Source organism: Zingiber officinale, chromosome 5A (genome assembly GCF_018446385.1).
Source record: "Zingiber officinale cultivar Zhangliang chromosome 5A, Zo_v1.1, whole genome shotgun sequence".
NCBI lineage: Eukaryota > Viridiplantae > Streptophyta > Magnoliopsida > Zingiberales > Zingiberaceae > Zingiber > Zingiber officinale.
This window is the reverse complement of record NC_055994.1, coordinates 16,269,155-16,341,243: the sequence shown is the minus strand read 5'-3', so window position 1 is coordinate 16,341,243 and position 72,089 is coordinate 16,269,155. Positions and strand designations below refer to the sequence as shown.

Genomic DNA, 72,089 nt, shown 5'->3' with positions numbered 1-72,089 from the left:
CTCTAGAGTTTAACGTTGTCGCTCGACAGTCTTCCGAGCGTGATATTTATGGTCGCCACTTCAACCCTAGAGTTTAACATCGCCGCTCGACGGTCTTCCGAGCGGGATATTTATGGTCGCCGCTTCGACCCTAGAGTTTAACGTCGCCACTCGACGGTCTTCCGAGCGGGATATTTATGGTCGCCGCTTCGACCCTAGAGTTTAACGTTGCTGCTCGACGGTCTTCTGAGCGAGATATTTATGGTCGTCGCTTCGACCCTAGATTTTAACATCGCCGCTTGACGGTCTTTCGAGCGGGATATTTATGGTCACCGCTTCGACCCTAGAGTTTAACGTCGCCGCTCCACGGTCTTCAGGCCGGGGCGTTTATAGTCGCCAGTCCGACTCTAGAGTTTAACGTCGCCACTCGACGGTCTTCCGAGCAGGATATTTATGGTCGTCGCTTCGACCCTAGAGTTTAACATTGCCGCTCGACGGACTTCTGAGCGGGATATTTATGGTCGCCGCTTCGACCCTAGAGTTTAACGTCGCCGCTCGACGGTCTTCAGGCCGGGGGGTTTATAGTCGCCGGTCCGACTCTAGAGTTTAACGTCACCGCTCGACGGTCTTCCGAGCGGGATATTTATGGTCACCGCTTTGACCCTAGAGTTTAACGTCACCGCTCCACGGTCTTCAGGCCGGAGGATTTATAGTCGCCGGTCTGACTCTAGAGTTTAACGTCGCCGCTCGACGGTCTTCCGAGGGGGGTATTTATGGTCGCCGCTTCGACCCTAGCTCGGTCGCTTGGCCATAATTTTGCAAAACCTTTTTGATTTCACTTCATGCGGTCGAAGGAAATAAAAGAGGATAACAAGTATATCACATATTACATTGGCGCACCTTTCATCCAACTCGGTATGGCTGGAGGTGGCTTGCATTCCACGGTCGCTCTAGCTTCTGCCCGTCTTCGTCCTCGAGGTAATAGGCGCTCGACCGGTGCTTTTCTACAATCTTGAAGGGCCCGGCCCAAGGAGCTCCCAGCTTAGTAACATCGCCAACCGGCTTGACTTTCTTCCAGACGAGGTCGCCGACTTGAAAAGATCTAGGAATTACCCACATGTTGTAGTTTTGCTTCATTCTTTGTCGGAACGTCATTAGCCGGACGACGGCCTTGGCTCGCGTCTTGTCCACCAGGTCCAGCTCCAAGAGCCTCCGCTCGACATTGTTCTCGTCGTAGTGTTCGGTCCGATCGGATTCTATCCCCGCCTCCACTGGGACGATGGCCTCTCCACCATACACCAAGTGGAATGGGGTCATGCTCGTTCCTTCTTTGGGCGTTGTTCGGAGCGCCCACAATACACCGGGCAGCTAGTCTACCCAACTCCCGCTGTCGTGGTCGAGCCGAGCCCGAAGAACTCGCAGGATCTCCCAATTGGAGACTTCAGCTTGCCCATTGCTTTGGGGATACGTGACAGAGGTGAAAGCCTGCTGGATGTCATACCCCTTGCACCACTCCTTGAGTTGTTGACTCGAGAACTGCCTTCCATTGTTAGAGATGAGCCACCGCGGAATGCCAAACCGACAAATGATGTGCTGCCAGATGAATCTGTCACATCCGCTAATCAAATTGTACAAATGTATTTTCCACTGAACCCCTTAATTTCACAATAACGTTGTAGTAATGAGCCCAGGATCGATCCGAGGAACCAACGGTAGAATGTAATTTAGGATTGTCTTTTTATTCCTATTTTGGGGTTTTCGATATAAAAATGGAGTTGGGGGGATTTAAACTTTGAATATAAATCTACAAAGGAAAACACAGCAGTAAAGAAATTATTCTAATGCATAAATAAAACCTACCTATGTGCCAACAATCAAACCTTAACGCATTGTCACTCCTACATTGAGATTAAATCATTGACACACTCTTAAACTAAGGAATGAAATACAAGATGCAAATAAATCTGATCTACAACACCAATTAAAACCCTAGCTTAGAATTTAAACTCTAAACACTTAACCAAGCAACAAATTAAAATTAACTAAGCTTCAACAAAGAAAGAAATGCTAACTACTTGCATAAAAAGATAACAAAACATAAAAGTATCTGTGCTAAGCTATAAAATAGTAAGAAAAAGAAATAAACCCTAACCAATCCAATCCCTCAACCAATCTAACAAAGCTTCACACTCTTGCCGTCACACAAGAGTGCCAATATCGAGACCACCCAACTATGGACCTCAATGGAGCATCTCAGTGCTTATCAGCTCTAGGAGTGTTCAACAACGCCGACGGACCACCCCCGACGAGCTAAGAACATCCCGGAACCCAGAATTGCCAAAAATGCTGGAAATCTGCTAATCTGGACCTCTGGATCTGGAGTGGAGCTGTGGATGGCGGATGGGCATCGGATGGAGTTCAGGAACACCGGCGGACCACCTCCGAGTGTTGCTGATGGACGGAGATACCGTAGATTTGGAGGACCACCTCCAAATCTCGGTGGGAACAGAAAATCACAGAAAAGAGAATTGCGCTGGAAGGAACACCTGCCGGCGGCTCCAGATGATCGGGACGAGCTGCCGTGAAGCTCTACAATGAAGTTGAAGCTTGAGAGATCGATTGGAGAAAGAATCGGGGCCGAAATCCGCTGGAAGACGCGCGCCGGGACTGAGCTGCGCGAAGGGGATCGACGAAGAAGCTCACTGTAGCTTCTCAGATTTAAATCAGATCTGGATCTGAAATGGACGGCTGAGATTGATTCCGGGCTAAATCAACGGTGAAAAGTCATCCAAATTCCGATCTGAAGGTACTGATGTTGATCTAGGGTCTGGATCTACTCTCCCGTAGGTCGGATCGATCAGATCATCACTGGATGGCCCAGATCGGCCCAGTCTTCATTGAACGGCCCAGATTAATTCGGCTTGATCAATGGCTAGATGAACTCAGATCTGGATCAAAACTTCTGGATCTTCATCAATGGCTCAGATCTGCTCACCATTAGGTTGGATCGGCCAGATCTTCAACGGATGGTACAGATATCTCCTATTCTTGATAAACGGCCCATAATGCTTCAAAGCTTGATCTTCTCGTTTGAACTCCGATTCGAGCCCAATTTCAGTCTAAATAGATCCAAATCTAAGATCCTTTGATGCCTGCAAAATAAGAATCAAATATTAGCATCAAATAATACCAAAAATAAGATAATTTGCAATTAGGTCCAAAAATACACACAATGCACAAAATATAATGTAACCATGATTTAAACTAGGAAACCAACATCAAAACCATGCATAAATGAATCATAATAATGCAGTAAAATCATGGTTATCAAATCCCCCACACTTAGCCTTGAACGTCCCGTGAAAGTAAAGAAACTAAAAATCATCTCCATAGAAAATTTTCTAGCAATACCTAGAAGATAGTAAAAAGAATTTAACTAAGATCATCTAAAGATCACAAACAATCATGAATACAATCCAAACAATAATCAGTAGGTATGGTAGTTTCAATCCATTTGAAAAATTAAGCAAGTTGCAATCTCACAAGGTATTAACCTATTCTATCTCTCACACTCAAACATGTGTATAAGTGGAGCTCACTCAATGCAACTCACAACATTTCACTACCATAAGCTTGCTTATTCTCTACTTCTCCACCACTATAAACATAGCATACATGAATCAAAAGGATTTAATCATGAAGAATTGAAATGGAAGCAAAAAGAATAATGAAAATGGATGAAATAGGCAAAAGAAAATGATTTAATGGAGAAAATGAGAAGATAAGAGTATTGGAGAAATATACTTGATGAGTTGATCAATTTGATGTAAAAAGAGATGAATACCATTTGTCGTTACCAATTCAAAACATCAAGCTAACCTCCCCTTCAATTTGATGACCAACAAAGAATCTTGATACTCTTTTGATACACTCTTGTGATGTGCCATTTTTTAATTTTTTTTCTCTCACTGTTTTCCATTTTTCCACTTAAATTCCAGCATTTGAAACTCAAAAATAATCTCAAATCATCTCATGGAGAAGAGCTTCCTCCCCCACACTTAAATCATTGGCCGTCTCGGACAATAGAACATAACATGTAACCAAAAACTTGATACATTCCTAACCACTTTATACTGCTGCAGATTCTGATTTTGTGTTTCTGCGGTATTCTTCAATTACAAATTTCTCACAAAAAGTTCAGTAGCCCTGCAGTGCCCTTACTGATTCAAACTGAAGTGCAGCTTCTGCCTTCACAGCACAAAATTCAGAACTGTTCAGTTTAAGAATTTACTAGACCTTCAAATTCAAATCTGCAACTCATGTTCCAGCAACAAAATCTGAAAGAATTTAAGCAGTATAGAAACATGAACTATTTGATGCATATGTGTCCAGTATTTAGAACATTCCCTGCCACATAATGTAACAGACCTCCACCTCTAAATTCCTGCAATTTATTTACTCTGTTTGTGCAGAAAACTGAGTACACAGTTTCAGAAATCAAATGATCAGCTTAAAAGGAAGTTGCATTTGTCACAAGAGTATAGGACTGTAATCTGCTCACTGCCAGTTTCACAAACTTGGAATAATTCTGCAGTTACGTCCATCTCTGAAATCAGATTTAGATCCAGCAGAATAGACAGTTATTTCTGATTTCTGGAAATACAGCAATATCAATTGAGAAAGTTAAGGATTTGCATGTAACAACTTCATCAGTTTTCAGAAGTCCCTAAAACTTCTTGTTTCTTTGAAACCTTTTACAGCAACAAAATCTTGTATCAATCCATCTGCTTTTGACATACTTTGCAACTCTTCTACAGATTTTTAGTTTCTGAGATAAAAAATGGTTGTGGACATTCTTCAGCATCCAGGACTTGAAAATGCTCTCAATTCGTCTATTAAATTGAAGCAACATTCAGCTAAAACCAACTCAATCCATCCCCAAAAGCATCAACTAAGAATCTCTAAGATAAAATAAATTTCTGCAATTCTTGTCTTCCAAACAGATTCAGAAATCTGTATTCAAATTCAGACTTTTATTTTCTGTCCAATAGCAACCCTTTTCCATGTTAATTTCCCAGCTAAAAACTCAACAGCCAACATCCAATTCCACCTCAACCCTTTGCAGCTATCAACACTGAAGTCCCTGAAGAGGTTCTCTGATCAGCAACTAGTTTTACAGGTTGGCATCATTACATTACTGCATTTCAGAAATTCTAACATCAGATTACATATATTGTTTTAACTGAAAACTTCTCTTTTCACTGTCTTCCTTCTGCAATTGCTGAATTCTGTTTTTTTTATATTTCAGAAATTAAGTCGATTCAAATTTAAATTGGAGTTTCTTCATATTCAGAGAACTGCATGGACACTCCACAGATTGGAATTGGCACAAAACACTTCCAGCTGATACACTTTTTTACATTTCATTGCTGGATTTCTGCACCTTATGCAATGAGTTTCATTCTGTTGCTTATTTAGTCCAACTTCTGATCTGCCCTATTCCTCAAATCCTGGAATTCAGTTTAGTAAATCAAGATTCCAAAGAAATTCCAGCTTAATCCATGAAGAGTTGAAATCAGGAAAAGTCTCATTCATCTTGTAATCTGGAATCATTGTCGCTGGCCAAGAACACCTTAAGGATCCAAGTAATTTCTGTAAATCATGGATTCATGAATCATGCTAAATTCAAAAAAATACCACTGGTTTCTGAACTCTGGTTTCAAGATCCCAGTTTTAGACATTCACAGTTTAAGAACATGAGTATCATTGAGTTTCATGCATCTATTTACCTACACATGTACTGATACTGGAACATTAGGTCCTCTTGAACTCTTGCTGATCAGAAGTTTGCAAAGAAATTCACCACATGACATATTGAATTAATAGCTGCTCAACAATTTCTGGAACTCATATTCAGCATTTTTAGTTCCAGTAACAGGAATTAAATAGCAACTCAGCAGCAAGATACATTTGGATTTTTCAACCTCAGTATCAGAATCTAATGTTCAAAGTGAATTTAGCTTTATTTATCAAAACTAAAAACTTCAACTTAAAGAAGACATCATTAAGCATTGAATTGATAAGACTGGAGTTCAGTTTATATTCTGGACAGAAACAACAAAATTCTGTTGCACAGTTTCAATATGTATTGCCTGTTGTTTAACTGTACCTCCTCAATTGTAAATGATTCCTAGCCCTTGCTTAGCTAGTATAGCAACTCACTTCGTGTGATTGAAATCCCCAACTAAATATGTGCTAAGCAACAGCAACATCCATAAAACCAGCATCTCAATTTTGCACTACACTTGGCACTGAGCTATGAACTCCAAATCTGTTATTTCTATTAGGTTGCTGAATATTCCTTGATTCTGAAATTTCTGCAGGAGTACACTTCAAGAACTAAACGAATTCAGAATCCAGAATCTGCTCTCATAGAATTACAAATATATTGCATTCAACTCCAGAAATATGATTCCAGCAGGGTGTTTTCCAGAATCCAGACTCCAGGTTCCAGGTTAGTATCAGAACTCTGATTTCTTACATTTCAAAGTTTGACAACAGCCTCTGCAACTCAATTTTCCAGATTCATTTCAGCATTCTACAACTCACTGTTTATACTTTTCAGCAACAGATTTTGAGAAATCTGTCTATTCCATTCATATAAGACATAGAAGCACAAGGACACCATTTGTTACTGAAATCCCAAAGCTTCACTTAAACTTCTCAATAGTTTAAATGCTTCTTCTGATTTTTGATACATCTTGGCACATAAACAATTCTGATTTTCTCTATTACTGCATTAAGTTTCAATTTTAGGAATTCTGTTCTGTTCAAAGTTGTACCTACTGAGAATTGTCAGTTGGCGCATGAATTTGGAACTAAAGAAATCAGCAATTCAAGTTGTTAGTAGCACCATCTTTTTCTTTCCATTAGAAACTCAAGATCATTATTGAAAATCTGATTTCAGCAATCTGATTTGTTACTCAGCTTTTGGTACTTTCAGCAGTTTTAACATTTCTGATTTTGCCACTTGTTTGGTACACATTTTAAACCACTGTCCTTCCTTATCTGAATTCCCACAAAACACATGCTGCAATATCAGTGACAATAATGCTGATAAGAACAACTTTAACAGTTTGCACAAGAAATACAATCCAATGCAACAACCAACTTTATCAACAGCAGCCATTTCTACATCAATTTCCTATCTATAACTCTATAGCCAACGTCCAAATCCTTCCTAATACTTTGCAGATATCAGCCTTTCGAAAACCAGCAGAATTGAAAATGTATTAATTGCCTATAGAACTTCACAGATTCAACTTGGTTTTATACTGCATTTCAGGTTTCCACCTTCAATTCCTTCCAATCGAAAAGTTCAGAATTCCAACAACAAAATGTAAAAATCAAATTCTCTGCTCTTCTTTTCTTCTTTTCTGTTTTTTTTCCTCCCAATGGTTTGATACCCACAATAGATTGTAGAATATTGCAATTCATGAGTTCCCTTACTGCTGAAACTATAGCATTCTTCATTTCAAATTTCATTCCTGTGTTTGTACAGATTTCAGCTTAACAAAGATTCCCATTCAGCATAGAATGAATAAGAATTGAATTTCAGTTGTTGATGATCAGAATAATTCAAGTTTTCAGCAGCAAACCTTCAAAACTCCTCACATCTTTAATCATCTACTTGTCTCCTGCAGCAACTTATCACTTCCAGCAACTTGAGATTTCAGAATTTCAGCCTTCTTTCCTCTTAATTAGTCAGACTATAGAATATATCTTTAAGCACTTAATGAACAAGTTTGTAGTGGGAAGACTTCAACTTCATAAAGATTTGCAGAAAAGACAAGACCTTCAAAAGTCAAGTTCAGAACTTAAAACTGATTTCCGGATTCTGATTTTCTTCCTTCTGTTCATCATTAGAGTTTTTCTATAGGACTACACAATCATTTAAGTCCAAGGACAGCTTGATTTCACTCTTGTTTCAGATTACAAAATCACTTAGAAGGCTCACTGCTCAAGGTACCAATTTTTTTTTTTTATCCAATATTGATCCAGTAGCTTCAAGAGCTCATTCTTCCAATTCTGTTTTTGAATTTCTTGCTCTTTTTTTTTTCAATCATTCCTCATTCTGAAATTCTGTATCAAATTTTGTAGATGCCATGGCAGCAAGAATACTGTAGGACCGTTAGATTTGATAGAGGGGGGGGGGGGGGGGGGAATATCGATTAGAAATTTTGGAGTATAAACGCAGCGGAAAAATAAAATAGACACAAATGTTTTTTACTTCGTTCGGAGCCTGTGACGACTCCTACTTGAAGGCCCGTGGTCCTTGACCACTTTCGTTGGGCAATCACTAACAAGTCGAAATATGATTACAGAATGAATACAGAAAATGCTAGTGAAAACAAAATAATACCGACAAGGAAATTAAATAAGAAACCGAAGGAGCACTTTGTCGGAGCTTTGTTGGCGTCGCACTTGACGTCGAGCAGCAGGACCAGCAGTAGAAGAGTTCTCCGATTGATTGATTGATTCTGAAGCTCCTGCCTGGGGCTTCGTTTATATGCTGCTCCGGGCGCCTGGATTCCTTCCGGGCGCCTGGAATGTGACGTAGCTGCTCAAACCGAGATGCTCCATGTGGCGACGACTTGGCTGGATAGAATTTGCCTTCCGGGCGCCCGGACCACCTTATTCCAGAAAACTCTCTTTTCCTGCAAAACAAAGTTAGTCCGAGGCAATATGTATCCTGCAAAATAGATTGTTAGCACATTTTATAATAATATGAATTAGCACAAATGGTATGACTTAGATTCCGTCTATCCGAGACCGGAATCTAGTCACGATCTCGACTTAGACATCCGAAATGGATCTAAGCCGGATCGACGCCTAATGTTCCCTTCCCGGGAACGCGTCCTCGCAGTCACTCCCCTCCAGTGACTTACCTCACTTACCTGCCAGACGTCCGGTCAGCCCGTCGACCCGTCTGGACTTCTCGCCAAGCGTCCGGTTAGCCCTTCAACCCTCTTGGACTTCTCGCCAAGCGTCCGATCAGCCCGTCGACCCGCTTGGACTTCTCGCCAAGCGTCCGGTCAGCCCGTCGACCCGCTTGGACTTCTCGCCAAGCGTCCGGTCAGCCCGTCGACCCGCTTGGACTTCTCGCCAGCTATCCGGTCAGCCCGTCGACCTAGCTGGACTTCTCCTGCACACTCGATCAAAGTGTCAGATAACAACAAGACTAACTTAATCTATTTGTCATTCATCAAAACCTAGGTTAGACCGTTAGTGCTACCCGCACCAACAATCTCCCCCTTTTTGATGGAATGACAACCTGGTTAAGTTAGTGAAAAAACGCAAAAAACAGGTACATCAGTTTTAAAGTTAGTTTTAGTGTTTTCAATTTGGTTTATCTAACTTAACTGCCTAACCCTCCCCCTTTGCCATTCATCAAAAAAAAAACAAGGGTAAACATAGTGTAGAGTTACTGTAAAACAGCTGATCTTGAAAATATCTGAGTTTGGTTGAAAATTCAAGAAAAAAAATCCAAGTACAAGAAATCAAGTTGACTTTGGGGGAGACAAGTTGAATTTTGAAAAGTATAAATTTAAAGTTAATCAAGTTTTAACCTTTCAGGCGTGTAAAATTTTTAAATCAGGTTTTTCAACTTTAAAAAAAAAATTTTCCGGTTTAAGTAACATTTACTTTTCAAAAGGTAAATTTTCAACTTCAATTTTTCAAAACAAAGCAAAAATTAAGTGAGATTAAATTTTGCCAAAATAAATTTTTAAGGCTAAATTTGTAAAGTTTAATAGTCAACCTTTTAAATCAGGTTTGAAAATTAGGTGGAATTAAACTTCCAAGTTTTTTAAATACTTAGTTAAATTTAACTTTTTGTAAACTAATGTTCAAACATAAATTAGTTTTAAAAAGCATTTTTCAAACACACAAAATTTTAGTTAATTTCTCCCCCTGAACTTGATATTTAAATTTAACCAGTTATCTAACCAATTAGGTACTAACTAACTATCAGAAGATAGTAGCTTTCACTTGGTTAGTCAGATTAAGTTGACTTGACTGATCAACTTAATCTGATTAATATCTGAGTTGTATTTAACGTCCAGACTTATGCTGATGCACTGAAATAAGCATCTTAAGTCCAGACAATTGGCCTATGCATCTCACCCCTTTCTATGTTTGTCAAACACACGCAAGGTAAACCTAAGGTGTTGGTGAGATGCTCAAAAACTAGACCTATGGGTACATGCTTTCTAAGGATTCAAAACTAGTCTAAGGCCAAAACTGTTTTTGAAAATCTAAAAATGGAAAGTTTTGAAAGTAAACAAGTTTAACTTATGATTTGAAAGAATTATTTTTGAAAATCATTTTGAAAAAAAATCCTAGTCTATTAAGCACATCCCTAATTTTCGACGTAAGTTGCTAAATTCACTTTCAGGGAGTGGTTTTGTCAGCTAAATTTGATTTGGACTCAATGTACTTGAGTTCAATATCACCTTTAGTAACATGATCCCTGATGAAGTGGTGCCTAATTTCAATATGTTTGGTTCTTGAATGATGCACAGGGTTTTTGGTTAAGTTAATTGAACTTATATTGTCTATTAATACTTTTACATTTGTGATATTTAAGTTGAAATCTTTTAGAGTATGCATCATCCATAATAGTTGTGCAACACATTCACCTATAGCTATGTATTCTAACTCAGTTGTAGATAGAGCAACACAATGTTGCTTTCTACTAAACCAGCTAACAAGTGATGAACCTAATAATTGGCATCCACCACTTGTGCTTTTGCGGTCTAATTTACATCCAGCATAATCTGAGTCAGAATACCCTACTAGTTCAAAATTATTGGTCCTAGGATACCAAATTCCTACATTTGTTGTTTCTTTAAGATATCTAAAAATTCTTTTAACTTGTGTCAAATGGGATTCCTTAGCACAAGTTTGGTATCTAGCACACATACTAACTGCAAATAAAATATTAGGTCGGCTTGCAGTTAGGTACAGTAGGCTACCTATTGCACTCCTATAATATTTTAAGTCAACTGATTTTCCATTTGGGTCATTATCTAAGATTGTGTTTACTGCCATAGGTGTTTTTATTTCTTTTGTATTTTCCATTCCGAATTTTTTAAGTAATTCTTTAGTGTATTTGTGTTGATAAATATAATTTCCTTCATTTGTTTGTTTGATTTGTAATCCTAAGAAATAAGTTAATTTTCCTACTAGGCTCATTTCAAATTCTTTTTCCATTAGATTAATAAATTCTTCTAAAAATTCTGAATTTGTTGAGCCAAATATTATATCATCTACATATATTTGTGAAATAAATATGTCTGTATTTAATGATTTAACAAACAAGGTTGGGTCAATTTGACCTTGGTTGAATCCTTTAGATGTTAAGTAGGATGTTAGCCTTTCATACCATGCCCTGGGTGCTTGTTTAAGTCCATATAACGCTTTCTTTAACTTAAATACATAATCAAGGTGTTCTAGACTTTCAAACCCAGGAGGTTGACCTACATAAACTTCTTCTTTAATTAGTCCATTAAGAAAGGCAGACTTAACATCCATTTGGTATAGTTTGAATCCCTTATGGGCTGCATAACTTAGTAACATTCTAATGGATTCTAATCTGGCTACTGGGGCATAGGTCTCATCATAGTCAAGTCCTTCAACCTGACTAAACCCTTTGGCAACTAGTCTAACTTTATTTCTAGTAATTTCCCCAGTTTCACTTAGTTTGTTTCTGAATACCCATTTTGTTTCTATTATTTTCTTATTCTTAGGTGGTGGGACTAGGTCCCAAACCTCATTACGCTCAAATTGGGCTAGTTCTTCTTGCATAGCTATAATCCAATCTGGGTCTAGTAGGGATTCATCCACAGTTTTGGGTTAAATTTTTGAAATTAAAGAAATTTGACTTAGGTTTCTAAATGATGATCTGGTTTGAACTCTTAAGTCTAGGTCACCAATTATTTGATCAGTTGGATGATTTGGGTTGACCCTTATGGTTCTAGGGGGTTGACTCTCTTGATGTTGTTCCTCTTCTTCATGACTTAGAGTTTGGTTGGTTTCTGGAACAAACTCAGGTGGTTGTGTAGGTGTTGGATCGAGACGCGCTAGAGGGGGGGGTGAATAGCGCTCGCGGCTATTTCATTTTTCGAAAAACACTCGGAGTAAAATACGCAGCGGAAAATGTAAATAAACACAAACACAGAGACACGGTCGTTTACTTCGTTCGGAGCCTAAGGCGACTCCTACTCGAAGGCCCGCGATCCTTGATCGCTTCCGGTGGGCAACAACTATAGGCTCGATAAAAGATTACAAGTTGAAGTACAATAAACGACGGTAAATAATTATACCAACAACAAAGAAATGAAGATTCGGAGCTCCTGGTCGTCGGGCACAAGTAGCAGCACTTCGGGACGTCGTTTGGAGCAGCACGTAGCACTTGAATCACTTGGAAGAAGATGTTCTGAAGCTGCTGGTCGAGATCCCTTATAAAGGGGGTTCAAGGCGCCTTATACTGTTCACCAAGGCGGCTTGAACGAGCCGAGTCACCCGCGTGGATCAGCACTGACCTGGTCGAACTCTATCTGGTTCAAGACGCCTTCAGCCTATCCAAGGCGCCTTCAACCTCCGGTCCAAGGCGCCTTGAACTCCATTCAAGGCGCCTCCAGTCTGCTGCGCTGGCCTTTTCCTGACCTCCAAGCTCCATGGAGGCGCCTCGGACACTGTTCATCCGAGTTCTTCTTTGTGTTTTTGGTATCTGCAAGTATGTTAATCCAAAAATACCTGCAACACAAAGTTAACACAAAATAATAGTGTGAATATGAAATTATGACAGTCTCCGGACTGTCCGGGTCTGACTTCAGGTTTCCCACCGGAAACCCTAGGTCGACCCGACGCCTACTGTTCCCTCTACGGGAACGCGTCCTCACCTACTCCACTCAGGAGATTTACCTGTTGCCAGTACGATCCTCCAGATCGACTGGACTTTTGCTCGGCACTCGATGCTTCCGGACTTTCTGCTGAACATCCGCTTCACCGGCCAGTTCAGACTTTCACCTGGTTCGCGACACCAGGACTTTCCACCTAGGGTTACCACCCCCTAGGACTTTTGCCTGAAGCCATCGACCTGCCAAGGTTTTCCGCATAGGGTTACCACCCCCTATGACCTAGGGTTACCACTCCCTAGGGTTTTACCTTGCCTAACCGCAGTTAGGACTTTCCTGAAACACTCAGCAAAAGCTGTCAGAAAACAAAGCACCTTAACTTTGAATCCTTTGCCATTATCAAAACTTAGTCTTTTAACTTTAATTTACCTACTCTCCCCCTTTGCCATATATCAAAAATAAACCAGTTTTGAAAGTAGATTTGTACTTTTCTGAAGGAAAATTTTCAAAGAGGGATAACAATAAATTTTCTTCTTAGATTGCCAAATTTGAAAATACTTAGCTATATATTTAGCTTCGAAATGATTTGTATTGAGAAAATATTTTGCCAAATAGCTAAGTTTAGAGTACAATCTAACTAAGTCTAGTTAAAATAGTCTTAAAATTGACTAAGTTTGAAAATATGAGTATTTGAATTTTCAATAAAGGGATTTGCTTAGAAGTTATAAGATCACTTGAAAACTTTAAAACGTTATAAAAAGTTGACTAGTTTTGAAAATATTTGAATACTCAATTACATGTACAAGTTTTGAAAAACTGTAATTAAGTTTTGAATATTCATTTTGAAGAAACTTTGATATTAAAAAATATTTAGTTTTAGGACACAGGGAGTAGCAGTAGATTGTTTTCTAGTCCAAGCATGAGTCAAATTAAATTATTGAGTTTAATTTGATTAAGTATCAGAGCCTTAAAATAATCAGGTAAAGTAATTTGATTAGAACCTTAAAGTACAACCATGCTTAAAAAAATTGAAACACACTTTTCCCAATTGTCTAACCTTTAGCTACTTGCTGATTGCCTAGAGGGCAGTAGCTTTCACATGGTTAGTCAAATTAAGTCCATTTGGTCCAGCTAGAGTTGGCTAGAGCTGGAAGACTTGACTTGATTAATATTTATGATGTGTTTAACGCCCAGACTCATATTGATGCACAAATATAAGCATTCTTGAGTCCAGGCTGTACCCTATGCACCTCACGCCATTCTAAGTTTGTCAAACACAAGCAAGGTATACCTAGGTGATTGTGAGATTCTCTGGCTTAAGGCTAGAGGAACATGATATCTAGGGGAAAACGTAAGCTTAATCCGAATTTTTGAAAATTCTAAGAAATTGGAATTTTGAAATAAGTATTTTCCTAGAAATTTTAAAAGATTAGTAACCTCTAGTTCATTTGAAACTAAGTAAACTGTTGACTGGGAGCATGCAAATAAGTAGATATCACATCAAGAAGGTCTAACAAAACAGATACACAGTTTCATAGTCAAAAGTCCTTAATACAATGCATAAAATAGTCGAATCAAAGAGTAGGATCATCGACTCGAGGAGTATCAGCTGGCGGAGCATCAACGGAAGGTGGCGCATGGGGCTGTGCAAGTGCTGGCTGACCCAGACGTCGTATCTCGTCTCGGAGGGAGGTAAACCCGGCAGCCATCTCGGATCGAAGGGTGAGAACTATCCGTCGTGTCTGAATAGACTCGACCTCGAGTCTAGCAAGTCTATCCTCGACAGAGAGTGATGCCGAGGTCGAGGGCCCGGCTGATGTGGAAGGTCCGGCAGAGGAGGAAGGATCCGTAAACAAATCCTCGGCTAAGAAGTCGGCCCACTCCTCTCCCTCGCCCGGTATATCCTCGGCCTCTGGAGCGATAGGGGCAGCGGCTGGCTGTCGTCGCCCTGTCCAGGCTAGAACTCCATCAGCAGTGACCTCAGCATGGGCTAGTCTACAACTACGAGACCCTAGCTCATCGTAAATAGTTAGAGGGATGACTGTCCCTCTGGTCACATCTATGCCCTCTATGGTCGAAAAGAGTCGAGTCAAAATATGACAATAGGGCATGTGTACTATGCGGGAAGTGACTGTCCCAGATGCACAAATGATGTTCTGGAACATATGCAAGGCGATATTGATATCTAATCGATGACACAGGGCGTACAAGAAGAATGAATGTGAGGACCGCATCTTCGGGACATCCCGAGATGAGATCGGCAAAATACATGCAGTCAAGACCCTATACATCACATAGTCCTGAATCCGAAGAGAGACTGATCTGAACTCAGTCAGGCCAAGAGGTCTCTCCTCCCCGAAGAAATACGTATAGATAGTATCTAACGTAATATGGGAGTAGGGATCGCCAAATGGTAATTCCCTACTGGGATAACATAGGAAAGTGGACTCTGAGGGCCTAAGTCCTAGGGTGGTGCGTAATAAAGTGGGGGTAAGCTGAATGTCAGCGCCAGCAACTCTGGTGGAGTACGTACTATCATCAACCCTCTCAAGGTTGTGATAGAACTGTGCACATAACTCCTGATTTACTGCATCAGTGCAGTAAACCAGTGTGTCCAGCTGATAGTGCTCTATCATCTGGACTGATGGCAAGCAAAACTGGGTAAAGAAGGGCCTATTTAGGTATCTAGGCTTGATAGGATCATAAGTGTAACTAGAAAAGGTATCCCTAAGATGGATAGTAGGGAATCTGAGGTCTGCTGATGGAAGTCTAGCTGTATCGGGATCTATTTGACGTCGTTTCCTATTTTCAGTGATTTATCACAAAAATTGGCAAAAATGAACCCAAAAATTATGTAAAATTTGATTGGGAAGAGTTTAGGGTTTACCTAGGAGGCATTGTAGGGTGTAGAGAGGGGAAGAACCGGTTGAAGGCGCCTTAGTTGCGAGAAAAATGCACGAGTACCGCGTGCTCGGAGTCGGCAGAAAACGAACAGAAAAGCTTCTGTTCGTTTTGATATAAAGTGTTGAAGGCGCCTTAAAACAAGGTTTAAGGTGCCTTATATACGTTGGAGGCGCCTTGGGTTGATCCGAGGCGCCTTAAGACGAAGCGGCGGGAATTTTCCCGCCGCTTACTAGGGCGCCTCCTTTTGATGGGAGGCGCCTCCGATGAGCTCCACGTGATTTTGAAGAGGGTTTAAACATAATTTTGAATTTTAAGTTTTTTTTTTTAATAATTTTGAAGAGGTTTTAAAAGTAATTTTAAAGTTAATTAATTTTTTAAGGAATTTTCAAATTGAGTTTAAAATAATTTTGAAATAAATAATTTTGAGATTGAGTTTTGAAATAATTTTGAATTTAAGTTTTTAAAAATTTTGAAATTAATTTTGAAATTAAGTTTTAAAGGTTTTGAAATTATTTTGAAATCAAGTTTTAAAAATTTTGAAATTATTTTGAAATTAAGTTTTTAAAATAATTTTGAAATTTAAGTTTTTAAAAAATTTGAAATGATTTTGAAATTAAGTTTTAAAGATTTTGAAATTAAGTTTTAAAGGTTTTGAAATGATTTTGAAATTAAGTTTTAAAATTTTTGAAATTATTTTGAAATTAAGTTTTTAAAATAATTTTAAAATTTAAGTTTTTAAAAAATTTTGAAATGATTTTGAAATTAAGTTTTAAAAGATTTTTGAAATGATTTTGAAATTAAGTTTTAAAAGATTTTTGAAATGATTTTGAAATTAGGTTTTAAAAGATTTTGAAATTAAGTTTTAAAAGATTTTGAAATGATTTTGAAATTAAGTTTTAAAAGATTTTTAAATGATTTTGAAATTAAGTTTTAAAAGATTTTTGAAATGATTTTTAAATTAAGTTTTAAAAGATTTTTAAGTGATTTTGAAATTAAGTTTTAAAAGATTTTTGAAATGATTTTGAAATTAAGTTTTAAAAGATTTTTGAAATGATTTTGAAATTAGGTTTTAAAAGATTTTGAAATTATTTTGAAATTAGGTTTTAAAAGATTTTGAAATTAAGTTTTAAAAGATTTTGAAATGATTTTGAAATTAAGTTTTAAAAAAATTTCGAAATGATTTTGAAATTAAGTTTTAAAAGATTTTTGAAATGATTTTGAAATTAAGTTTTAAAAGATTTTTTGAAATGATTTTTAAATAATTTTGAAATTGATTTTGAAAAGATTTTTTGAAATGATTTTTAAATAATTTTGAAATTGATTTTGAAAAGATTTTATTAAAAAATATGATATTAATTACGAATTTAATTTTGAATTTGAACTTTTAATTCCTTAGTCATCTCACTCGATCTAAATTATCAATCAGGAAACCCTATAATTGTTGTGAGATGAATTATGGTTCAATTTTAAGGTTTGGGTTAACTTTGTGTTAGATTCAGGTTTAGCTTTGGGTTCAACAAGTAAGCATTCTTTGGATAAACTTCTGGGCTATGGTGAGTCACAAGGAACTCATTAAAGTAACCATGCCTTCGAGGTTTTCCAAATAGTCCTACCCATTGAGCTTAGTACTAAACCTTGGTCTAACTAGTTAGGATCCATTTAAGGGTAGCTTCGGTCAGTTCCACTTGGCCAAATGCACCAGGTCGAAGTCATATCTTCCTAGACATGCGATGCCCAAGCTTCCCTAATGTACTATCATCCAAAAACTTCACCAGTACTGTGGTTCAAGTTAACCTTAGTCCGTTTTAATCTAACCTTAATTACCATGCCGGGTGATCTACTCTTGTTTTACCCATTTCGGGTAGATTAGGTTCAGTTACCCTGTCGGGTAATTTAGTTGGGTAGATTAGGTTCATTTTGAGTTTTAATTGAATTTTTAATTTTTAATTTAATTTTTAATTTCAATTTCGAATTTTGAATTTTGAATTTAATTTTTAATTTCGAATTTTGAATTTAATTTTTAATTTCAATTTCGAATTTTGAATTTAATTTTTAATATCAATTTCGAATTTTGAATTTAATTTTTAATTTCAATTTTGAATTTTAAAATTTGAATTTAATTTTTAATTTCGAATTTTGAATTTAATTTTTAATTTCAATTTCGAATTTTGAATTTAATTTTTAATTTCAATTTTGAATTTTGAATTTTGAATTTAATTTTGAATTTTGAATTTAATTGTTAATTTCAATTTCGAATTTTGAATTTTGAATTTAATTTTGAATTTTGAATTTAATTGTTAATTTCAATTTGGAATTTTGAATTTAATTTTTAATTTTAATTTTGAATTTTGAATTTTGAATTTAATTTTGAATTTTGAATTTAATTTTTAATTTCAATTTGGAATTTTGAATTTAATTTTTAATTTCAATTTTGAATTTTGAATTTTGAATTTTAAATTTTTAGGATTGTTTTTCTTTTTGCTCCCCCTGGATCATGGCCTCGATATGGTCTATCGAGGTAGTATATTTGATCCTTCGGAACCCAGTATTGGCCAAGTCCAACTTGATTGACCAAGTTAGACTTGGAGACCCATGCTTGGACTGATTTACTACTTTGTTTGTTTATTAATGATAAATAAGATCTATATTTACTTTTGTATCCCAGCCCAGTTCTGTTGTAGACGGCTCTTTGTGTCCCAATAATCAAGTCCAAATTCTTGGAGCCCAAAGTAAACCGTTCTAAGGTATTTTCTAAATCTTTAACCTGATTTCTTAGAGTTGAATTTTCTTCCTCAAGTTTTTGAACTTGAGTTGGAAATTCAGTCTGACTCTGGTCAGGTGAGGGTTTGGTGTCAGCCACTTCTTTAAGGACACTTACTTCCTTTAGAAGTGACTTAACTTTCAGGTTTGACTTAGCTAATTTGCGCAATAAATAGCTAACTAAAATGTTCAACCGGGAGATACTTACAGCGGGGTTTGGTCCTTCGGAAACGGATACGGATCCGTGGCTTTGCTCGGACTCTGCCTCAGACTCGCTCTCGCATCCATATTCAACGACTTGGTCCCGGGCCATTAATGCGAGTAGACTCGTTTGTTCGAGCTCGTCGTCATCGTCCTCCGATGAAGATTCGTCCCATGTTGCCTTAAGGGCCTTTTTCCTTCTTTGCTTTTTGACCTCCTTCAAGTTAGGGCAGTTGGATTTGATGTGCCCTTTTTGGTTACACCCGTAGCATGTAACTTCAAACTTCATCTTTGTATTTTGTGGGCCTTCCTTTGATTTTACTGCCTTCTTTAGATCTCTTTTGTCGAATCCTTTCGTCTTGTAGAGCTTCTTCACGAGGTTTACCAGCTCGGTTGTAATGTCACCTTCTTCATCGTCAGAGTCTGGTTCAGCTTCCGATGCTGGTTCGGTTCTCCGTCGTGGTCTCGGTTCCCGGGTTCGGCTTGTACCTGCAACCAACACAATACCTTTCTCGGTAGGCTGTGCATTAGTCTGCTCATGAAGTTCAAATTCACTAAAAAGTTCATCTAGTTTTAAAGAAGATAAATCCTTGGAAACTTTGTAGGCATCTACCATTGATGCCCACAATGTATTCCTTGGAAACGAGTTTAGGGCATACCTTATTACGTCCCGATTTTCTATCTTTTGGCCAATTCCATGAAGAGAGTTAAGGATGTCTTGTATTCTCGCGTGAAGAGAGCTCGCTGTTTCGCCTTCCTGCATTTTTAGATTATATAATTTATTAAGCAAAAGATCTCTTTTACTTACCTTGGTGTCGTCAATGCCTTCATGGAGTTCGATGAGCTTTTCCCAGAGCTCCTTTGCAGAGGAGAACGGGCCGACCCTGTTGAGCTCTTCCTTGGTAAGGCCGCACTGGAGGGTGCAGGTAGCTTTGGCGTCGGCTTCCACCTTTTTGATTAGAGAGGCATCCCACTTCTCGCAGGGAGTCGGTTTGTCGTCGTCATCGGATGGTAGCTGAAGTCCCGTCTTTATGATCATCCACGTTTCGAATTGTATCTTTAGATACGTTTCCATTCTTCCCTTCCAGTAGCCAAAATCCTCTCCGGAGAATAGCGGGGGACGTACAGTGCTGAAACCCTCTTGTTGGGCCATTTATAATATGCAACAACAGAAAATAACAGAATATGTTCCAAGACTAAGTCTTGGATTAGTAGTGCTGGAATAAAGAATAATAAAAACGAACTCGAGTGGTGTTGCACCTACTTCGAGCAAAAGTCGATTCGAGGGAAACAAAAATTAGAATATAGTTATAGGGCTAAATTCTAATTCGACTCCGAAAATAAAAAAAACTGCGGAAAATTTGTTTTGAAAGGTGGTTACACCAATTCAAAATGACCCCGCTCTGATACCAATTGTTGGATCGAGACGCACTAGAGGGGGGGGTGAATAGCGCTCGCGGCTATTTCGTTTTTCGGAAAACACTCGGAGTAAAATACGCAGCGGAAAATGTAAATAAACACAAACACAGAGACACGGTCGTTTACTTCGTTCGGAGCCTAAGGCGACTCCTACTCGAAGGCCCGCGATCCTTGATCGCTTCCGGTGGGCAACAACTATAGGCTCGATAAAAGATTACAAGTTGAAGTACAATAAACGACGGTAAATAATTATACCAATGACAAAGAAATGAAGATTCGGAGCTCCTGGTCGTCAGGCACAAGTAGCAGCACTTCGGAACGTCGTTTGGAGCAGCACGTAGCACTTGAATCACTTGGAAGAAGATGTTCTGAAGCTGCTGGTCGAGATCCCTTATAAAGGGGGTTCAAGGCGCCTTATACTGTTCACCAAGGCGCCTTGAACGAGCCGAGTCACCCGCGTGGATCAGCACTGACCTGGTCGAACTCTATCTGGTTCAAGGCGCCTTCAGCCTATCCAAGACGCCTTCAACCTCCGGTCCAAGGCGCCTTGAACTCCATTCAAGGCGCCTCCAGTCTGCTTTTTGCACCCGAGGCGCCTCCAAGCTCCATGGAGGCGCCTCGGACGCTGTTCATCCGAGTTCTTCTTTGTGTTTTTGGTACCTGCAAGTATGTTAATCCAAAAATACCTGCAACACAAAGTTAACACAAAATAATAGTGTGAATATGAAATTATGACAGTCTCCGGACTGTCCGGGTTTCCCACCGGAAACCCTAGGTCGACCCGACGCCTACTGTTCCCTCTACGGGAACGCGTCCTCACCTACTCCACTCAGGAGATTTACCTGTTGCCAGTACGATCCTCCAGATCGACTGAACTTTTGCTCGGCACTCGATGCTTCCGGACTTTCTACTGAACATCCGCTTCACCGGCCAGTTCAGACTTTCACCTGGTTCGCGACACCAGGACTTTCCACCTAGGGTTACCACCCCCTAGGACTTTTGCCTGAAGCCATCGACCTGCCAAGGCTTTCCGCATAGGGTTACCACCCCCTATGACCTAGGGTTACCACCCCCTAGGGTTTTACCTTGCCTAACTGCAGTTAGGACTTTCTTGAAACACTCAGTAAAAGCTGTCAGAAAACAAAGCACCTTAACTTTGAATCCTTTGCCATTATCAAAACTTAGGTTCGATCGTCGGATGCTTCTCGCACCAACAGTAGGTTCTTTGTCTTGTTTAGTTTCTTCAAATTTTACATTAGTAGTTTCTTCAATTTTTAAGGTAACCTTATTGTAAATTCGGTAGCCTCTACTATTTAGGGAATATCCTACAAAAATTCCATTTTCAATTTTAGAGGTGAATTTTCCTAAGTGTTCTCTTGTATTTAAGATAAAAACTGAGCACCCAAATACTTTAAAATATTTTATATTTGGTTGTTTATTATAAAACATTTCGAAGAACGTTTTGTTATGGGTTTTATTTATTGTTGTTCTGTTCTGTACATAGCAAGCTGTACTAGCGGCTTCTGCCCAAAAGTATTTAGGTAGGTTATACTCATTTAACATTGTTCTAGAAGCTTCAAGTAAGGTTCTATTTTTTCTTTCTACAATCTCATTTTGTTGGGGGGTTTTAGGGCATGAGAACTCATGATGGTAACCGTTTTCTAGACAAAAACTGTTAAAGTTGTGATTTTTAAACTCTCCCCCGTTGTCACTCCTAATTCTTTTAATTTTAATATCTTTTTCGTTTTCGATTTGTTTGCAGAAATTTGTAAAAATTTCAAAAGTTTTATCTTTATGTTTTAAGAATTTTACCCAAGTAAACCTAGAGTAATCGTCTATAATTACTAAACAATATAAGTTTCCATTTATAGATTTGACTCCATGGAAGTCAAAAAGGTCTAAATGTAGAAGTTCTAATATTGAGTTAGTTCGTGGTTGATTTGTTTGTTTGTGGGTTGATTTAGTTTGTTTGCCTTGTTGACAAGCATTACATATGGTTGAATCTAAGTTAGGTAATTTTGGTAAGCCTTTTACAAGTCCATTTAGTTTACTTATATTTCTAAAGTTGGTGTGAGACATCCTCCTATGCCATAACCAAGTTTCTTCTTTTTGTGTTAAATAACACTTAATGGAAGAAATGGTTAAGTTGATGGCATAGATGTTGTCTTTTCTAAAACCTTTTAGGCTTATGGTAGGATTATCTAGATGTTTGATTAAACACTCTGTGGATAGAAATTTAACCTTATACCTAGTATCACACAATTGACTTATACTTAGAAGATTGTATTTAAAATTTTCAACAAGTAAAACATTTGTAATTATAAAGTCTGATTTTAATTCAATATTACCTATACCAATTACCTTGAGTTTGCCGTTGTTTCCAAAGGCAACTGTTCCTAAGCTTTTGTAAGTGAGTTGAGTGAACTTGGTGTGATCTCCAGTCATATGTTTGGAGCAACCACTGTCCAAAATCCACTTGGTTTCCTACAGTAAGTAGGATTTAAAGTTAGTCTTTTGAGCATGCGTTATTTAAGTTTAAAATTAATTTAAGTTTAAAATTAAAATTTTGAAATTAATTTTTAAGTTTAAGATTAAAATTTTGAAGTTAATTTTTAAGTTTAAAATTAAAATTTTGAAATTAATTTTTAAGTTTTAAAATTAAATTTTGAAATTAATTTTTAAGTTTTAAAATTAAATTTTGAAATTAATTTTTAAGTTTTGAAATTAAATTTTGAAATTAATTTTTAAGTTTTAAAATTAAAATTTTGAAATTAATTTTTAAGTTTAAAATTAAAATTTTGAAATTAATTTTTAAGTTTTAAAATTAAATTTTGAAATTAATTTTTAAGTTTTAAAATTAAAATTTTGAAATTAATTTTTAAGTTTTAAAATTAAATTTTGAAATTAATTTTTAAGTTTAAAATTAAAATTTTGAAATTAATTTTTAAGTTTAAAATTAAAATTTTGAAATTAATTTTTTAAGTTTAAAATTAAAATTTGAAATTAATTTTTAAGTTTTAAAATTAAATTTTGAAATTAATTTTTAAGTTTAAAATTAAATTTTGAAATTAATTTTTTAAGTTTAAAATTAAATTTTGAAATTGATTTTTAAGTTTAAAATTAAATTTTGAAATTAATTTTTTAAGTTTAAAATTAAATTTTGAAGTTAATTTTTAAGTTTTAGAATTAAATTTTGAAAATTTTTAAGTTTAAAATTAAATTTTGAAATTAATTTTTAAGTTTTAAAATTAAAATTTTGTACCTTATTCATCTCACCTGATCTATATTATCAATCAGGGAATCCTATGATTTTGTGAGATGAAATTAGATTTTTTACTTATGGAGTTTTGGTTTAACTTGTATTAGATTCAGATTTAGCTTTGGTCTCCACAAATAGGCATTCTTCGGATAAATTTCTAAGTTTGGTGAGTCACATGGACGTCATTAGAAGTAACCAACCTTTCGAGATTTTCCGAATAGTCCTATCCACGGAGCTTAGTACTAAATCTTGGTCTAACTTATTAGGATCCATTTAAGGGTAGCTTCGGTCAGTTCCACTTGGCCAAATGCACCAGATCGAAGCCATATCTTTCTAGACATGCGATGCCCAAGCTTCCCTAACGTACTATCATCCAAAAATTTCACCAGTACCATGATTCAAGTTAAACTTGGTCTCTAATCCTAATTACCCTGCCGGGTTAGTTTGTTTTGGGTTACTCTGTCGGGTAAGTTAGTTTTGGAGGTGCCAGCTATTCTGGAGCCTCCCCCTGAATTATTGGCCATTAACTTAAATTTTGGTTTTAGGTTTGTGTCGATTCTTTTTATAGTTATGGTTAACTTGGTGATAATTTTGTTGATTTTTAAAGTGTTTAGATTTTGAATTTGATTTAGATTTGTATTTTGGATTTTGGTTTGGTTTATTCGATTTTATATAATGTATTTCTTTCTTTAGGTATATAATATTGATTAAGTCTTACTTGCGTGGTCAGACACGCTTTTGGAACCCAAGCTTGATTAGTTGATTTGTATTGAGTTATTAATGACTTAAAAGTTTTATTTGAGATTGACTTGTATCCGAGTCCGGTTTTATTATAACATGCTTTTTTATTATTCAGGATTAAGTCAAGATTTTTTGATCTTGTTGTAAATTTTTCTAGCATTTCTTTTAAATTTTTAATATCATTTTTTTAATGATAGATTCTCCTCCTCAAGTGTTGAATCTTGAGTTGATTTAAATTCTTGATTTGTTCCTTGAGGTTTTGATTTTCCTCAAGAAGTGATTTGTTTTCATTTTCTATTTTAATTAATTTATTGTTTAAACAGGAAATAATTCTAAAAAAATTTTTGTTTAAATTAAAGTATACCTCATTCGGGTCTTCGGAAACGAGTTCGGACTCGTGGCTTGTTTCGGGTTCAGACCCGTCTTCATCTTCCGACTCGTCTTCTGTTTCAGCTTCGTGGGCCATCAGTGCGAGGTGGCTCTGATGTTTCTGTTCTTCTTCCTCCGATTCATCCGAGGAGTCGTCCCACGTTGCTTTGAGTGCCTTCTTTTTGGTTGGCTTTGGTTTTTCGAACTTCAGTTTTGGGCATTCGTTCTTGTAGTGTCCCTTTTTATTGCAGCCGTAGCAAGTCACGTTCTTTTGTTCTGAGGGAGAACTGATCTTTTGAAGATCCTTTTTTGCTGAAGCTCCTTTTTCTCCTGGTGAACATTTTTCTTACCAAGTTCACCAGGTGTTCTTCGTCTTCGGAGTCTTGGTCAGATTCTTCTTCAAATTCAGGCTTGCTTTTCTTTTCTTTGGAGGAGCCTGCAAATAAAGCTATACCTTTCTCGGCTCCAGCATTAGTTTGTTCGTGTAATTCTAATTCACAGAAAAGCTCATCTAATTTTAATTTAGAAAGATTCTTAGAAATTTTGTAGGCATCTACGATTGATGCCCACAAACTATTACGTGGAAAAGCATTTAATGCGTACCTTATTAAGTCTCTATTTTCCATCTGGTGGCCTATCGCAAGAAGCCCGTTAAGGATGTCCTTGATCCTTGCGTGGAGTTGGTTCGCCGTTTCACCTTCCTGCATTTTTATATTAAAAATTTTATTCAAAAGCAGGTCTCGTTTTGTTACCTTGGCGTCGCTCGTTCCCTCGTGCAGCTCGATCAATTTGTCCCACAGCTCTTTAGCATTTTTGTGTGGACCGACTCTGTTTAGTTCTTCTCTTGTTAATCCGCACTATAGAGTATTGATTGCTTTATTCTCTGTTGACGCTTTCTTCTTCAAATCAGTTGTCCAGTCTTCGGGATCCAGTATATTCCCGGAAGTGTCTGTTGGAATTTTGTAGGGTCTCGTAATGCTCATCCACTGGTCGAAGACTGTTTTGAGGTAGACCTCCATGCGCTTCTTCCAGTACGGAAAATCATCCCCGTTGAAAAGCGGGGGTCATACTGTGCTGAATCCTTCTGTCTGAGACATTTTAGTCCTGCGTACAGATGAAAGAAGAGAACCAAAAAGAATCCCAAGACTTGGTCTTGGATTAGTAGTGCGGGAAGAGACAAAATAAAAAAAATCTAGAATAGTGTTGCACCAATTTAGATTTAGTTAAAAAAAATTTAGAATTAGACTGAAAACAGAAATAAAAAATTCACCCCCAGTCTGATTGGTGGTTGCACCAAATCAGAGCGATACCTGCTCTGATACCACTTGTAGGACCGTTAGATTCGATAGAGGGGGCGTGAATATCGATTAGAAATTTTGGAGTATAAACGCAGCGGAAAAGTAAAATAGACACAAATGTTTTTTACTTCGTTCGGAGCCTGTGACGACTCCTACTCGAAGGCCCATGATCCTTGACCACTTTCGTTGGGCAATCACTAACAAGTCGAAATATGATTACAGAATGAATACAGAAAATGCTAGTGAAAACAAAGTAATACCGACAAGGAAATTAAATAAGAAACAGAAGGAGCACTTTGTCGGAGCTTTGTTGGCGTCGCACTTGACGTCGAGCAGCAGGACCAACAGTAGAAGAGTTCTCTGATTGATTGATTGATTCTGAAGCTCCTGCCTGGGGCTTCTTTTATATGCTACTCCGGGCGCCTGGATTCCTTCCGGGCGCCTGGAATGTGATGTAGCTGCTCAAACCGAGATGCTCCACGTGGCGACGACTTGGCTGGATAGAATTTGCCTTCCGGGCGCCCGGATCCCTTCCGGGCCCCCGGACCTCCGGGCGCCCGGACCACCTTGTTCCAAAAAACTCCCTTTTCCTGCAAAACAAAGTTAGTCCGAGGCAATATGTATCCTGCAAAATAGATTGTTAGCACATTTTATAATAATATGAATTAGCACAAATGGTATGACTTAGATTCCGTCTATCCGAGACCGGAATCTAGTCACGATCTCGACTTAGACATCCGAAATGGATCTAAGCCGGATCGACGCTTAATGTTCCCTTCCCGGGAACGCGTCCTCGCAGTCACTCCCCTCCAGTGACTTACCTCACTTACCTGCCAGACGTCCGGTCAGCCCATCGACCCGTCTGGACTTCTCGCCAAGCGTCCGGTCAGCCCGTCGACCCGCTTGGACTTCTCGCCAAGCGTCCGGTCAACCCGTCGACCCACTTGGACTTCTCGCCAAGCGTCCGGTCAGCCCGTCGACCAGCTTGGACTTCTCGCCAAGCGTCCGGTCAGCCCGTCGACCCGCTTGGACTTCTCGCCAGCTATCCGGTCAGCCCGTCGACCTAGCTGGACTTCTCCTGCACACTCGATCAAAGTGTCAGATAACAACAAGACTAACTTAACCTATTTGTCATTCATCAAAACCTAGGTTAGACCGTTAGTGCTACCCGCACCAACAAATACTTTTTGTTTCAGCACTAAACGGAATTTAACTTGAGTTTCACATAGGTTTTAAGGCTATTCTTGATTTCCGGCACAAAATGCTATGGAGATATGCAAAATCTGCATTTCTCCACATCCTCCAAAAGCTATAGCAAAACTCATATCCAACAACTCCAAATATAAACCAAGATTTAAGCATTTTCAAAACCTTCTTGCCACAAAGTCTTGAATGGAACAACATAGTATCAAGTCTCTAAATCCCAAGCAATTGTAACTTGCTCTTGACATGATAAAACTCAAGGAATGAATTAATTTAGCATACAATCTTAAGAGCACGTCATTCTTGACAATTTTTTTCAGCATTTTCTTTTGTAGCACAGTAGCAACTCCATCTTTAAAACCTTTAGCATTTAACACCATTGCATCTTCCAAATCTCCATCATTGGCATGATCTTGAATCCCATTCACAAATGAATCCAAGCATACAAAAGCTCTATACATCTTCCCCACACTTAATCCTTTGTCATCTAGTCAATCCAAATCATCAAGAATTCAACCAATACTCATAATGGAATGAAGACAAGGCAAAGTTGTTCAAAGATTAAAATGCTAGATGAGAATGCTTAAAGGAAATTGTGTGGAAAGAAATTGAAAATTATGATAGAACAAAAATGGCAAATATCCTTCTTTTCCATGCATACATATGCTATTGTGACTTTGAAAAGAAGCAAAGCAAGTTCTAGAGTTTAATTTGCTAGGAGTGCATGCCACACAAGAGAAAATAATAGTGTATAGGCTTAAGGTGGTCCTCTCTAGGTAATTTTTTTTCTTCTTGCAATCAAGCTTAATCAATCAAATTGAAATCCACCACCAATTTAACCAATATCATGTAAGTAAAGCATCCAATCATGCCAAGTGACCTAAAATTGATGATCAAATTTAAGAGACCTTTACCATCTTAAAAATATTACTTAGAAAATTCCCATGGAAACTTTTATTCTAAATGAAAATGCTATGTATACCAAACTAAATGCAAAGTATGAAAATAAAATGCAAATGAAAAGTATGAAACTAAAGACAAGTATAAAGAATTTATTAAAGAAAAACTAAACACAACATGAATTTAAAATGCAAGAGCAAACAAAATTAGAACCAACTCCCCTTTAATTCCCGGTAGTTGAAGAAGATCTATCAAAAGAAGCCACCTCGGAAGTGGAGTAATCGTGGTTCCACTTAAATTCTTCTTATTACTGATTTTTCCCTTCAAAATTCTTTCCGGAGGTCTTAATCGGTTCAGTTTTAGCACCCACTCCGGAAGCTCATGTTCTCCTACAACATCAATAAAAATAAACACCTCCCACATACAAGTGCGATAAAAAGAAAATAGGAGAATATTAGTGTGAGTAGAAAGTATATCAAGAAATGCATCGCATCTAATAAAATCAATAATTGATACCTCTTTAAAATTCTCTGAAAAATTACACAAAATACTCACCTTGTCATCATGAAAGGTACCTGGAGTGGTGTTTGTTACCTCATTCTCATCAAGAAATGGCTCAGACTCTAGTTCAGGTGCATGTACATCTTCATGTAGTGATTCTTGGGTGCTTGGCTCCATAGCACAAGTCCCTACACTTACATCCTCATCATCATCAAATCCAGGTGATTCTTGAGGTAATGCTTCCAGTAAGCATTCCCCTACACTTAAGTCATCTTCTGCAACAATACATGCATCTTCAACAACATCTAAAGCAACATCGTCAGTAGAATAAGAAATCTGAACAACTACATCATCACAAATAAAACTAGAAAATTGTTGTGAAGAAATAGAAGTAGTGTCAGGCCTGACAAGCGCTCCACAATCCATCTCCTCACTGGAGTTTTGCATTTGTAACTGATTGATGGACGATGCAATCTGATCCAATTGACTCTGTATGTTCTGTATCCTTGCAAATTGTTGCTCTTGATGCTCTCTCATTTGTTGCATAACTTCATTACATTTCCAAATTGATTCTTCAATTTGTTCTTGTGCATCCTCATACCTATTCCGTTGCTCCATAGGAAGGCAGGACTGATATTCAGGCTGATAAAACTGAGTCTGAGACTGATAATTATAATTCTCCATCCCATCTCCAAAATACGAATAATATGGATCCATGGTCACAAGAATTTCCTGTTCTTACACTAAAAACACTAACAAATAAAATCAGAAGACTCAGGAACAATTAAAATCAAACACATGAATATGTAATCATGAAAGCAATCAAAACAACAATCCTAAAATTACTAAACATTGCATATTACAATTTCCCCGGCAACGACGCCAAAATTTGATAAGACGAATCTGTCACATCCGCTAATCAAATTGTACAAATGTATTTTCCACTGAACCCCTTAATTTCACAATAACGTTGTAGTAACGAGCCCAGGATCGATCCGAGGAACCAACGGTAGAATGTAATTTAGGATTGTCTTTTTATTCCTATTTTTGGGGTTTTCGATATAAAAATGGAGTTGGGGGGATTTAAACTTTGAATATAAATCTACAAAGGAAAACACAACAGTAAAGAAATTATTCTAATGCATAAATAAAACCTACCTATGTGCCAACAATCAAACCTTAACGCATTGTCACTCCTACATTGAGATTAAATCATTGACACACTCTTAAACTAAGGAATGAAATACAAGATGCAAATAAATCTGATCTACAACACCAATTAAAACCCTAGCTTAGAATTTAAACTCTAAACACTTAACCAAGCAACAAATTAAAATTAACTAAGCTTCAACAAAGAAAGAAATGCTAACTACTTGCATAAAAAGATAACAAAACATAAAAGTATCTGTGCTAAGCTATAAAACAGTAAGAAAAAGAAATAAACCCTAACCAATCCAATCCCTCAACCAATCTAACAAAGCTTCACACTCTTGCCGTCACACAAGAGTGCCAATGTCGAGACCACCCAACTATGGACCTCAATGGAGCATCTCAGTGCTTATCAGCTCTAGGAGTGTTCAACAACGTCGACGGACCACCCCCGACGAGCTAAGAACATCCCGGAACCCAGAATTGCCGAAAATGCTGGAAATCTGCTAATCTGGACCTCTGGATCTGGAGTGGAGCTGTGGATGGCGGATGGGCATCGGATGGAGTTCAGGAACACCGGCGGACCACCTCCGAGTGTTGCTGATGGACGGAGATACCGTAGATTTGGAGGACCACCTCCAAATCTCGGCGGGAACAGAAAATCACAGAAAAGAGAATTGCGCTGGAAGGAACACCTGCCGGCGGCTCCAGATGATCGGGACGAGCTGCGTGAAGCTCTACAATGAAGTTGAAGCTTGAGAGATCGATTGGAGAAAGAATCGGGGCCGAAATCCGCTGGAAGACGCGCGCCGGGACTGAGCTGCGCGAAGGGGATCGACGAAGAAGTTCACTGTAGCTTCTCAGATTTAAATCAGATCTGGATCTGAAATGGACGGCTGAGATTGATTCCGGGCTAAATCAACGGTGAAAAGTCATCCAAATTCTGATCTGAAGGTACTGATGTTGATCTAGGGTCTGGATCTACTCTCCCGTAGGTCGGATCGATCAGATCATCACTGGATGGCCCAGATCGGCCCAGTCTTCATTGAACGGCCCAGATTAATTCGGCTTGATCAATGGCTAGATGAACTCAGATCTGGATCAAAACTTCTGGATCTTCATCAATGGCTCAGATCTGCTCCCCATTAGGTTGGATCGGCCAGATCTTCAACGGATGGTACAGATCTCTCCTATTCTTGATAAACGGCCCATAATGCTTCAAAGCTTGATCTTCTCGTTTGAACTCCGATTCGAGCCCAATTTCAGTCTAAATAGATCCAAATCTAAGATCCTTTGATGCCTGCAAAATAAGAATCAAATATTAGCATCAAATAATACCAAAAATAAGATAATTTGCAATTAGGTCCAAAAATACACACAATGCACAAAATGTAATGTAACCATGATTTAAACTAGGAAACCAACATCAAAACCATGCATAAATGAATCATAATAGTGCAGTAAAATCATGGTTATCAATGTCGTACCCCTTGCACCACTCCTTGAGTTGTTGACTCGAGAACTGCCTTCCATTGTCAAAGATGAGCCACCGCGGAATGCCAAACCGACAAATGATGTGCTGCCAGATGAATTTCTTGGCCATCTGCTCGGTTATTTTAGCCATTGGTTCGACCTCGATCCACTTAGAGAAATAGTTGACCGCCACTAGTAAAAACTTCCGCTGTCTGATCGCCATTGGAAATGGTCCCACAATGTCCATGCCCCATTGATCGAACGGGCAGGACACTGTGGATGTCTTTAATTCCTCCACGGGACGATGTGAGAAATTGTGGTACTTTTGGCAAGATAAGCACGTGGCGACTGTCCGGGCGGCATCCTCCTGTAATGTTGGCCAAAAGTAGCTGGCTAAAAGAATCTTTCTCACCAACGAGCGGCCGCCCGGATGCCCGCCGCATGAGCCTTGGTGTACCTCTTGCAGAATATAGTCCACATCCTCCGGGCCAACACATTTAAGCAGACGCCTGGAGAACGCTTTTTTGTAGAGCTAGTCGCCAATGAGGATGAACCGACCGACTCTCCTTCTGAGCAGATGCACTTCCAACCGATCGGGAGGCGTTGCCCCAGACTTCAGAAATTCTGTTATAGTCGTCCGCTAGTCATTGGGAAATGTGAGCCCCTCCATTCGATCGATGTGGGCGACCAGAGATACCTGCTTGATTGGCTGCTGGATGATGATCGGTGATATTGAGCTGGCTATCTTAGCCAACTCATCCGCAACCTGATTCTCCGCTCGGGGGATTTTCTGGATGAGCACCTCTCGAAAACTGGCCTTCAGTTTTTCGAAGGCCTCCGCATAGAGCTTGAGCCTGACGCTGCTTATCTCGAAAGCTCCCGAGAGTTGCTGAGCAGCCAACTACGAATCTGAATGAATCAAGACCTTGTTGGCTCCCACATGCCGAGCGGCCTGTAGGCCCGCTATCAACGCCTCATACTCTGCTTCATTATTGGTCGCTCAATAATCCAGCCGTACGGACAAATGCATCCGTTCACCATGGGGAGAGATCAACAACACTCTGATCCCACTTCCTTGCCGAGTGGATGATCCGTCCACGTACACCTGCCATGTGACTTCGGGCTCGGGATCTTGTACCTCAGTGACAAAGTCTTCTAGCGACTGTGTCTTGATGGTCGTCCGGGGCTGATACTGTATGTCGAACTCGCTAAGTTCTATGGTCCATTTGATTAGCCGAGCGGATGCCTCTAGATTGAGAAGGACCCCTCCCCAGGGGGATGTTCATCATCACAACGATCGGGTGCGCTAGGAAATAAGGGCGAAGCCTTCGAGGGCGAGCACCAGCGCAAAGGCTAACTTCTCGAGACCAGTGTAGCGGGACTCAACATCCTTTAGTATGTGGCTTAAGAAGTACACAGGCTGTTATTCACCGTCTGACCTCACAAGAGCCAACCCGACGGCATATTCAGTCGAGGACAAGTAAACTCTAAGGGCTTCCCCGACGATCGGCTTGGCTAACACGGGTAAGGAATTGAGGTATACTTTGAGCTCTTCGAAGGCTTTGTCGCACTCTGCGTCCCATTGGAACTTAGTGGCTCGGCGTAGAATCTTAAAAAAGGGCAAACTCCGGTCGGCAGTCTTCGAGATGAATCTGGACAGCATGGTTATTCGTCCCATAAGGCGTTGAGCTTCCTTCAGATTTCTGGGAGGTGGCATGTCTTGCAGCGCTTTCACTTTATTGGGATTTGCCTCTATGCCCTGCTCGGTCATAATGTACCCCAGGAAGCGCCCAATTTTTGATCCGAACAGACACTTCTGGGATTTAGCTTGACCCCGTATGTCCTCAGCGTCCCGAAGGTTTCCTCTATATCTGCACAAAGGTTGACCGTTCGGATTGATTTAATAAGTATGTCATCAACGTATACCTCCAGGTTTCGCCCGATCTACTTCCGGAACACTTTGTTGATGAGCCGCTAGTATGTAGCACCTGCGTTCTTCAATCCGAACGACATCACGTTATAGCAGTAAGTATCGTCCGCAGTTATGAAGCTTACTTTCTCCTGATCATCATGGGCGAGCGGCACTTGATGGTACCCCTGATATGCATCCAACATGCATATCAGCTCGCACCCAGCTGTCGAATCTACCATTTGATCAATCTGGGGCAAAGGGTAAAAATCCTTCGGGCATGCCTTGTTCAGATCTCGGAAGTCGATGCAGACTCTCCACTTGTTACTCGGCTTAGAGACCAGCACCACATTCGCAAGCCAGCTCGGGAATTGCACTTCTCGTATATGGACGGCTTCCAGGAGCTTCTCGACTGTCGCTCGGATGATGACATTGTGCTCTGCGCTAAAGTCCCTCTTTCTCTGCTTTACGTGTCGAGCGTCCGGTCAGACATGAAGCTCGTGCTGTGCGACGCTCGGCGAGATGCCTGGTAGCTCGTGTGTTGACCACGCGAAGACGTCATTGTTGCGCTGTAGGCATCTGATCAGCTCCTCCTTCGGGACGGCTTCCAGGTCGGATGCAACGAAGGTGGTGGCCTGCGGTCGACCATCCTGGATCTACACTTCTTCTTTTTCTTCATAAATTAAGGTGGGAGGCTTTTCAGTTATAGCATTTACCTTGATTCGGGGGGCCTTTCGAGCGGACCTCGACTCGGCTCGGACCATTTCCACATAGCAGCGCCGCGCTATCAACTGATCGCCTCTGACCTATCCCACTTAATCCTCGACAGGGGACTTGATCTTCTGATAAAATGCTGAGATGATAGCCCGGAATTCACTGAGGGTTGGTCAGCCCAAAATGGCGTTGTACGTCGAGGGCGCGTCCACTATGATGAAGTTAGTGGTCCGCGTCCTTCTGAGCGGCTCTTCACCGAGCGAAATAGCCAATTTCATTTGGCTGACCGGTTGAACCTTGTTTCTAGTGAATCCGAATAGGGGTGTTGTCATCGGCAGCAGCTCAGCCCTGTCGATCTGAAGTTGGTCGAATGTCCTCTTGAAGATGATGTTGACCAAGCTCCTTGTGTCAATAAAGATGCGATGAATAGTATAGTTTGCTATTACCGCTCGGATAATGAGGGCGTCATCGTGAGGCATTTCAACTCCCTCGAGGTCGCCAGGGCCGAAGCTGATCTCGGGCCCGTTCGCCCTCTCTCGGCTGCATCCTACGGCATGGATCTCCAAGCGTCGGGCGTACGACTTGCGAGCTCAATTGGAGTCTCCGCTGGTTGGCCCACCAGCGATGATGTTGATTTTCCCTCGAGTGGTGTTGCTTCTATTTTCTTCCTCCCGAGTAGACGGTCTGGCTCGCTCTTGGGATGCTCGGGGGTTACTTCTTGGTTGGTGTGGATGTCGCTGCTCGGGTGACTGTCTGGCTGTTCGCCATCTGGCGTTCTGATGATTATGATGCCGGTCAGGCGAAGGCGATCAGCGGCGATAGTTCCTTGGCTTAGTGACCGGGGCGAGACTCCGACAGTCGCGGGTGTTGTGGGTTGTCGACTGATGAAGTGAACAAAACATGGGAGTACATACCTTTCCTCTCGGCTTAGGTCGTTCGGCCTCCACGTGTTGGACAGCGTGCGGCCTCATCCCCTCGACCCGGGGTCCTCTGGGTGGTTGATGAATGGCTTGAGGCCTCCGCTCAGCCAGTGTTGTTAACTCTACCGGTGTTTCCTTTTTACGGGCCGCTTGCACCTCCTCCACGTTGATGTATTCGCTCGTCTTTTTCAACATATGGTCATAATCACGCGGCGGCTTCCTGATGAGCGAGCGGAAGAAGTCGCCATCCATCACCCCCTGGGTGAAGGCGTGCATCATGGTCTCGAATGAGATTGCGGGAATGTCCAGAGTGGCCTAGTTGAATCGCTGGATGTACGCTCAGAGAGTCTCTCTGGCCCCCTGCTTCATGGAGAACAGACTGACGCTGGTCTTTTGGTAACGCCTACTACTCGCAAAGTGGTGGAGGAAAACCGTTCAGAAATCTTTGAAACTCTGAATCGATCCGTCTGGCAGCCTCCGGAACCAACGTTGTGCGGAGCCGAACAGGGTGGTAAGGAAGACCCTGCATTTTACTCCGTCAGTGTATTGATGAAGAGTGGCAGCGTTGTCGAACTTACCGAGGTGGTCGTCCGGGTCGGTTGTCCCATTATACTCTCCGATCGCTAGCGGAGCGTAATGCTTTGGGAGTGGGTCTTGTAGAATCACCTCGGAGAACTAGCGATTGATCCGCTCAGGGGATGACTCGGTTCGAGGTGCCTTTCCTTTCCTAGCATCCCGCACGGGCGCTTCATGGGATGATCCCTGGTTGGCTTGGGCCAACTCGGACGGAGTCTGGAATAAGGCCTGATGGAAGGGAATAGGGGCAGTGGGTGCCTCTCCTGGCGTGTCGGTCTGCCCTCTATTTTGCGCCCACGTAGAAAATTGCTACGGTCGGTCTTCTAGGGCCGCTTGGCCCCCTGATGCTGAGGTGGCCTGCTGTGCCAATCGCTCGGCGTGAGTCTTTTGCTGCTGCTCCACTATCTTCGCTGCTCGCGCCTGGATGAGAGCGTCGAGCTCTTCTTGGGAGAGTGTCACGGTATGTTGACGTCCAGCTTCTTCCATCTTCCCCGCTCGGATTCAGATGTGTTCCCACAGACGGCGCCAATTTTATCATGTCCGAGTGCTGAGTCGACAAACGCTGGGGATGTGACACTCTCGTTGACGGCGTACGATCCTCCGACTAGTGTGAGCCTCCGGTGGAAACCTGCAAGCACAAAATCGGGCCGAGAAGGGATTCCCGGTGATGACCTTCCGACGCTCAAGTCATCTCCGGCGAAAAGAGATCGAAACAACGTAATGAGACCAAGAGCTACAGTAGATGAGAATGCATACCTCCGTCGAACATTGGGGGCCCTTATATAGGGCTCCCCGGAGGCGCGTGCATGCTCTTCGAAGCATGCACGCTCCTCAAAGCATACTTAGAAATGGTCGTGTCAGAAAAGTGCGTCTGACGTCATACCTCAACCGTCTGAGCATATCTCTAACGTGACAGTGGAAACTTCCACCGTATGATTCTCTGTCCGGTCCAGCCGCCAACCATGCTATTTGTCGGTGACACATGTCTCAAGAGGGATATCACCAGCTGCCCCCTTTGTCCTTTTCTACTCCTTTTTGTCTATTACTAGCCTGATCGGGAGAGATGCAGGGACCCACTGCCGTCCGGGATGGGACGTGTATTGGTCCGAGCGGGAGGGCCGCTCGGCCACATGCTCGGGCGGGAGTCTTCGTTGATTCGCAACTCGCCGAGCGAACAGGCTGCTTGGCGCCTCAACTTTCCTAGGCGGACTCACGAGCGTCGGAAACCCGGCCCGCAACCGAGCTGTTTCTGTGCCACCTCGGGCGCGATCGTGGTCAATCAACCAGGTGGCCTTCCGGTCGACCACATCTTTAGGTTGACTATCTTGGCTTTTACCTCCGTGTCATTGACCTCTATCCCGCACGGGACTCCACTCTTACTACCGGATCAAGAAACCAAAGTGAAGTTTAGGATAAGGTTTAGTTTCAATTCTGAATTTTGGAACCTTAAAACTTCAAGTTTTGATTTTCAAGGGTTATTAACCATTCCTAACCCTTTGTCATACACTTGTATCCATTTAGGAGGAGTTTTCATGTTGAAAGCAAGTATGGATTGGTTAAGGTAGACTTAGGTGGAGTTTAGGTTGAGGTTTAGCTTCTTTATTAAATTTTGAACCTCAAAACTTCGAGTTTTGGTTTTCCTAATTATTTAGGAACCCCAAGTCATTGTTGGTGCAATGATAGAAATTTGACCATGTTTTTAGGGGGAGTTACTTTTTGAAAACATAAAAATATTATCAAAGACCTTAGAAGGGGTTAAACCTTTGTGATGAATTAATACTCAGGGTCGAGTATTGGGGAGCAATGGAAGATTGGTTATCTTCATTGCTGGGATGATAAATGCTCTCGGCTGAGCATTGTGAAGAAGATTATTGTTCAAGAGGGGAGCATTGGGTTAATGAAGGGGATCGAACCTTCATTGGTAAAATGAAAAATGCTCTCAGATGAGCATTGTGAAGACGATTACTGCTCAAGGGGGAGCATTGAATACAATGAATGGGAGTTTCATTGGGAAGTTGATGCATGCTTTATGATGAGCATTGTGAAGTGAAGTAGAGCTCAAGGGGGAGCTTTGGAGACAATGAAGAATATGAGATCTTCATTGTGGGGTTGTTAACAACATGTGAGGTTGTAAATAATGAAGAGTTAACTCTCATGGAGAAGAGTTTGTTCTCTGATTTGATGTGTGGCAAAGGGGGAGAATGGAAAGTTAAGTTAGGTCTTCATCCAAAGCAAAAGGAGTTTGCCCTCTAGGAAAGGGAGAGAATGAAGGAAACTTTCATTCATGCCTTGTCATGAAAGGGTTAAGGCTAAGGCTATGGGATTTAGCCTTGTGATAAAGAAAGGGTTAAGGCTATGAGATTTAGTCTTGTGATAAAGAAGAGGTTAAGGCTATGAGATTTAGCCTTGGTGTAAAGAAGAGGTAAGACTATGGGATCTAGCCTTAGTGTAAAGAAGAAGTTAAGTTATGAGATTTAGCCTAACATAGTGGTATTGTCAAACATCAAAAAGAGGGAGATTGTTGGGGCAATTTTCCTAGGTCATGTTTGACCAGTTTGACTAAGCTTGAGTTGAGTCAAGCTTGAGTCGGGAATTGAGTTTTGATATTTGACAATGTATAGAGATTGCTAGAGCAATCGTCTGATTGTGGAGATGGTCAAAGGATTGACCAGGTTGATGAAAAGACAAGTCAAGTGGGTTAGTGTTGACCGGAGACTTGACCGAGTAAGTCCTAACTGGAGTTTAGGCATTTGGGAAAGTCCTAACTGGAGGTTAGGCAAGAGAGAAGTCAAGTAGGCCAAGGTTGACAGGAGACTTGACTGGGTAAGTCCTAATTGGAGGTTAGGCAGTGGTGAAGTCCTAGCTGGAGATTAGGCAATGGTGAAGTCCTAACTGGAGGTTAGGCAGTGGAGAAGTCCTAACTGGAGGTTAGGCAATGGGAAAGTCCTAACTAGAGTTTAGGCATCTGGGAAAGTCCTAACTGGAGGTTAGGCAAGAGTGAAAATTCAAGTAGGTCAGTGTTGACCAGACTTGGTGGTGAAAGTCTTGATAAGTGAGATTAGGCAATTGGAAAGTCCTAGTATAGCTAGGCAAAAGGAAAGTCTTGGTAAGGAGCCAGGCAATTGGAAAGTCCAAGTGTGATCTTGGCAAAAGGAAAGTCCTAGTGAGGAGCCAGGCAATTGGAAAGTCCAAGTGTGATCTTGGCAAAGGTTATAAGTCCAAGCATGTAGTCTTGGCAAGGTAAGTCCTAGTGTGACTTGGCGAGGAGAATCCGACAACTAGGATGAGGCCGATGGAAGCTTCAGAAGGCAAGGCGTGAAGGATGGGGAGATATCCGAGGGATACAAGGCTGATGGAGGAGGCTAGAAGACTAGTTCGAGGTTGGTCGGGAGTAGCCAAATGCTAGGCGTGCAAACCTAATAGGTCACGGTTGACCAAGAGTTGGGTTTGGAAAGCTAGACTTGAGTTTGAGTCAAGCCCAGGGTGTTCAATCGATCGGGAGATCGATTGAACAGGCTCCAATCGATCAGCCGATCGATTGGAGTGTGCTGCGAGTGTCGGATGACTCCAATCGATCGATCGATCAATTGGGAGCATTACTCGCAAGCACAGAAGCTTTCTCAATCGATCGGGCGATCGATTGGGATCTACCAATCGATTGGTCGATCGATTGGGGAGGAGAAGCTCTCGCGCGGACGCGAGAGCACATAATGGGTTTGAATCGATCGGCCAATCAATTCAGATGGTCTCAATCGATCGGTCGATCGATTGGGAAGTGATCGTTGAGCAGGAAACGAGCAATGGACGGCTAGTATTATGCAGATGTGACGTGGCAATCGATTGGGACTAATTTGGATCAATTGGGAGCACTGTATAAAGTCTGGACGGAGCGTTTTCTTCACCAGAGCTTTGTGTTCTTCCTGCGACTTTTCGTGCGATCTTCACCGAGCTTCTTCCGATCTTCACCGCCAGTTCTTGAAAGCTCTTGGGGTGCATCTCCAAGGTTCAAGAGGCAACCTACATCAGCAAGATCAAGCAAGGAAAGGTTTTATTTTATACCCTTGTGTATTTTCTTCTTGTTTGAGTGATTCTTGTTGTGAGGTGTTTGTGTAAGGCTTCTCCGCCTTCGGCTGCGACCGAGAAGGAGTGTTTCATAGTGGAGGTGTGTGCTCGGTGTGTGGATCCTTAGATTAGTCACCTTTTCTTGAGGTGGATACCAAGTAAATCCTTGAGTTAGCGTTGGTTGTGTTTGTATTAGTATTCCGTTGCATATTATCCAGACGAAGCGACGAAACACTATTCACGCCCCCTCTAGTGGTACAACGATCCCAACAATAAGAGTCTCATCCTTTTCCAATCGGAAGTTGCTGAGTTGATTTCTGAGCATATCTCGTCTTATCAGTTTTGTCTCCGAGGTGGCTTCGTGGAATTTAGAGAATTTTTCTTAAAGATCTTTGCCAGTTGTAATAGCTAATTTGGTGAGTTCTTGCGCTAGTAATACGCTTAACAAGTGAAACTCAGCCATATCATTAGCAGTGAACTCATCTCTTTTTTTTGGTCCATAGTTGCTCCTCGATTTCTTTACCATCCTTGTCCTGGGTACTCCGAAACCATATTTTATACTAAGCATAATTTCAAAATTATTTTTTAAAAATACTTTCATTTTTTCCATATTGTGAATTCGCCCTCGATCTTAGGTAGGTGGATATTTGATCCGGTCATTGCTTGATCCCTTCTTTATTGTTGCACAGACAGTAATTAGTTTTTCTGGTGGTCCGAACTCTGATACTAACATTTGGTGCCGCAGGAGAGGTTCAAATAACTAGAGAGGAGGTGTGAATATTGACATGCAAATAAAGTTAATCTATTTTTCTGGTTAAAGATCTAGCAAAGACACATATTAACAATATAAAAAACACATAAAAGAAAGGAAAGAGATTAGATGAATTATTTGGTTACAATGCTCAGGTTGTTAGTTCAAAAACTATGAAAGCTCCACTAAGATTTCATTCTTCCAATACAAATTGAAGACGAAGAAACCCCTGACAATAATTAAGTACAAGACTAATAAAGAGCTGAATGAACATGAACTAAGTAGGTGTATTGTATTGAATTTCGAGCTTCAGTCCTTCATTTATAGTCTCCATCTTTGATTTGATCGTTTGCTGACGTGGAGCCTTCCGGGCGCTCAGAAATAGTCTGGGCGCCTGGACTTGTCAAACTCGATACAGTCTGGCAACGGTCCACTAACGGCTCTGGATGACTTCTCGCATTCCGGGCATCGAAAGTGATACGGACACCTAGAGTCTGCTAACGTGGATGTCATCTTGATCTGTCTCGGTAATAGATGCTGCTGAGTGGTCAACTTGTGAAGTTGACTATTTTCTTCTCTGATCGTCTGAGTGATTACATCTCGAAATTAAGCTCACTACAACTCAATTACATTCTTCTCCTCAAGCAATCTTCTTTTTGATTTCTCATCTCTTAAATACACCCCATGAATCCTTCTCACCCTAAGATACTTTTCTACAATTTCTTGTCTTCCAAATACACTAAACCCATCGACTCCCCATTATTCACGACCACTAGTGTCTTTTACCATAACAGATGCTCATGTGTTTACCTAAATCTCTATACACTTAGATACACAACTTAAACACAGAACTTAAATTCTTATCCAGAAAGCTTTTACAAAATTGTAACTTAACCCCGCAAGGTACTTACACTCGTAATTTTCTATTAAAATTTATATTGCAAGTGACAATGAGATCTAACGTAAGTTTTTTAACAGAATAAATTTCTTTGATTTAACGTAATTTAATATTATAGATATATTTTGCATTTCTTTGATTTTCTTCCCTCCTACGTTAGTTTTATGAATGACCATATTTAAACCCCCAAACTCGATCCATGGCATCAACATACCAGTCTAAAACTAGAAATCAATCTGAAGATAAAAGGACCATTTTTCTGCTATAGTTATACACATAAAACTAGAAATCGTTTCTCCTCTCATGAAGCTATTAACCCGCAAGAATAAACAGTCAATCATGATTGCCTGAATCCGGATTTGTCAAGAAATGCTGCAACTTCTTTCAGCTGATATATAAACCCTACTAAAGCCAAATTTGCATCAGGGTACGATAAAGAAAAACTTCACAAGGAGTGTGCTTATACTAAGAGGCAATTAAAGACATTAAAGACTTGGGACAAAAAAGAAACTTTGCTTCTTAGGAATCAGCTGCTTTTTCTGGAAGCTTGCTGTCAGGGGCTTTCAGAACGTCACGGTCCATCAAAAGCTGAAGCTCAGGCTTTGCCAAATCTTGGATTGCAGAAACTGATGATTGTAGGAATGCATGTAGTATTTTGGAACTGTAAGAGGCCACCAGAAGATGTACATTGGCAGATAATCTATTAATGGATATCACATTCATGATCTTTTTACCAAAGAAGAGCAATTTGTTTCTTACCTGTGACCTTGAGCCCAAATGTCACACTTGCCTTCTAGAGCCATTTTCCACAGAGTAGTGGCAAAACTAGGGGAGTTGAGAACAAGTTTCCTGATCAGCCTGCTAGAGTGAAAGTTCTCGAAAACATGTTCCTCTTCTGTTTCATTTGTCTTGGGCAACACAGCTAGAGAAGCAATTGCTTCATGCAAGGCAGTTATTCTATCAGTAAAAGATTGCAAGATGCCATCGCTTCCACCAACAGCTAACTGCAACAGAGGGGATTGGTACGACAAAAAATATGAGGGGTCATCTCTGAGGATTAAATCCATGCAAAAAAATCACTTGCCGAGAAACCCTTAAATATTAAATTTAAAAACAAAATCCAAGGATCATCAACAGGAACCAGAATAACCAAGAAATGAGAAAATTCCAGGGCTGTTGGCCAGACTAAATAAGTTATGTAGTTCAAAAAGAGAAATGGCAGGCCAAACCTCATAAACAACATCTTTGCCAAAGTTCGAACAGAGTAGCTCGCCAATATTATCAATACAAATTCCAAAGAGTCCCTGCAATAAAATCATCACATCTTTCTTTATTATATTCACATATTGCATGCACTAAAAAACAGTAGACTTGATTTTGGATTCCCAACATCTACATTTTAAAAATACTAGAGATCTGTAATGATGACTGAAAATTTAGAAAAAGAAAAAAGAGGTTCAATTTGGGAGAAAGCCAAATCAGTCGAGAGGATATTCCCTCTCTTCCCCCTTTCTACCCAAAGAAATGGAAGAAAACTCTTTTCTTACCCCATTTTCCCTACCCTCGCTTCTTTTTCCTCACCTTTTCTCCATAAGGAACACAACTTCAGAAAACATATGACAATTTCCATTTCTAAATACCACTAACTTATGCTTCTAAATATCTGATTGATCCTCTAGATTACAGAGCCCACAATTTCCTTCCATCTATCCCTACATGAACATCATATATGTGATAGTGTTCAATCAACAGCCCACTGCATAATCTGATTATTCAATTCGGTTAATCTACAAGTCATAGCTAAAGAAGAGTCAAGTATATTCATGCAGTATCAAAATCTTTATTAGCAATATTATGTGCTTCAGTTTGTAAGAGCATAGCTTACAATAGATCCCAATAACTATGTGCCAATTTAAAATATTGAACATGCATGAGACACCACTGCATATTATTATGTTGTAATAAGCTCAGGCTAATAAGAGGTAGAAAAAGAATAATTCCTTGAGAATAATGTGTTGTATGCACATTATACAAGCAGAATAGTATTTTATTTTCTCAAAAAAAAAAAATTAGTGAGTTTTACCTCAGCAAGCCCACTCTCGACTAATAATTCACGTCTCCTACGAAACGAGTCTTTCTTGCTTCCAGTAGCAGACTGAACTATTCTACCTTCCTTTTCATTATTATCAATCAAGTTCTCCCCTTGTTCTACTGGAACTTGGTTTATTTCTGAGACATCCTTTGTCTCATCCGCCTGCAATGAATTTCAAGGGCTTTGATTTATTCCCAACTCTGGTGAAAGCACAAAGTGGGTAGAATTATGTGCTTGCCTGTTCAAAGAGAGAAGCAACAGATAAATTCAAACAAACCAGGTCCTCAGGTGTGAAATATAGTGAACTATGTGGATGAAGCAGCTGTAGTATCATTCGCCTTCCATTCTGGTAAGTGATAAAAAAACCTTTTTTTCATTAGTAGCAAGAAAACAGGTTTAGTTAAAACCACAAACACTAACATAATTGTTCCTGTGCAACGCATCAGCTTGTATAATGCAAAAGCAAATACCTTATCCAATACTAGCTCCTTCAGCATCGTTTGGAGTTCTTGTATCACAATCTGTAAGATGATCTCCAATTTTGTTATGAATTGACAATGTTTTATCAAATAAACAGAGGAACTACTAACCTTTGTTAGAAGCTTTGTGTCATCCACTACTGAAAGGGTACAAACAAGCAACTGAAATAAAATATTGTAAAATTAGTATGAATTCATGATGTCAGATATTTTCTTTCATCTTTAAAAAATCAACGGCAATTTACCAAACAGCGCACCTAAAGTTTTAAATTTACTAAAAGGCGTATGTTACTTTACTATTTACCAAAGGGTGCACATTTTCAAGTGCAATTCCAATTTTACCCTCTTGACAATATGACTTTTTCTACCGTGTTTTTCTTTTCTCTACCGTTTTTCTCTCTCTTCTCTTTTTTATAGGCATGCAGAACATATGAATAATATTACATAAGATTTAGTCAATTTTTTAATAATATTTTAATACATTTAAAGAAACCAAAATAAATAATGGTTAGCATATTTGAACTCCTTGCAATCTCAGAAATCCACCGGAACTGAAATGAGTGTAATCGAAGCTCTCTAGGTCCATCAGTGGATTTCGATCAAAACCCACTATTGGACCTAGAGAGCTCCGATTATACTCATTTCAGTTTCTATGGGTTTCTCAGGTTTCAAGGAATTCAAATATGGTATTCATTATTTATTTTAGCTTTTCAGAGTTGTTAACATGTAAAATGAAAGAATCGTCAAAAAAGCCCATATTGGACCTGATATGGAATGAGCCTGATATGAAATCATATTAGGCCCGATATCATTCCATATCAGGCCCAATGTGGACCCTTTTGACGATTCTTCCATTTTACATATTAACATCTATGAAAAGCTGAAATAAATAATGGATACCATATACGTGGGCCTGATATGATTCCATATGGGTCTTTTTAATGATTCTTCCATTTTACATATTAACATCTATGAAAAGCCGAAATAAATAATGGATATCATATTTAAACTCCTTGAAACCTCAGAAATCCATAAGAACTGAAATGGGTGCAACCGTAACCCTCTATATCCATCAGTGGATTTTGACCGAAATCCACTGATGGACCTAGAGAGCTCCGATTACACTCATTTCACTTATAGTGGATTTCTGAGATTGCAAGGAATTCAAATATACTATCCATTATTTATTTTGGCTTCTTTAGATGTATTAAAATGTTATTAAAAAATTGACTAAATCTATGTAATGTTATTCATATGTTATGCATGCTTGTAAAAAGAGAAGAGAGAGAAAAATGGTAGAAAAGGTCAGATTGTCAGAAGGGTAAAACAGGAATTGCATTTGAAAAGGTGCTCCCTTTGGTAAATAGTAAAGTAACATACGCCTTTTAGTAAATTTAAAACTTTAGGTGCGTTGTTTGGTAAATTGTCGAAAAATAAATTACAACACATTAGATCTTATTATTACTAATGGGCCATTACAAACAAATCATATCAAACAATTAAAACTATCTAAACTATTGTTAGACTAGGAGATCAAAAGATGACAAACTAAACAAACAAATCATGCAAAAAAAAAGTCCTAACAAAAAAATATTTTCTTGTAATATGAAACTCTACTCAAAAGAAAAACAAATCAAACTATCTAAAACCTTGATAGATGCTCATGCAACTCCAACAACTCTATACCTTTGAACCGAGAAAAATAATGAAAATTATTAATAGATGTATCTAACTGATAATTAATATACACAAGGCAGAAAAGCGAACAAAATGAAAGCTGTGTTATTATCTAGAGAAAATAATATTCATACCAAAAGGGCACAAATAATAAAGTTACAGGAGAGCAAGAACATGATATAGTAATCAAACTTGGATAGCTTCATATGCTTCCAGAACTAAAGGGTTAAGAGAGCACTTACAAGACTTCCAAACTGATCAAGAGAAAGCTTTCTGATATGACTTTTCACGCCTTTAATAATTTTTTTCCTTTCCTGAGAGAACCACAATTCAAACTCAAGGATAAGGTTTTGCAGAAAAAACATTTTTTCTGAGGTTAAAGTAATTATAATCTATATCCTAAGAAAATCACTAAGTTGCATCTTTCCAAATGAAAGTGCCAAATAATCACCTACTAAAACAAGTTGTCAGGGGTGGCCATAATACTAGGTCATAGAAACAAAAAAAAAACATAAAAAGGACAAACATACTCTTGTGCTATCAATCTAAATATATTGAAAATAATTGTCCCTAATAAGCACCAGAGCTGGCTAAAAGAAATGAATAAGCACACATAATCATAACACACACCTTTGCAGTTGCATGCTTTACACAGATGATACAGATCTTTAGTCCATCTCTTGTTCGGACCATTCGTGCAAGAAGAGGCTCTTTTACATTTTTGCTTTTGTTTTTCCTCTTCTTCTGCGTCTCTGGGGCTGAGATTTGTGTATTCTCCTCTTCAGTAAGTGAATCTTGCACAAGAAGAGGTATAAGTTGTTGAATCACATCTGCAGCAGAGGACTTAAGAGGGAAACATATTAGATAAGATCTTAAGAGGAAACACATTAGACAAAGTCTTATTAGCATGAATGTTAGAGTGAGAAAATCACCTTGTCGGCAATGGTAAAAAACTCAAGGATTGCTTTGTGCACAATTGAATGGTTGACAATCCCTTTCTCAATTAATGACTGAAATACAGAATACATATGACGTACTACAGATGATTTTTGTAGTTGGAGCCTAGAAATTATATCCACCAGTCTGAAATAAGACAGCACATAATAAGATCATCAAGATAAAAAAAAATAACAACAAAGTTATTCTGATGCATGGTTTGAAATTCCATGTCATGCCAGACAGGGGTTGCCAAAGTGTACTACTTCAATACATTAGCAAAACTTGGCGTTGGCCAATTAGTATCGTACTGTGTTGGCCCATGTCAGCATGCATCAAAACTGACTGAGATGAGCTTAAGTGAAATTTTACTAATGCACGTAATTTATTTTTTTTGTAACTTGTTTTCCAAAATTCTAGTTTAATTCATTACCTAATTTTTAGTCTTATTTTCAAAAATAATTAAGCAAAGAAAAAGAAAACAAAATTACTTAAAAATAAAATTAATGCTTACTCAAATTCTTCTCAACATGTGTTATACTAAAATTAAGGAAAATTCATTTGTATAATTGGTATATATTTAAAGTAAAAAAAATCTAAGTTGAAGATGATTGAATGCGTAAATTCATTAAGGCACACTTTATCACATGTCGTGGAGTATCGCCACAGCATTTATTAAAATATTTCAAATCAATTGACAATGTAGTTGTTAGTGTTATTTTTTAAAATAAATGCATGCCAAAATCCTGAGTGCCAACATGGTACACTGTCAAAACAGCTCAGTAAATATAACATTTCTAACTTTCCATTTAAAAAACCTTCTCCAAGCCACTCTTTTTCTCTTTGTTAACATTCTCCCATCTCCCCTTCTATATTAGTCCAATAACTGTCTTGTAGAATTTTTTAGAATAATGTTGCATTAACAGAATCGGTGGTCAGAGAAAGAGAAGCAACAAACTGTCACAAAAATAAGATGCATATGGGAAAAGAACCTTTCCCATCGCTTACCTGCCAGAATTTGTCAAGGTTAGGTCCTTAAATAACTGAAGCTCAGTAGAGTACATCTCCACCAAAAGGCTTTGTTTTTGAGACCCACTCGCCAAATGGAACACGTAGTCAATGACTGCAAAAAGGAAAAAAAATAAAACCGTGTTGAAAACTCAGAACCAATCCTTTTTTATTTAAATCAAATGCGATTATGTAGATTCAAGCTAATGATCCTATCTAATACAAATCTGAAATATTGAGATGATATAATTTATAACAATAATTCTTGCACTTGCAGAATAATCACAATAGGCTTGCATATAACCCGACTTCCTTTTTCAACAAATTAAAATTAGCTTTAAAGATCCAAAAAAAAAATTGCATTGCATGAATTGCTTATATCATGCATACCTGCAGATCCAACTGAATGACGCAGAAGTGCGGTAACATGGCCGTGAAGAGAGGATATGAACACTTCTAATTGTTTTTTGCTAGCTGAGGTACAAAAGGAAGAAATTTAGTCGACTTTACAAAAGACTTGCATAAAAGAAACATCTACTACCCATGAGTTAGGGAAAATACCATGATCCAAAATTTTCTTTACTAAATGAACTGCATATTTTTTGCATGAAAGGGCGAGAAGATGAGGCCGAAGAGCATCAAAAATAGAATCCCTTTCTTCTTGCGTACAGTACTTGACACATGTCTGAGGAATAGTGAAAATCAATAATGAACTAAATTCATGTAAACCCTAAACATGTCATTTGATGAAGAACTCTATGTCTAATATTCCACTGCAAGTAACATAGTGACAATATGAAACTGAAACACAAGGAGATCAAGCACTGGATTTTTATTTCATAATGGAATAATAGGGCCCATAGTAAAAACTTGACTCACTTGGAACACCCGTGCAAGAACATGCGAGCCAGCAATCTCCAAATATTTTCCATTCATCTTCTGTAGAGCTTGAGTTACTAGCCTAAAGATATACACCGATATTATAGATAAACAAGATAGGGAGGGAGATAACTCATTGAGCACTTACTTGGATCGTTCTTCATTGCCAACATTGTAACGTCTCATTTTTTCCCACAAAGAAGCAAGCTCCTGCAAGATACTTTAACTTCTTAGATAAAAATCTAACAAACAGCTTTGAATATTCTGAAAATGTATGTATCTCAACACGTTGAAGAGGGAACAAAAGAAAATCAGAAAATTGTGTAAAATTTTTAAAATGACGATGTAGTATGACTATGAGAAAGAAATAAATGTCATCATATCAGCTTCGATGAAGATATGAAACAACCAGGAAAAACAAAGAATAAAATGTTTGAACAAATTGGTTAATGTATTTATAACTGGTGAATGCAAGAACACAATAGAATGAAAAATGGGAACAAGTTGACCCTGAATTTGGGCTCCTAAAGGCCAATGCATGGGATGGATTCTCTGAGATTGCTATAAACTTGGTGTTATAAGTGTTGGCCAACTAGATATTCAGTATGAGTGATTTAACTAAAAATAGTAACTCTATCTCATCTTCATCTTTAGGTCTTTGATGCCGTGAACCAGGTACCAAAACATTATTAGGCAGCATTTAGTGGATTGAAGTGTCATCTTGCAGAGTAATGCAGATTACCTGGCGAGCAGATTAAGACAAACATCACATGTGCAAAACTTTTAGCAGTGTTTACATAGTGATTCTTCGAAATTAGAGAAATTGCATATTTGCCATTACATAAGTCAAAATTTTAAATGTCATTAATTACATTATGTATCCAAAAAAATAGATTTGTTATGATAACAATTTTTATTGACCATAATTAAGATATATGTTCTTAATTCTAACCTCTGACTTTTATTTATGATGGTAATTATTTTTTTCAATTAATATACAATTTCTATCCAAAGTGGATCCTAAAAGAACATATGGCAATCCATTTTTTCCAAATATTCTAGTCAAATTCTATGTGATTTACCTTGAACCAAATGATTAATAGACTATTAGAGGAAGAAAAAGCTGAAGCAATAGAGTATGTCAAAACAAGAAGAAAAAACAAAGTGTTTTTTTTCAAAATATAAAAGAAATATATAGCTCTGACATACATGTCTAAGATGGTACAAATATATACTTAGGCGATGTAAGGTACAACTATTAATTTGTAATTTTTCAACTTTAACTCTTTCACTTGAAAATGGCAGCTGCGTGGCACAGTTGATATTTGAAAAAATTATGAACCCTCCCCTGATAGAGGTAGAAAATTTGGGAGAAACGGCTAGAGCTACTGGTTCATTTGGCTCAACCACAGCAATCACAGAAGCATCAACAAGTCAAGAGTTTGCTTTTTCAGCGGCAAAGAAATCTCTTATAAACCGGTTATATAACATGGAGGTTATGATACAAATTCCGGGTATAGCTGATACTAAAGTTCAAGCCATATTGGACACCGGAGCTACGACCTGCTGCATATGCAAGGACGCTTTACCTAAAGGAGCATTTGAAGAAATTAATTACAAGGTAATCTTTTCAGGAATTAATTCCCAGCAGGAGTCAACAAAGAAGTTAAGGAATGGATATATGATGATTGGGGTGCATAAATTTCGGATACCTTTCACTTACCAACTTGAGATGAATCTTAAAGATGGAATTCAGATGCTAATTGGCTGTAATTTTATCAGATCAATGGCAGGAGGTCTAAGAATTGAAGGAACGGAGGTAACTTTCTATAAAGAAATTACTACAATAAATACTTCTTCTGAAATTTATGTTTCAGCCAAGGCAATTCCGGAGTTAGAAATGAATGAGGATGAATATTTAAATCTTTCTGAGGAATTATTAATCCCTAAGCAACAAGCTCTTATAGGGATTGATTTCAAGACACAATTTGCACCAACATTACAAAGGTTAAAGGAAGCTGGGTTTATTGGAGACAATCCTGTGCAGCATTGGGCAAAAAATAAGGTAATCTGTACCTTAGATATTATTAATCCTGACATCACAATACAGGATAAACCTCTGAAACATATTACCCCGGCAATGGAAGCTTCCTTTGGAATTCATATTGATTTATTGCTGAAGTTAAAGGTAATTAGGCCAAGTACAAGCCGACATAGAACTATGGCATTCATTGTTGAATCAGGAACTATTATGGATCCTATTACCGGCCAAGAAAAGATGGGCAAAGAGAGACTTGTTTTCAATTACAAGACTCTTAATGACAATACTCATAAAGATCAGTACTCTTTACCTGGTATTAATCTGATTCTGAAAAAGATAGGAAATGGGAAGATCTTTTCAAAATTTGACCTGAAGTCAGGATTTCATCAGGTCATGATGAACCCTGAGTCGATACCATGGACAGCTTTTTGGGTACCACAGGGATTATTTGAATGGTTAGCAATGCCCTTTGGGCTGAAAAATGCACCAGCGGTATTTCAGCGGAAAATGGATATGTGCTTCAAAGGGTGTGAAGAATTTCTGGTAGTTTATATTGATGACATATTAGTCTTCTCGACTAATAAAGAGCAACATTCCAAGCATCTCTGTAAAATGATGGATATCTGTCAGAAAGAAGGTTTAGTCCTCTCCCCAACCAAAATGAAGATAGCTCAACCAGAAATCGAGTTTTTGGGAGTAATTATTGGTAACCGGAGGATTAAACTTCAACAACACATCATCAAGAAGATTATCAATTTTGATGAAGAAACCCTTACAACACTAAAGGGGTTAAGGTCTTTTCTGGGCATTCTAAATTATGCAAGATCTCATATCCCTAATCTAAGCAAGCTATTGGGGCCTCTCTACTCGAAGACATCCCCTCATGGGGACAAAAGATTTAAGACTTCAGATTGGGCAATAATTAAGGAAGTCAAGAAGTTAGTACAAACTCTACCTGACCTGGAGTCACCACCTGAAAATGCATACATTATTATTGAAACCGATGGTAGCATGGAAGGATGGGGTGCAGTTTGCAAATGGAAACAGTCAAAATTCGATTCAAGAAAGACTGAGAAGATCTACGCTTATGCAAGCGGTAAATTTCCAGTAATTAAATCAACCATTGATGCAGAGATATACGCCTGCATGGAGGCACTTAATGCTATGAAGATTCATTATCTGGATCGTAAGGAGATTACCTTATGTACAGACTGTCATGCCATTATTAAATTCTTCAACAAGACGGTGGACAACAAGCCATCCCGAGTCAGGTGGATATCATTCATTGATTACATTACTGGTACTGGAGTTGAAATAAAGTTCGAGCACATAGAAGGGACGAATAATGAGCTGGCAGACGCATTATCAAGATTAGTGCATAACATAACAAGATGAGGTATCACTTTCGCAAAATCAAATCAAATTATTAAAGCAAGTTGATGACTCAGTGGAAGAAACAAAAGATGCCTCTGCCACGATTAAAGATATCCTTGGTAAGACTATCCTGGCATTAAGCGCAAAAGCAATATCTTTTTAAATTCCTGTACGAAAAGAGACTGAGCCTCGGGGAGCCGTGTCTTTTCATAGGTGGTATTGTAAAACCAATGGGCGGCCACTGGTTTAGGGCCGACAATGGTTAATAATTGGGGATGACAGGCGTGTAAAGAGAAGAAAGATAAGATTCGCTCTTATCAGATCTTACTTAGCCTATAAAAACCCCTTCTTAGAAACTAGCAGGACACACAAATTTACAAAGGATCTTTTGAGTCTGGGCGCTGAGGCACTTGAACTCAAGGATTACAAACACTATCTTCTTATCTTCTCACACTCACTCACTAGTAGAACTCCGAATTATTTTCGTGTGTCCTGCTAGTTTCTAAGAAGGGGTTTTTATAGGCTAAGTAAAGTAAGATCTGATAAGAGCGAATCTTATCTTTCTTCTCTTTACACGTCTGTCATCCCCAATTATTAACCATTGTCGGCCATAAACCAGTGGCCGCCCATTGGTTTTACAATACCACTTACAATACCACCTATGAAAAGGCACGGCTCCCCGAGGCTTAGTCTCTTTTCGTACAGGAATCTAAAAAGATATTGCTTTTGCGCTTAACGCCAGGATAGTCTTACCAAGGATATCTTTAATCGTGGCAGAGGCATCTTTTGTTTCTTCCACTGAGTCATCAACTTGCTTTAATAATTTGATTTGATTTTGCGAAAGTGATACCTCATCTTGTTATGTGATGCACTAATCTTGATAATGCGTCTGCCAACTCATTATTCGTCCCTTCTATGTGCTCGAATTTTATTTCAACTCCAGTACCAGTAATGTAATCAATGAATGATATCCACCTGACTCGGGATGGCTTGTTGTCCACCGTCTTGTTGAAGAATTTAATAATGGCATGACAGTCTGTACATAAGGTAATCTCCTTACGATCCAGATAATGAATCTTCATAGCATTAAGTCGTACATCTCTGCATCAATGGTTGATTTAATTACTGGAAATTTACCGCTTGCATATGCGCAGATCTTCTCAGTCTTTCTTGAATCGAATTTTGACTGTTTCCATTTGCAAACTTCACCCCATCCTTCCATGCTACCATCGGTTTCAATAATAATGTATGCATTTTCAGGTGGTGACTCCAGGTCAGGTAGAGTTTGTACTAACTTCTTGACTTCCTTAATTATTGCCCAATCTAAAGTCTTAAATCTTCTGTCCCCATGAGGGGATGTCTTCGAGTAGAGAGGCCCCAATAGCTTGCTTAGATTAGGGATATGAGATCTTGCATAATTTAGAATGCCCAGAAAAGACCTTAACCCCTTTAGTGTTGTAAGGGTTTCTTCATCAAAATTGATAATCTTCTTGATGATGTGTTGTTGAAGTTTAATCCTCCGGTTACCAATAATTACTCCCAAAAACTTGATTTCTGGTTGAGCTATCTTCATTTAGGTTGGGGAGAGGACTAAACCTTCTTTCTGACAGATATCCATCATTTTATATGCTTGGAATGTTGCTCTTCATTAGTCGAGAAGACTAATATGTCATCGATATAAACTACCAGAAATTCTCCACACCCTTTGAAGCACAAATCCATTTTCCGGTGAAACGCCGCTGATGCATTTTTCAGCCCAAAGGGCATTACTAACCATTCAAATAATCCCCATATAGCTGATCTCCCATTTAGTGGGGTAAGCTTGGTGGTTGTTGAAGCAGAATAATAAAAAAAGAAATTTTAAATAAGGGTATATGGGAAGCAGTGAGAATGAGGGCTAAAGAGAGAGCAAAAGTGAGTAGAAAACAAGGAAAGAGGGGAGGGGAAGGTGGGGGGAATAATTTTATCTTAAAATATATGGTGATATGATCAAATTATGTCAACTGGAAACCCCCTTCTTCAATTTTTAACTATTTCAATTTTTTTTTAAAAAATGTCTAACAGACAATGTCCTGCATATAGGACTCCAAAAAACTTAGCATATCAACCAAGCAGTATATTATCATAACATTAGGGAGGCATGTGAATGGATTATGTGCCAGAAGACATTTAGTAAACAAGATTCAAGATTCACTGGTTCCAAGTCAACAAAAGTCTGCAACGATCAAGATGCATTGATTCCTGGAACTAGAGTGGGAACAAGTGAAGTTAATGAGATATAAAGGGGTGGGTTAAGAACTTAAAAAAAAACACTGAAATACTGAATTATGTAAGTGGCACTAGTCGTTAATGATATTTACATGAATAGGGCGCAATTGTGCAATCAAAATCGAACTTACTTTCTCAAGGTGGTAATTTGGCTTCCTCTTCTTTTTCCTTGCTTCTGACATTTCCTGAACCAGCAGACAAACAAAACTGAGAATTTGGCAGGGTTTTATGGTCCTGCGTTGTCAGTGCAAATTAATAATGAAAAAATATAGTTCTGTTCCTCCTCATTATCATACTCAGTAAATTCAAGGGAATAAAACAACGACGATTGAACTCAGTGAACTTCGAATCAAGCTTACAAAAACTCAGGATAAAATAAAATTTCTCAACAAATATCAGTATTATCAACATAATAACTCATCCTGAAAGCCAAATAGAATAAAAAACGCTGCATGCAGAAACATCATAGGTAAACGGACCTTAGAGGCCAAACGCCGTTCTTTTGGAGTTTGAGGCTCCTTCGACCGAACAGAGGCCTTATTATCAGACTTGGGAGGCTTACTAGCTTTGAACCCCGGCTCCTTGGACTTCTTAGCATCCAGCAATTTGAGCTTTGCCGGCTTCGGAGCGGACTCCTTTGGCTTCTTCGACCAGGTCCCGCTTCTTCCCTCAGCCACTGAGACGGTGCGCTTCCTCTTCGTGCCGCCGCGCTCCTTTCCGGCCGCCATGAGCAAAGTTACACTCGATTCCGGGGTTAGGGTTTTGGTTATAGGTTTAAAAGGCAAATTCGAGAAACCCTAATCAGATTTCACAACCCGTGAAGAAAATCCGAACCCGACAGTTTTGAAGACTGCGAATCGGCCGAACCATTTAAAAAAAAAAATTGCCTATAAATTTCTATACAAATTTAAACATTTACATTCACTCTCCGAATCAGAATAAATTTATTTGTGATATCTAATCAAATCAATCTATTTATTTTAACTCTCTAACTCTTGCAAAATTATTATATTATTATCATTTGAATTTAAAACGTACAACTACTCATTTCTCTCCCAACGTTGAATACTGATTCATAACTCTAAATTTCGATGACGCACTCCTCCATGACTCCAAAACTCGACGACGCACTCTACTCCGTGACTCCAAACCATCAGTGACACACTCCACCTCTGTGACTCCAAACCATCGACGACGCACTCCCCGACTTCGTCCCTAAGTCATCTCCATCGACGTTGAAAGTAAAAATCAAAGAGGCGGCAGAATCCGACTAAACCATCTTAAACCCCTGAATCATCGGTAAGTAAATAGGTTTCATCATAGTCTAATCCTTCTACTTGACTAAACTCTTTTACTACTAATCTTGTTTTATTTCTTACTATTTCGCCTTTATCATCCAATTTATTTCTAAATACCATTTAGTGTTAATTATGGTTTTATTTATAGGTTTAGGTACTAGTTCCCAAACCTGCTTTCTTTCAAATTGGGTTAACTCCTCTTGCATTGCTAATATTCAGTCTGGGTCAGGTAGGACTTATTCTATAGTCTTGAGTTCAATCTTTGAAATAAGGACTATCTGACTTAGCTTTCTATAAGATGATCTAGTTCGTACTCCTAGGGTTGGGTCACCTAAAATTTGGTCAAATTGGTGGTTGGAATTTATCCTAGAAGGTCTTGTTTCATGATCAACAACTGGTTATTTTGACTCTTTAGGTTTAAATTAAATATCTTCATCATCTTCTATGTTTCTTATATTAATATTTTCTGTATTTTTATTAATATTTTCTTTTATTAAATTAAGTAAGTTATTTTCTTCATCAAAAATCACATTAGTTGTTTCTTCAATTTATAAGGTACTTTTGTTATAAACTTTATAAGTCCTACTGGTTGTGGAGTACCCTAAAAAGATTCCAGGGGTTGATTTTGATGTAAATTTTCCTAAGTAGTCCTTAGTGTTTAGAATGTGAACTTTACATCCAAAAACCTTTAATAGTTTAAGTTGGGGATTTTATTATAATATATTTCATATAGAGTTTTATTCTAAAATTTATTGATTAAAATCTTATTTTGAATGTAGCATGCTGTATTTATTGTCTCAACCCAGAATTATTTATTCAAGTTGTATTCATTTAACATGGTTCTAGCGGTTTCTTGTAAGGTTCTATTTTTTTATTCTACTAGATCATTTTGTTGGGGGTTCTAGGGCATGAGTACTCATATTTGTATCCATTAATTTCATAAAATTCAATAAATTTATGATTTTCAAATTCTCCTCCATGATCACTTTTAATTTTAGTATCTTTTTCATATTCTATTAACTTGCAAAAATTATTAAAGATTTCAAAGGTTTTATCTTTAGTTTTTAGAAATCTTACCTAATAAAATCTTGAATAATTATCAATTATAACTAAGTAATATTGATTTTTGTTTAGTGACTTGACTCCATGTGAATCAAACAGGTCTAAGTGTAGGAGCTCAAGTATCGAGTTAGTTCTATTTAAGTTGGTTAACTTGTGGGTTGACTTGGTTTATTTACCTTGTTGGCAAGCATTACAAATTATATTTTCTATAAATTTTAATTTGAGTAAACCTTTAACTAAGACATTTTTGACTCATTGTTGAAATGAGTCTGGTATGTGTGTGACCCAATCTTCTGTGTCACAACTTAGTTTCCTCTTATTGTGTCAGGAGACACTTTAGTGAGGAAGTTGGTAGGTCAATTGTATAAATGTTTTGTTTCATAATTCCCTTAAGTGAAATTTCAATATTTTTAACATTTTTAATTAAACACTTAGATTTTGAAAATGTGACTAAGTACCCAGAGTCACATAACTGACTAATGCTAAGTAAGTTAAAATTTAATTTATCAACCAATAGAACTTTTCGAATAATAAAATCGGAACTCAGTTTGATATTACCTGTTTCGATCACCTTAAGTTTCCCATCGTTGTCGAACGCAATTGATCCTAAGTTCTTGAGTTGTAGCTTAGTGAATTTCAATCTATCTCCAGTCATGTGTCTAGAGCATCCACTATCTAGGGATGTAAATAAGCCAAGTAGCTCGTGAGCTATTCGAAGCTTAATTCGATAAAAGCTCATTCGGCTCGTTAGCTCGTGAACATGTTCGTTAAGCTCATAAATCAACTTTTAAATAAAAAAATAATAGTTTTAATATTGAATTTATAGATTTTACACTCTACTTATGAAAAATATAGATAAATATATTAAATTTATTTATTAGAATAAAATTATAAATTTTAACAAGAATATTATAATTTTTTAAAAATATATAATTTAGTTTTTAATGAATATTTAAATTTATAATTTATATTTATTAAGCTCGTTTAGGCTCGATAAAAACTCGAATAAGCTTGCGAGCCATGAATATATTCGTTAAATAAAGCTCGAGTTCGACTCGATTAAAAGCGAGTCAAACTCAAACATCTAAGAGTTCGGCTCGGCTCGGCTCGATTACACCCCTACCACTATCTAACATCCATTGATTTAAATCTTTATGTTCCTACACATAAAGTATTTGAATTTGGTTCAATTTGACGAATCAAAAGATAGTTTGATTGAAATTAGCTCCTTACTACTTCATCTCACGCAGTTTAGATTGTCAAACATATTATTCTCATGTGTGACTGTGAGATAGTTTTGTGTTTAATTGAATTTATTAAGTTAAGTTATGAATTAATTAGACTTAATAAATCAGATTTATTAGATTAGGTTTATTAAATTTGATTTATTAAATTAGATTAAATTATTAATTAAGATTTTATTAACTTAGATTTATTAAATAGTTAAGATTTTATTAAATTAGATTTATTAAATTAGATTAAATTATTAATTAAGATTTTATTGATTTGTTAATTAAGATTTATTAAATGAGATTAAATTATTAATTAAGATTTTATTGATTTGTTAATTAAGATTTATTAAATTAGATTTATTAAATGAGATTAAATTATTAATTAAGATTTTATTAACTTAGATTTATTAAATGATTAATTAATTTTAAATTTATTAAATGATTAATTAATTTTAAATTTATTAAATGATTAATTAAGATTAGATTTATTAAATGATTAATTAATTCTAAATTTTACCTAAGTCCATCTCATCCTTTTCTAAATTATCAATCAGGGAACCTTATAGGTTTATGTGATATGGTTAATTTTATCTTTGATTTAGCTTATCATCTAAGGATTAATTTACATTTAATTTAGACTCAAGTTTTACAATCAGCCAATTAAATATTCATTTCAAAGATTGGCTTCCAGGCTATGGCGAGACACTAGGCATTCTTGGGTATGAGATCATCCACCACTTTTAGACAAAGTCTTTCAAAGAAATTGGATATTTAATTTCCTTTTTGAAACCCCTAGGTCTAACTAATCATGTGTAAAGCATGCCTAGGTCCTTATCTAGCCTAGTCTAAGCATGTATAATAAAGTAGTAAAAACAAGCATCAAACAAATTTATCGATAAAGATGGTCTTTCTATTGGCTCCCCCTAGATCATAGCCTCGATAGGGTCTATCAAGGTAATGGATATGATCCTTGGGGACCCAATATTGTCCAAGTCCAACTTGATTAACCAAATTCAACTTCGGAACCCATGCTTGGACTATTTTTCTATTAGCTCTATTTACAAGTGATAAATAAGATCTATACTTCTGTTTAGCCTTAAACCCAAGTCCGGATCGGTTGTAAACGACTCTTTGTTTTCCAAGAATTAGATCTAGGTTTTTGGAACCCAAAGTGAACCGTTCCAACGTGTTTTTAAATTCTTTGACTTGAGTTTTCAAATTGAAATATTCTTCCTCAAGTTGTTGGACTTGAGTTGAACTTCTAATTTGAACTGGCTTAGTCAAAGAATTCAATTTAGTCTCCTCCTTAAGGATTATTACTTCATTTTGGAGTAACTTGACTTGGAGGTTGGATTTGGCTAACTTACGCATAAGTTAATTGACTAAATTAAGCAGTTTAGTTAATTGAGAGTTTCTTACAGTGGGGTTAAGCCCTTCGAAAACAGATACGGATCCGTGGCTTCGCTCGGACTCGATTTCCGATTCGCTCTCAATTTCTAATTCTTCGAGTTGTTCCCGGGCCATAAGCGCGAGGAATCTCGTCTGTTCGAGCTCTTCGTCGGAGTCTTCTGAAAAAGACTCATCCCATGTTGCTTGTAGTGCTTTCTTCTTCCTTTGCTTCTTTATTTCCTTTTGGTTTGGACAGTTGGCTTTAATGTGTCCCTTTTGGTTACAGTCATAGCAGGTTACATCAAACTTCACTTTTGGACTTGATTGTACCTTCTTAGATTGAATCACCTTTTTGATGTCCTTCTTGGTGAATCATTTATTCTTTTTGTAGAGTTTACATAATAGGTTGATGATCTCGGCTGTGATCTCGTCATCGTCATCTTCTGAGTCTAATTCGTCTTCGGACTCGGGTTCGGTTCTGTGCTTTACTTTTGGTTCCCGGGTTCTGCTCGTACCTGCAATCAAAATAATACCTTTCTTGGCTGAGTATGCATTAATCTGTTCGTGCAATTCAAATTCGGAAAATAATTCATCTAACTTAATTGATGAAAGATTCTTGGATACTTTGTAAGCATCTACCATGGATTCCCACAAAGTATTTCTTAGAAAGACATTAAGTGTATACCTGATTATATCACGGTTTTCTACCTTTTGATCGATTCCATGGAGATCGTTCAGTAGATCCTGAACTCGCGCGTGAAGTTGGCTAGCCGTCTCACATTCCTATATTTTTATGTTATACAGTTTATTTAAGATCAAATCACGCTTTCTTACCTTAGTATCGGAAGTGCCCTCGTGTAGCTCGATCAATTTTTTCCACGACTCTTTCACACTTGAGAACGGGGTGATTCGGTTAAGCTCTTCTTTGGGTAGGTCGCATTGAAAGGTGCAAGTTACTTTAGCGTCGACTTCAATTTTCTTCATTAAGCTAGCATCTTAATTCACGCATGATATTTATTTTCCAGCGCCATCTCATGGAAGCTCGAGACTGATTTGAATAATTATCCACATCTCGACTTGCGTCTTGAGGTGGTATTCCATCCGGCTCTTCCAGTAGCCAAAGTCCTCGCTGGAGAAAAGAGTGGGCCATTAAGGATCTAACACATACAAAAACAAGAAAACTTGTTCCAAGACTTGGTCTTAGATTAGTAGTGCGGGATTAAGAAAACAAATATAAACTCGAGTGGTGTTTGCACTGACTTTGAGAAGCGAAAGAATTCGATCAAGAAAACAAATCAGAATGCGGCAATTTTACCGATTCCGATTGACTCCAAAAATTCACAAAATTACCACAAAAAATTACTTGAATGGTGGTTTCACCGATTCAAAGTGACCCCGCTCTGATATCAATTGTAGGATCGAAAGTGTTAGAGGGGAGAGCGGGTGAATAGTACTCGTGGCTTTCACGTTCATTTTAAAACAATTGAGTAATACACAGTGGAAAAATAAAAACAATACTAACACCAAGGTTTTTACTTGGTTTGGAGCCTGTGGCGACTCTTACTCCAAGGTCCACACTCATTGAGTGTTTACTTTGAGTAATCACTATCAATTCGAAATATTACAACTTTAAATACAGTTAATTAAATGCAGTAAAATATACCAACGACTAAGATTAGTAAACCTGGAGTTTCTGGTCATCGGAGTCGAGTTACAACTTTGTCGGATCGTTCTATGAGCAGCGCACGGAAGAAGGATCACTAGTTCGAAGTTCTACTTGGCTGTTGCTCGAACCAGGCTTATATAGCCTGTTGAGGGTGCCTCCAACTGCATGGAGGGTGCCTCCAAGCACGTCGAAATCGCAGCATTGATAAGCTCCTACATCTTCGCTGCTTATCTGCCTGAGGGCGCCTCCAAGTTCCATGGAGGGCGCCCTCCATCCAGCGTCCATGGCGCCTCCAAGCTCAACAGAGGGTGCCCTCGCGCCTTCCTGTGGGGTGGTCAACCAAGTCACCTGAGGCTCCTTCAAGCTCCATGGAGGGTGCCTTGAGACTGTTCATCCGAAGTGTAACAACCCAAATTTCTCCATTTCGAGTCCCAAAAGTAAATTAAAAATATTTAAAAATGCTATAGAAAAATTCTAGAGATTTTTAGAGTATTTTTATGTAATTTTTGGAGGTCGTTTGATATTTTTACTAAACGAAAGAAGTTTTGACAAAAAAATTGTCAAAGCCAAGGTTTGAACCGTGAACCTTAGGTTAAGCAGAGATTCGCTTAACCAACAGACCAGCCGAACTTTTCTTAATTAAATCTACATTGAAATATAGTTAAGTTATAAAAAGAATCCAAAGTTAGACCTAGTTAAAAGGATTAGTTTTTCTCCCGAAACCTAAACTTTTCTTCTCACCCGAACCTCTCTTCTCCTCTCACGCTCGCAACGGCGTGCGACGGCTCTCTCTCGGGCGAAGACAAAGCTGAGCTAGGGTTTTCCTCCCTCCGGCGGTCAGCGAAGGCTTCCTTCCGGCGAACCTTGGTGATTTCGGTTCTCTTGTCGAGTAGAGTTCGTAGAGACGAGGAAGAGGCCGGGAAGATCAAGCTTCTCCGAACCCTAGAACCTCCTCTTCGGCTGTAAGTCCAAGAACAAGAGGTAAGTCGCTTACTCACCTGCGGTAAGAGTAGTTCCGAATTTAATTTGGTTTTTCCTTGTTTTTGAGTATGTTGTGAAGTTTTGTTTTGGTGTTTTGGAATGTGCCGTGAGGAAATTTCGGATTTGCTAGGGGTTTAATTTCTTCCAGTATTTGAATTATACTATAAGGACTATGGATTAGGGCTTGCTGCTGTGGGGTTCAAAGGATCCGAGTTTGATTTGAGTTTCTTTTGAGCTTTCAGAATAAGCTGTAAGATTGATGAGTTTGAAGTTGCTACTGTGAGTTTTATAAGGAAGAAGAGAAGAGATTTGAGTGAATTGAGCATGTAGTTGACTTCGAAGTGTTGAGTTGAGTTCTCGTTGCGTCTCCTTTCTTTTGCTGTTACTGGATGTCGGATCTGGTCTTGAAACGAAAGTGTGTTTCATGTTGGGTTCGGGAATTGGAAGGATAGTAAGTTTGCTTGAAATTTTCACTGATGGTGTTGGGTTCTTCTTGTGGTGGACATAGCTTTGGTGGTTAGATTTATGGATCGGAATATGATTTCTGTGAAAACATTGGTACCCAAACATTGCATGTTTGCCATATGGAATTAGGTGTAAGGTTCTGATTATGTGTGGTAGTAATATGTTGGGATTGTCTGTTTTTTTTTATCAATTGTTAACATGGCCTAGTGTTTCCACATAGGAGTCCACTTGTCAATCCTGAAGGGGATTTGCCTAATGGTGGTTTATTCTGTTCCCATGTGGGTCTTCGTTCAAGGATGTTCTGTTGCAGAAATTGGACTTGGAAAGATGATGTACTTCCTCCTTAAGTTGATGCCCTTCTTTCATTCTAGATTTCTCGGCAGATTAGAGAGTGTAATTGAAGTTGACGTGTTCTTCTTCTTCAAGATGGAGTTCGAAAGTTTTGGTCGGATGGTTAATGTTATAGGTATTGTTTTAGTTTCCAGTAAGCTTAAATTGGTGGTGTAGCCTTGCAAATCTTAGTTTGTGGTTTGAGATAGCATGATATCTGGAAGTGTTTGGAATTTAATGTTAGGATGGTTTGAGACATAATTGAAGTGATTAAAGGGCTTTCTATTGTGATTAATTTCTAATGTTGACTGTGGTTGAAGTTGCCATGAAGCTTAATTCAAAATTTCATCAGATTTGGATATGAATGAATGGTTTAGTTTTAGTTCTTAAAGCATGCAATTTAATATAGTGCAGATTTCTTTAGAGTATAAAGTGCAGGTAGGTTTAGTTAACATTTCAAGTGCAGAATTTAGTTAAATCTATGCAACGAACTACCTTTTATTCCAAGTATATAGTTAGATTTTTCTTTAAGCTTTTAGTTTCCCTTTGTTCTGCTATTAGGCAATGAACATAGAATGACTTGGATCAAGTATTGGTTTATTAGGCTAATTGGAGGTTGATCCGGCAGTGATTTTGGTTTATTTTATGATGAAGTAGGTAGTGTAATCTCTTTAGTGCAGAAGTGTGGATGAAAGAGTGAAGATGAGCATATGTAATATGCTGTTTTGGTGAGTATCATGTATTAAGACTGAAGATGATTTGAATTGATGTAATGAAATTAACAGGTGAGAAGTATGTGAATAATTTAGATATGCTACTTTCATTGAAGTATACAGATTTGAGGTTCTTTATTCTAGCATGAGGTTTAGATATGTTTTCTAGTTATACCCATTCTAGGATATAGATGTGAGTTCTTTACTCTAGCATGTGGTTTAGATATGTTTCTTTGCTACCATCCATTTAAGCATACAGATTTGAGTTTCCTTGTTACCTCAATATGCAGAACTCCAATCTTAGAGCATATTTCTAGCTCCTTATGTTATTAGATGTGCATGAGTAGCCTTCTTTTAAAACAATCAGTTTCTAGTTTCTTTAGAGTTTATAGTGCAGAATTGTGTAGCTTAATATGCAGAATTGTGTTTATTCTGTGAAACTCTAGAATTTTTATGCATATAGTATTCTATTAAACTCTTTTAGGGGTTATGAGTGATTATAAGTAAGAAAAGACCAAGGTCTTAAGTTGATCCTAAATTCCAGAAGTTTAGGATTAAAAGCACACTAAGTGTTTGAGTAAATGCCAAGGCATTTTGTTATAAGAGAATTAAAGAATAACAAGTATAAGGAAGTTATAGTTAAAAAGAAAACAAGTATTTTACTTTTTAATGACATGTACCGGACACAAGGTCCATTGGGTGGGCTCCTAGATCGCCCCTAGGCACATGATCGCCTAGAAGTACCTTAGTAGTTTCGGGATTAGTTACCTCGACTCATATTAAGGATGCGCGTAAATTGATACAATGTCGGGCCCAAGAGAAGTTGATTATTATTTTAAAGTAATAAAGTATAAATTTTGAAACAAATGAAGTAAGCACCATTTATGCTTAGAGTCAGTAAGTTTAGCTTCTTTTGAATTCTAGCATGCAGTATTAGTTTTGTTTGTTTCCTGATTTGATATTTAGTATGATTAGCTTTATCTTTCAGTATGCAGTTTTATCCTGTATAGCATGATTCCTTGTATAGCATGATTCCTTGGCTTTTCTTTGCTATTAGTTTGACATGAGCAGTTATGTTTATGCTTTACTTTCTTTTAGAGCATATAGTTTCTAGTTCTTTCTGTATACATGCATATTCGTGTTTTTGTGAGTTAGATAGCGCTTACTAAACAAATTTTTCTTATAGATTGCACTTTCTCTTACTGCAGATAAAGTAAAGGAAAAGATTTAGCAAGGAAGGTGACAAGGTGGTGCGGATGGTGTGTGATGTGTGGACTATGGGAGAGATCAGGGGAATTGAGTCATACTTTATGTTTTATGTCAATAGAGATTGATAAAGAGTTGTTTCTATTTTTCTGATGTTGCTATTGAGTCTATTCGACATTGTTTGTTTGGTTGTTTCCACTGTTGGAGCTTTATTCATCTACCATTGCTAGATTAGTTTTCTTTGAGTTGTTGTGTCTTATTACTGCGTGATTGTGATTAGTTTTTGTCACTTGTTAAACTGCGTGGGTGTTTGATATATTTCCAGCCGCCTGTGGCTGTGTATACTGTGAATGTATTGATGAATTTGGTCACCGGTACAAGGGAGATTCTGCCGAAATTTTTCGGTAGGGATTACTCGTGGTTTCGATCACACCGGTTAAGTAGAGCCAGTAGTTAAGTAACGGTCATCCTTAGAGAGTAGTAGTAGTAGTAAGAAGGGTGGTCGTTACAGTTGGTATCAGAGCAGGTCACATTCTCCAGCATCACACATCAGCACCATCATTGCCGTCTTCAAGTAAGAAAGTATTTAATTTTCTTTTATGCTTTCTTTATTATTTGCAGTATAGAGTATCTGCTTATATGTGCTTAGGAAAGAAGAAAATTCATGTTTTAATTTTCTATGTTTTGATACATATGCTTAGAAAGAATAGAGACAATTTTAGTTTTGTTTCTCTTATATTCATATATACATAAGTATGTTTAGAAAGGATAGAGAAGATATCAGATATTATTCTTGGCATAACTAGATGTTAAGCTAGAGGACAAGACAGTGGGGAGTCAGAAGCCCCGGTTAAGTAATTAGAACTAGAAGGACAATGATAACAAGAAAGACCCAAGCAGGAAGACGTTCGGGTAGTCTGTGAATATCCAGAGGTATTTCTAGAAGGGCTACCTGGACTATCTCCCAATAGAGAAGTAAAGTTTGAAATTGAGTTGTTTCCTGACACCAGCCTAATTTCAAAAGCCCTGTATTGAATTTCTCTAGCAGAGCTAAGAGAGTTATAAGAACAAATTCAGGAGCTACTTGACAAGGGTTTCATCCGCCCTAGTCATTCACCTCGGGGAGCTCCAGAGTTGTTCATTAAGGAGAAAGACAGATCTATGCGGATGTGCATAGATTTTAGAGCGTTGAGCAAAGTAACGGTTAATGACAAGTACCCTCTTCCCAGAATGGATGATCTATTTGATCAGCTAAGGAGGGCAACAGTGTTCTCTAAAATAGATCTGCGTTCTAGGAACCATCAGTTGAAACTGAAAGGAGGTGATGTACCAAAACAGTCTCCAGGACTAGATATGGACACTGCGAATTTGTAGTCATGCCATTTGGTGTGACTAATGCACCTATGGTCTCCAGAGACCTTATAACAGGCCTTCCAAGGACCACTAATGGGTATGATGCGATATGAATGATAAGGACCGAGAAGTTAAGAGACTAAGGAACAAAGAGTACCGTTAGTGAAAGTCATTTGGAATCAGAAGTACGAGGAAGTTACCTAGGAGTGTGAGGACAGTGTGAGATAGAAATATTCGGAATTATTCTAAGTTCGAGAACGAACTTTTTATAAGGTATGGGGAATTGTAACAACCCAAATTTCTCCATTTCGAGTCCCAAAAGTAAATTAAAAATATTTAAAAATGCTATAGAAAAATTCTTGAGATTTTTAGAAAATTTTAGAGTATTTTTATGTAATTTTTGGAGGTCATTTGGTATTTTTACTAAACGAAAGAAGTTTTGACAAAAAGATTATCAAAGCCAAGGTTTGAACCGTGAACCTTGTGTTAAGCAGAGATTCGCTTAACCAACAGACCAGCCGAACTTTTCTTAATTAAATTTACATCGAAATATAGTTAAGTTATAAAAAGAATCCAAAGTTAGACCTAGTTAAAAGGATTAGTTTTTCTCCCGAAACCTAAACTTTTCTTCTCACCCGAACCTCTCTTCTCCTCTCACGCTCGCAACGGCGCGTGACGGCTCTCTCTCGGGCGAAGACAAAGCTGAGCTAGGGTTTTCCTCCCTCCGGCGGTCGGCGAAGGCTTCCTTCCGGCAAACCTTGGTGATTTCGGTTCTCTTGTCGAGAAGAGTTCGTAGAGACGAGGAAGAGGCCGGGAAGATCAAGCTTCTCCGAACCCTAGAACCTCCTCTTCGGCTGTAAGTCCAAGAACAAGAGGTAAGTCGCTTACTTACCTGCGGTAAGAGTAGTTCCGAATTTAATTTAGTTTTTCCTTGTTTTTGAGTATGTTGTGAAGTTTTGTTTTGGTGTTTTGGAATGTGCCGTGAGGAAATTTCGAATTTGCTAGGGGTTTAATTTCTTCCAGTATTTGAATTATACTATAAGGACTATGGATTAGGGCTTGCTGCTGTGGGGTTCAAAGGATCCGAGTTTGATTTGAGTTTCTTTTGAGCTTTCAGAATAAGCTGTAAGATTGATGAGTTTGAAGTTGCTACTGTGAGTTTTATAAGGAAGAAGAGAAGAGATTTGAGTGAATTGAGCATGTAGTTGACTTCGAAGTGTTGAGTTGAGTTCTCGTTGCGTCTCCTTTCTTTTGCTGTTACTGGATGTCGGATCTAGTCTTGAAACGAAAGTGTGTTTCATGTTGGGTTCAGGAATTGGAAGGATAGTATGTTTGCTTGAAATTTTCACTGATGGTGTTGGGTTCTTCTTGTGGTGGACATAGCTTTGGTGGTTAGATTTATGGATCGGAATATGATTTCTGTGAAAACATTGGTACCCAAACATTGCATGTTTGCCATATGGAATTAGGTGTAAGGTTCTGATTATGTGTGGTAGTAATATGTTGGGATTGTCTGTTTTTTTTTTTTTATCAATTGTTAACATGGCCTAGTGTTTCCACATAGGAGTCCACTTGTCAATCCTGAAGGGGATTTGCCTAATGGTGGTTTATTCTGTTCCCATGTGGGTCTTCGTTCAAGGATGTTCTGTTGCAGAAATTGGACTTGGAAAGATGATGTACTTCCTCCTTAGGTTGATGTCCTTCTTTCATTCTAGATTTCTCGACAGATTAGAGAGTGTAATTGAAGTTGACGTGTTCTTCTTCTTCAAGATGGAGTTCGAAAGTTTTGGTCGGATGGTTAATGTTATAGGTATTGTTTTAGTTTCCAGTAAGCTTAAATTGGTGGTGTAGCCTTGCAAATCTTAGTTTGTGGTTTGAGATAGCATGATATCTGGAAGTGTTTGGAATTTAATGTTAGGATGGTTTGAGACATAATTGAAGTGATTAAAGGGCTTTCTATTGTGATTAATTTCTGATGTTGACTATGGTTGAAGTTGCCATGAAGCTTAATTCAAAATTTCATCAGATTTGGATATGAATGAATGGTTTAGTTTTAGTTCTTAAAGCATGCAATTTAATATAGTGCAGATTTCTTTAGAGTATAAAGTGCAGGTAGGTTTAGTTAACATTTCAAGTGCAGAATTTAGTTAAATCTATGCAACGAACTACCTTTTATTCCAAGTATATAGTTAGATTTTTCTTTAAGCTTTTAGTTTCCCTTTGTTCTGCTATTAGGCAATGAACATAGAATGACTTGGATCAAGTATTGGTTTATTAGGCTAATTGGAGGTTGATCCGGCAGTGATTTTGGTTTATTTTATGATGAAATAGGTAGTGTAATCTCTTTAGTGCAGAAGTGTGGATGAAAGTGAAGATGAGCATATGTAATATGCTGTTTTGGTGAGTATCATGTATTAAGACTGAAGATGATTTGAATTGATGTAATGAAATTAACAGGTGAGAAGTATGTGAGTAATTTAGATATGCTACTTTCATTGAAGTATACAGATTTGAGGTTCTTTATTCTAGCATGAGGTTTATATATGTTTTCTAGTTATACCCATTCTAGGATACAGATGTGAGTTCTTTACTCTAGCATGTGATTTAGATATGTTTCTTTGCTACCATCCATTTAAACATACAGATTTGAGTTTCCTTGTTACCTCAATATGTAGAACTCCAATCTTAGAGCAGATTTCTAGTTCCTTATGTTATTAGATGTGCATGAGTAACCTTCTTTTAAAAGAATCAGTTTCTAGTTTCTTTAGAGTTTATAGTGCAGAATTGTGTAGCTTAATATGCATAATTGTGTTTATTCTGTGAAACTCTAGAATTTTTATGCATATGGTGTTCTATTAAACTCTTTTAGGGGTTATGAGTGATTATAAGTAAGAAAAGACCAAGGTCTTAAGTTGATCCTAAATTCCAGAAGTTTAGGATTAAAAGCACACTAAGTGTTTGAGTAAATGCCAAGGCATTTTGTTATAAGAGAATTAAAGAATAACAAGTATAAGGAAGTTATAGTTAAAAAGAAAACAAGTATTTTACTTTTTAATGGCATGTACCGGACACAAGGTCCATTGGGTGGGCTCCTAGATCGCCCCTAGGCACAAGATCGCCTAGAAGTACTTTAGTAGTTTCGGGATTAGCTACCTCGACTCATATTAAGGATGCGCAAATTGATACAATGCCGGACCCAAGAGAAGTTGATTATTATTTTAAAGTAATAAAGTATAAGTTTTGAAACAAATGAAGCAAGCACCATTTATGCTTAGAGTCAGTAAGTTTAGCTTCTTTTGAATTCTAGCATGCAGTATTAGTTTTGTTTGTTTCCTGATTTGATATTTAGCATGATTAGCTTTATCTTTCAGTATGTAGTTTTATCCTGTATAGCATGATTCCTTGTATAGCATGATTCCTTGGCTTTTCTTTGCTATTAGTTTGACATGAGCAGTTATGTTTATGCTTTACTTTCTTTTAGAGCATATAATTTCTAGTTCTTTCTGTATACATGCATATTCGTGTTTTTGTGAGTTAGATAGCGCTTACTAAACAAATTTTTCTTATAGATTGCACTTCCTCTTACTGCAGATAAAGGAAAGGAAAAGATTTAGCAAGGAAGGTGACAAGGTGGTGCGGTTGGTGTGTGATGTGTGGACTATGGGAGAGATCAGGGGAATTGAGCCACACTTTATGTTTTATGTCAATAGAGATTGATAAAGAGTTGTTTCTATTTTTCTGATGTTGCTATTGAGTCTATTCGGCATTGTTTGTTTGGTTGTTTCCACTGTTGGAGCTTTATTCATCTACCATTGCTAGATTAGTTTTCTTTGAGTTGTTGTGTCTTATTACTGCGTGGTTGTGATTAGTTTTTGTCACTTGTTAAACTGCGTGGGTGTTTGATATATTTCCAGCCGCCTGTGGCTGTGTATACTGTGAATGTATTGATGAATTTGGTCACCGGTACAGGGGAGATGTTGTCGAAATTTTTCGATAGGGATTCCTCGTGGTTTCGATCACACCGGTTAAGTAGAGTTAGTAGTTAAGTAACGGTCATCCTTAGAGAGTAGTAGTAGTAGTAAGAAGGGTGGCTGTTACACGAAGCTTTTCTTGTGTCATTTCCATCCTGCAAGGCATGTTTGTCTACAATAAAATATACCCTACAAAACAAAGTTAGTACAATAAACTAAGATAAATAGAAAGTTATTTTGACAGTCTCATGACTGTCCAGTTCTGACTTCGGATTTCTCTCTGGAAATCCTAAGTCAAACCGACACCTACTGTTCCCTCATCAGGGAATGTGTCCTCACCTACTCCATTCAGGAGAGTTACCTGTTTGCTAGATTGATCCTCCAGACCAACTAGACTTTTGCTCAGCATCTGAATCTCCAAGACTTTCTGCTAGATGTTCACTCCATGACCCGTCTAGTCTTCCACCCGGTTCGCGACACCAGGATTTTAACCTAGAGTCCCCAACTCTAGGGTTTTTGCCCGAAGCCTTCGACCTACCAAGGCTTTCTTCCTAGGGTTACCACGCCCTAGGACCTAGGGTTACCACCCCCTAGGATTTTTCACCTGCCTAACCATAGCTAGGACTTTTGCCTAAGTACACTTAGGACTTTCCTATAATCTCATTTAAACTCGTTAGACCACAAATAACCTTAACTTTGAACCCTTTGTCATTATCAAAATTCAAGTTTGATCGTCGGATGTTTCCCACACCAACATATATAATTCGGCTTAATGGGTTATGTCTATGTTCATAATATCAAGTGTTTTGTGTATTCTTATGGATGTATGATCGAGGGGCCCTAGTGATAAGGGTAACTCTGTAACCGAACTTATAGGAATCACTTTCATTAGATAGCATCGGATGTTAATAGAGATGACACTCCGACATGACCACCGTGGGAAATGTCGGTAATGAATCAACCTTCCTACATATGCATAGGAATAGAGGATGGGTAATTGGTGATCCTTAGTGCATTGGTTAGCATCACAATGAAAGCAAACTCCTAGAATATTTCCTTCAACCAAAGTCCTCAACCAATCTTCAACTCTCTTAATCTCTTTTTGTTTCTTCTTCTTTCTCCCAATCTTATTTCTCTTTACTTTAGTGCATAAATTCTCAACCATCAATAGTTTAACTAATTCACTGTAATTGATCTCTAATGCTTATATCTACTCCTTATGGGTTTGATATCTTTTATTATTTGACGACAACTGTACACTTACAAATTGTACACATCAAGTTTTTGGTGTCATTGCCGGGGAACTGCACATATAACATTAGTTGACAATCACTTGAATTAGACTAAATATTATTTTCTTTTCAATTTTTGTAAATATTTCTACATTTCTGTTTTTCATATATCTTACATTATCTTACTTTTATTTTTACAATTTCTTTCCTGCATTTTAATTCTAGACTTTGATTTTTGTTTCTCCATTTGAATACAATTTCAGATTTTCCATTATAAATTATTGTTTTTAAGATCTGCAGCTTTCACCTAGTAAGTTAATTGATCAAATAAAGATGGTTCAAAGGCCTTTGGAAGACTTTGATGCCCTTAAGTCGACAAAAGAATTGAGTCCTATTATGCTTCCAAAAATTCATTTTCCAAACTTTGCTCTTGATCTAGCCTTTATTTCTTAAATCCAAGAAGATCAATTTAGAGGGATGGATACAGAAAGTCTGTACTCACACTTGATAGAGTTTTATAGGTATTGTAACATGATGAAGTATGAAGGGATCTCTTCGGATTCGATCCTATTGATGGTTTTCCCTTTTAGCCTTAAAGACGTTGCAAAAGTATGGCTTAAGACTTTGCAACCCAAAAGTATCAAAACTTGGGATAAACTTGAGAGGAAGTTTTTGAACAAATATTTTCTCTCAAAGAAGACAACTCAACTCAGGAATCAAATCCTTCATTTCGAATAGAAGGAAGGAGAAACGTTATGCCAAGCATAGGACGAATATTTATGTCTTTTATAACAATACCGACATCATGGGATTGAGGACTGGTTGGTGATTTGTACATTTTATATAGCGATATCCTTCCAGAACAAGAATATGTTAGAATGGGCTGCTAGTGGTTCTTTGCTTAACAAAAGTTTGTAGGAAGCATGTGAAGTGATTGACCGGGTAGTAGTAAATCTCAATGAATGATCGGGAGAAAATCAAACGACTTTCTCATTCAGAAGTTCAGAGGTAAAAAGGGTAGAGATGGGACTACCAATCAAGGGAGAACTAAGCCGAGAGAGCAATAACCCTTCAGAGGAAGACATTCGTCTCTATCTGGAGGACCTTACAGAGCTATTACCTAATGCAGTGGAACATTGGCATAGATGCTAAGATAGTATGACTTCTCCAAAGGAAATAACTATGGATGCAGATCATGAAGATGCTTTAGGTGGAGACGAAAGTAGCAAAGATTGCTTGCTCCTATCAACATCAAAATACCCCCTAGAGGAAAGTTTGAGTTATGGAAAAGTAGAAGAGCATGCAAAAAGAATTCCCAGATTAGTATCGAAGTATGAATAAATAAAGATAATTGAGCAAAATTCTATTGTACCTGAAATTTCACTCTCTCAAGTAGAACTGGAACCTCTTCCATCTAACCTCAAATATGAATTCCTTGGGACAAATTCCACATTTCCTATGATAATTAATATAAATTTGATCGTGCTAGAAACCAAGAAACTTATTAGAGAGTTGAGTTTGCACATGAAAG

General features: G+C 38.2%; 1 protein-coding gene across 1 annotated transcript; it reads right to left on the bottom strand.

The window, feature by feature from the left end:
- Positions 1 to 41,106: 41,106 nt before the first annotated feature.
- On the bottom strand, positions 41,107 to 54,500 carry LOC121980260 (pumilio homolog 24-like). The gene is made up of 17 exons (XM_042532236.1): positions 54,140 to 54,500; positions 53,792 to 53,845; positions 48,126 to 48,187; positions 47,978 to 48,059; positions 47,660 to 47,783; positions 47,489 to 47,572; positions 47,099 to 47,213; positions 46,087 to 46,237; positions 45,785 to 45,997; positions 45,397 to 45,468; positions 43,589 to 43,639; positions 43,469 to 43,519; positions 43,237 to 43,344; positions 42,990 to 43,160; positions 42,136 to 42,210; positions 41,666 to 41,910; positions 41,107 to 41,567 (listed from the first exon to the last, which is right to left on the bottom strand). The coding sequence occupies exons 1-17, from the start codon at positions 54,386 to 54,388 to the stop codon at positions 41,426 to 41,428; spliced, it is 2,049 nt and encodes a 682-aa protein (XP_042388170.1). The 5' UTR covers positions 54,389 to 54,500; the 3' UTR covers positions 41,107 to 41,425.
- Positions 54,501 to 72,089: the final 17,589 nt, after the last annotated feature.

Coding starts and splice junctions, on each gene's coding strand:
- LOC121980260 (XM_042532236.1), bottom strand. CDS start 54,388: ATGGCGGCCGGAAAGGAGCGCGGCGGCACGAAGAGGAAGCGCACCGTC. Junction 48,188..53,791: donor CAAATTACCACCTTGAGAAA/GTAAGTTCGATT, acceptor AGTATCTTGCAG/GAGCTTGCTTCTTTGTGGGA. Junction 47,573..47,659: donor AAAGAAAATTTTGGATCATG/GTATTTTCCCTA, acceptor TTTGTACCTCAG/CTAGCAAAAAACAATTAGAA.